At 44.2% G+C, this 61,114-nt stretch overlaps 2 long non-coding RNA genes across 2 annotated transcripts; one reads left to right on the forward strand and one right to left on the reverse strand.

Moving 5' to 3' along the window:
- The first annotated feature begins 37,395 nt into the window (after positions 1–37,395).
- Positions 37,396–39,987, forward strand: LOC310703546. The gene is made up of 2 exons (XR_014524237.1): positions 37,396–37,961; positions 39,329–39,987. It is a non-coding gene; the product is annotated as an uncharacterized lncRNA (long non-coding RNA).
- LOC310703549 lies at positions 39,944–41,056 on the reverse strand. The gene is made up of 2 exons (XR_014524244.1): positions 40,648–41,056; positions 39,944–40,066 (listed from the first exon to the last, which is right to left on the reverse strand). It is a non-coding gene; the product is annotated as an uncharacterized lncRNA (long non-coding RNA).
- Between the last annotated feature and the right edge of the window lie 20,058 nt (positions 41,057–61,114).

Raw genomic sequence — 61,114 nt, forward strand, 5'->3', positions numbered from 1 at the left:
GCACAAAGCCTTGGGGGAATTGCAGGGAGTGCTGCATCTATGATGTAGAATGGAAGGCAAGAGGCAAGGGGGGGGGGGGTAAGGGGAGCTGAGTTTTCAAGCTGCACAGGGTACTGCTGAGATTTGAGGTCCCAAGATCTGTCATGGTAGCAATCTGCATGCCCTCTGCAGATTATTATCTGCAGCCATGTTAGCCAGGGCTCATGGGAATTGCAGTCCAAAATATCTGGTGGGTACCACATTGGGAGGATGTGGGTAGCGCTGTGGGTTAAACCTCAGAGCCTAGGACTTGCCGATCAGAAGGTCGGCGGTTTGAATCCCCGTGATGGGGTGAGCTCCCGTTGCTCGGTCCCTGCTCCTGCCAACCTAGCAGTTCAAAAGCACGCCAAAAAGTGCAAGTAGATAAATAGGTATCACTCCGGTGGGAAGGTAAAACGGCGTTTCCGTGCGCTGCTCTGGTTCGCCAGAAGCAGCTTAGTCATGCTGGCCACATGACCCGGAAGCTGCACGCCGGCTTCCTCGGCCAATAAAGCAAGATGCGCGCCGCAACCCCAGAGTCGGCCACGACTGGACCTAATGGTCAGGGGTCCCTTTACCTTTACTACCACATTTGGAAGGCTGTCTTGACATTCCTATACACATGCTGATTGTATAAACTCACCCAGTTTCTAAACGGTGCCTCAAAACATCCGCCTCTGAAGGAGACGTTAACAGGAGCGTTATAAATTACATGTAATATGTCCTTCAAGCAGAATTTAGAACTGACTCTGGTTGTGAATATGGTATGTAATTTCTTCCTGACACCTTTGACTGAAGACCTCCACCCAATGTTATTTATTTCCAGTGTCTCCATTCACAACAAGTTGCTTGACCTCACATTTAGAAGGTCTGTCATCACCCAAAACAGTTCCTTTTCCTAAAGAGTTCGCAATTGTACATTGCTGAGCTTTTAGCAGCATTTCAAACAAACCTGTGACCTGCTGACCTACAGGTGGAAAGACTATCTATAAATTTGCCCAGGGACAGGCATTTTGTTTTACTTGGCAATGCTTCCCACTGAATATTAAAGAGCCAGAATTAAGTGAGGTCAGCATTGTGCCACCATGTGCCCCCCCCCCCGCTGCCATTCAAACCTTGTTAATCTTGCTCGACTAAAAAGCTGGAAACTGATGCTATAAAAACAGGAATGCTGTTGCTAACAAAAAGTAGCATGCGCCAAGGGTTTCGATCCATGTCCGGAGGACGTGGAGGAATTATACGAACCTTGAAGCAATTAGTTAAATTGTCTCCCTTCTGGTAAATTCCAAAAGACATTATTAATTGAACTGCTGGTCCCTATTAAAGAGTCCAGCTATTTAAGGACCCTAAAGTGTGCCTGAAGACATTCCTGAAATATATCTTCAGCTTTAGGAAAGACCATTTAGTGAAAATCAATGTCTGCCAAGTTCATATTTACCAAATGTAGCTGAATGCAAAAGGAAGTACTAACTTCTACATGTTTGGCAAATAGTTCTCAATATTGACTATTCCTGAACAAAGCTGAGGAACTGAATGACTGGAGGAAGTTGGAGGCTAATATAAGCATTGTGGCAGAGAGCCAGAGCTTTAGATTTACGGATTTACTGGATTAATTAAACAAATAAATTAAACACATCCAAAAGTACACAACCAAACTGAACTATTCCCACCTAAATTCATAATAAGGTCTAAAAATGAAGATACAAAAATGGAATATCAAGAACAGAAACAAAAGCCTGCAATACTCCCACCCTAAACAATATAGCAGTCCAAGAGTTCAGCTTTTGTAGCTGTAATCAGTTGGAAGGAATGAGTTTCCTTGGCGGGGGGGGGGGGAGGGTCAAGTTCAAGAAAAAGAAATGAGAGAAGAAACTGATTTGTCTTACTGTGGAGACTACTGATTATGCAATTGTGTTAATGTCTATATTGCAGATTGATCCCTTTGCTAGCTGTTCTGCTTGGTTAGTTAACAAGGATGAATACTATTATTTCACTGGAATACTGGCCCTGAAGATTCATGGCAACAAGTTTTTCTTTAAAAAAAATATTCTTTGTACAACCATCAAAGCCATGCTACCAAGAAGACGATCTGTTGTGTTCCATATAAGCAAGCAGAGCAATTAGCTATGCATGTGCCCACTGGGTTTTTTGAGATGCTTTTCCATGAACACAAACCTCTGCTTCGCGGCGGAGTGCTGTGTACATTAGGCAACGGATGCAGCAGCAGGCAACAGAGTGCCCTGGCAAAGGAGAAAACTCATTTTGCTCGGTGTGGTCCCTCTTCTCGAGAAGAGCAATGTTTGTGCAACACGACTCTGGTTGCTGGGAAGGGAAAGGAAACCGCTGTGCACATCTGCTCAGATTTGGAAGCGCAGCTCTTCCAGATGTCCAGCACAAATATTACAGAAGCCAACTTTGCATCCCAAAGGCACAATAAGCAAGTCCTGTGACTGGCCACTTCAGCAGTAAGCTTCTTCACATTAGAGCCACAGTATTAAATTGCTTAATTAACAAGGTTAATCATTGAATTGCCTTCTGATCCGCTGAAAAGTGTTTCAGATTGATATGGCAATGCACTATTTTAATAGAGCACCTTTGCAAACTCTGCGGACGTCAGGTGCCATTTTGGAAGAAGCATCCTTCCATCACTCTCACAAGAAGGGAAAGCTGTTCTCAATATGCTGCCTGTTATACATATGTATGCATTATGTGGTTGTTTTTTTTTTACTGCAACACTTTGGATTCAAAAACCACATGATAACCCATGGTGGTTATATACAGTGTAAGTATGGATGGAATTTGCTGCAATAGGTGACAGAGCAGTGGGATCTTCTACTCTTTGGTGTCAGGGGTGGGATCCACTACATTTGGCTCCTGACATTTGGCTTTAAGATTGAACGTGGATCAGATTCTTCCACTGTTCCAAACTATAGTGGTTTAAGAAACCCAACTGGTTGTTTTCTGCTGCTCCAGAGAAGCGGACACGGAGCAATGGATCCAAACTACAAGAAAGAAGATTCCACCTAAACATTAGGAAGAACTTCCTGACAGTAAGAGCTGTTTAACAGTGGAATTTGCTGCCAAGGAGTGTGGTGGAGTCTCCTTCTTTGGAGGTCTTTAAGCAGAGGCTTGACAACCATATGTCAGGAGTGCTCTGATGGTGTTTCCTGCTTGGCAGGGGGTTGGACTCGATGGCCCTTGTGGTCTATTCCAACTCTATGATTCTATGATTCTATGAAATAGTCATGTAGAAAGTTATGGAAACTACTGGAGTCCTGATAAATGGCAGGGATCTTCAGGTCCACAGACATCTTGTTCTTGGGTATCATCCTTGAAGCTAACAGCCTCCCCAAATCATCCTCCGCATCCTTTATTCTACATCACATAAGCATGGGAATGTAATTACTCACCCCAGCTTCAATAAATATTTCCTGAATACATGTACTAGATATATTACCATTGCTAATACAGTTTCAAAAATTGAATTTCATTGGTGAGATGGAGCTTAGCTGGTCTGGCTCCAGTCAGTGTCTACATGGGAGCTTGCATAGACACCCTATGTACATTGCCCTAGACTCTACAGCAGGATACAACTTACATGAAATAATTGACTAACAAGAAATAAATATTAAGAGCGCTGATGCCACTGAACTGAAAACTTATCCTATTGGCCACACTGCTACAACAACCGAATGCAGTCCAGCAGCTAAGCGGACCCATGAAATGATTCATTTCCCAGATCCTTGTTATCCATTCTCTTCATTGTCTATGGGCTTTATGCTATTGTGAGAATTCAGTCCTCAACCTGAAATAGCAAGTCTTAGAAACACCTGAAGGGGGCTTTGCATAAAGACAAATCCTGTTCAGTAATGCCAAGTAGACAGACATATGATATTCTTTTGGAATAGTCCTAAGCTGGAGGGTGGGAAAGGCAAGCCAATGATATTATTTATTGGAGTCCTGGAGTGTGTCTTCTAGGAAAACATATCGTGGGGCAACTTGGTGAAAAGGGAGATGAAATGTTTGGGTCAAGGCCCTTTGCTTTATTCTGTAAAATATCCCACTGCTTGGGATATTGCCCCATTTCCTCTTAAGATGTTGTGCTTCCAGGAAAAATTCCCCATGGGCTGATATGTCCCACCCCCGCCATTCTTTCATAACGAATAGGTCTAGAACAGGCACCCCCAAACTCAGCCCTCTAGATGTTTTGGAACTACAATTCCCACCATCCCTGAACACTGGTCCAGTTAGCTAGGGATGATGGGAGTTGTAGTCCCAAAACATATGGAGGGCCAAATTTGGGGGTGCCTGGTCTAGAAGGTGGAGGAAAAATATAACTGTATCCCTGCTCAATTTTTGTTCAACGTTTTTACCTGAGCCAGAAGACCAGTGGTTTATCTAGCGCAGGAGTACAAAACCTCAGACTCATGGACCTAACTAGACCCATCAGGTTTCCCCATGTGACCCACAAGGCCACTTTAGCCAAGCCAAGTCCGCCTGCCCCACCCCTGAAATCACAGGCCATGTATAGATATGCTGGGGCCAAAAGGGGGTTTGCAGGCACTGATGAACAGATGGTCAGTGGGGCCTGCAAAGCTTTCCAGAATCTGAAGGTGGTGGTTCCCAGATGTGTGGATAGTGTCATTATATGGTTTAGACACTAGATGGCATTGTGTTGTATGTGAGAGGGATCAGCAGCTTCCTGTGTCTATCTTATTCTTGTTGGAGACATTCTTGTCTTTCCTCCTGACCAGTATGCCCTCTAAACCGTCCATGGTCAGCCCTGCTACCTGAGATGTTTCAAACTAGAGATACCAGGGACTGAACCTAGGACTCAAGTTTGGAAGTGGGGCCTTATATGTCCTGAGCTATGTCATCTCCCCCTTTAATTTTTTTTTGCCTAATGTGTTTGCTGTTGCTGCTTGTGTTTCAGTGTTTGGCTCAAAGTACTGCAGCCACATCTTTCAACATAGTCCAAAAATCTACTAATAAATTATAGAGAGTTTATGGGCTCAATACAACCACATTTAATCACGTTCGAGTCCCATTGATTTCAATGTGAAAGTTAAACACATGCTTAAATCTCTCTGATTAATTGGATTTGGAAAGTGTTTAAATTTGGCTGGATTATTCCCTACATTTGCAAGATTAAAAGTGTTTAAAAGCCTGAATGTCTGAAGATTTGCCAAAGACCAAGACTAGGCATATTCTGAAATCAGCATTGAGTGGCACTGCTTATTTAATTAAGCCACCAGAAAGTCATTTATTTCTAATTATTTTAAGTAAAAACAAATTGTGAAACCTGTATGTTGCTTCCAAATGCAGAATTCATGTGCACACAACTATTCTGCCACATCTAGTCATTTGTATTTTCCTCACTCAAAAATTCAGCACCCTTCTCAGTCACAAGCATATCTGGGGGGGAAAATACCAATTTTATTTTATGAAAAGCCAAACATTTCCAACTTTCAAGGTGGTGCCAAATCTTACATCTGAAATGGTAGCAAAGAAAACTTGGTGCCATATCCAAGTAATGGGAAAGACACATAACACTAGTCTGTACAAAGAGCCTAATATTGTAGTTACCCCAGTCATATGTCTCACTTAAGACAATAGCAGTTGGTGAGAAGCGGCAGGACCCTCACACCTGACCTCCTGGCCGTGGAGTCCCTGTCATTGTGGAGAGCGTATTAACTTATGGTCTGTGTGTGTGGTTTGGGAGCTGCACGGCCAGGGAAAAAACTGTGTTCAGTAGCACTTATTCCCCATTGTTTAGGATGGCAGCATTAAACGCATTACTCTAGAGTAGGGATGTAGAACACTCCCTCCCCTGCCATGCTCTCCCCCATGTGCCATCTTCCAGAGACCACAGGAAGCAACTGATGTGGTTCTTGCTTTTCTGTTGTAAGCATCATTCCAGCCACAAAATAACCAGAGTTTTCTAATACACAGACAGCAGAGGAGCCAACCCCCATGGCAGGTTGCCAGGAATGGATAAGACAAAGAAAAGTCCTAACCATCTTTACAGAGAGAGGTTTGAGAATGCAGCCTCTTGGAAGAATGGTGTTCTCCTGAGTAAATCTCCACCCACTTTTTCTCCCACTTCCCCATTCGTCAACAGCACACTCCCCCCCATATGGTTGCTGCTTAGGGCCATCTGTCTCCAAGCTCTTTGCTCTCCTACTTTTAAGGCTCGCCAGGTTCTGGGAGATGGTGGGTCTGGAATACTTTCTCGTGATAATGTGTCAGCCAGCTGCTCCAGCTCTGCTTCTTCCTCCTCTCCCATTATTTCCCACCTTTCCCCCTCATCTTCCTCTGAACTGTGACCTCCCTCAAACCCCTATTATAATTCTGAACTGTCTTCTTCTCCTCTGGGTCAGGCTGGGGAGGTGGTCTCCACCATTCCTCCTCGGCCCAGTCCCTGACACATATATTCATCTCTCTGTTCTCCATCTAGGCAGACAAGAGGTATTACAGTGGTACCTCGCAAGACAAATGCCTCGCAAGACAAAAAACTCGCTAGACGAAAGGGTTTTTTGTTTTTTGAGCTGCTTCGCAAGACGATTTTCCCTATGGGTTTGCTTCGCAAGACGGAAACGTCTTGCAAGTTTCCTTTTTCTTAACACCGTTAATACAGTTGCGACTTGACTTCGAGGAGCAACTCATAGAACGCAGTGTGGTAGCCTTTTTTGAGGTTTTTAAAGACTTTGGTGATTTTTGAAGCTTTTCCAAAACTTTCCCGACACTGTGCTTCGCAAGACGAAAAAAATCGCAAGACGACCAAACTTGCGGAACGAATTAATTTCGTCTTGCGAGGCACCACTGTATTGCAATTCAAGCACTCATTCTAGGCTAGAAAAAGCACCCAAGAAGAGCGCATAGCAGGAACATGCTAGGAACATAGCTTGGGGAGAGGGTGTATGGCCCTGGTGGGAAGCATACTGAGATCCAGATAGAGAGACATGGAGCATCGCTGCATTTGATCGCTAGGCCAGTTTGCTCTCCTAAGCTTATACAAAGCAAAAGAATCAATCTTCACATTTCTTGAACCCACCACAACCTTCTGCAGAGCTCATGGCATGAATAAACACGCACAGAACTTCACTGTGATTTCATGGAGTGTGGGGTTGTAGCTTCTTCCAAAAAGTTGCATTTTAAAAAGAAGACAAGAGAACGGCCAGGTTCACTGGTGGGATATGATGTTCAACATCTTTCTAGTCCTTCAGGAGGTCGCAACATCAAACGTTAGAAGAAGCAGAAAGGGAATGGAAGCATCTCCTTATCTGCTATTTAAACTATGAATGAGATAATTTGAGATCTAGCATGTCGCAGCAAGTCATGACAGTGATTAAATTTGTGTATAGTTGTTATCAAACTCCACTGCATAATTCTCCCAACTTATCGCAAGGCTCAGATGTAATAACGTGGGTGCCAGAAAGATGTCTTGAACTGTGGATTAAGAGATGCTGTGATATGATTGATGCTGTTTGAACAAGGAAACGAACCTATATATTCACTTTGATCCATTATAAAAACATTAACTATAAACTGCCTAGAAACATCCCAGGCTTTTCAGTTGTAAGCAATTGACCAATAAGAATGGCAAGAAATATGACTTATGTAGTTAATTATAATCTGGTGCTTTTTATTATTAATATTATTGAGAGGCCCAAACCTTTGGCATCATCTTCAGTGCTGAGATTCTGAAGCCAGCAGCGACATTCCGAAGCAAGCCAAAAAGCAGCTCTAATGTTCCAGATCCATCCCCATATTCATGTGACGTGGTAAATCAAGCTTCAGGAATGCTTATTAAAAAACCAAAAAGTCCACAAGGATGTGCACTTCTTTTATATCAGCTCAAAAAAAGCTCAATAATTTTAAATATTTGCCTAATGAAATGCAAGATTTTACACTGAACTATCTAGAAGAGGATTTAAAAACAGCCACAGTTTCTACCACGTAACTACAGAAGCCCAATGTAAGATTAAAATAAATAGTTGAAGGGTCTGGCTAAATGTGATCTCAGCAACCATGCTTTTGCCCCATTCAAGTAAAAAGGTAAAGGACCCCTGGAAAGTTAAGTCCACTCAAAGGTGACTATGGGGTTGTGGTGCTCATCTTGAAGTCCAGTCAAAGGCGACTATGGGGTTGCGGTGCTCATCTCGCTTTCAGGCCGAGGGAGCTGGTGTTTGTCCACAGACAGCTTTCCAGGTCATGTTCCAGCATGACTAAACCGCTTCTGGCGCAATGGAACACCGTGATGGAAACCAGAGTGCATGGAAACGCCGTTTATCTTCCCACCACAGCGGTACCTATTTCTCTGCTTGCACTGGCGTGCTTTCGAACTGCTAGGTTGGCAGGAGCTGGGACAGAGCAACGGGAGCTCACTCTGTCATGGGAATTCGAACCACCAACCTTCCGATAGGCAAGCCCAAGAGGCCCAGTGGTTTAGACCACAGCGCCACCTGCATCCCTTTCCATTCAAGTATAAAATAAGGGGTAGGCCAGCGGATATACTGATATCAAAAGAAGGCTCCTTGAGCTCTGCTCTGCTCCCCCATTCTTCCTGTCCAGGGTGGTTCTGTCCTCTGCCTGCCCCTCAGAAGCAGATTTTCCACCTTGCCCCCTCTCCAGCAGCTGCTACAAGCTGCCCAAAGGAGGAGACCAGCAGCAGTGGCCATGGAGAGGCCATGGAGAAGCAACTGGACTGGCTCAAGGGAATCCATTTTGCTACACTACCAAGTCCAGATTTGAACCCTGCTCTCCCAGGCCCTGGTCCAACCATTACACCACACTGGTTTCAATCCCTTACCATTAGAAAGTACTATAAAAATGCCTTTAGGAAGGCATTTAAATGGGCCAACTGGAGCCCACTTTGCTGAATAGGTAAAGGGGCCCCTGACCATTAGGTCCAGTTGTGACCGACTCTGGGGTTGCGGCGCTCATCTCGCTTTATTGGCTGAGGGAGCCGGCGTACAGCTTCCGGGTCATGTGGCCAGCATGACTAAGCCGCTTCTGGCGAACCAGAGCAGTGCACGGAAATGCCGTTTACCTTCCCGCTGGAGCTGTACCTCTTTATCTACTTGCACTTTGACATGCTTTCAAACTGCTAGGTTGGGAGGAGCAGGGACTAAGCAAGAGGAACTCACCCCGTCGTGGGGATTCGAACTGCCGACCTTCTGACTGGCAAGTCCTAGGCTCTGTGGTTTAACCCACAGTGCCACCCGCATCCCTACTTTGCTTAATAGGAGGGATCAAAAATGATTCCCCACCTCCCTCCCCAGTTGTGTTATTCTGATGCTGATGCGCACAATATTTTGACTAGTTTTTACGACGCCATTTTATATGTATATTGCATTTCGCTAGCTGCCTTCAGCATCGGTAGGGAGGGGGCGACTTTGATAAATAATAATCCATGTTAGCTGCCCTGATAACCAGCCCACAATAAAGACTGTCCAGAAAATCCTCCCCCAAACGGAATGGCATAACTCGCAGCTTGCAAATGGGTTTAATTTAATACTACAAAAGCCAAGAATTCTAAATATTTCCCTGTCTTCATGCACAGACAGGCCCCATAGTTTGGCCTGGACCACATTTTATGGCATAATTGGCATGGCTGTAACAGACAAGGGTAGTATCAATTGCCTAAGAGTCTCCAGGAGCACAGTGTGCTCATAGAAAGAGCTTTCTTCGTAAGTCACATGATATCGAACTGGGTTGGTTCCAGAGCTTATTTTGATATGGCACAACAGTGTGCCGTAAAACTGCTTTACAGGCCAGCCCCTGCCCTGCTTTGCCTTCCATCTTTTCCTCATTAGGCAGTCAAATACTTTCAGGAAGTTCACACAATGCCATATTGGACATGTGCAATCCTCCTACGTGTTTTGAAATTATTTTAAAAATGTTTTAGGGGTGGTGGGGAAGGAGAAGAGGGGGAACTGAAGGGTCAGGCAGCTTCAAAAGGAGAGCGAGTTATCCTGCAATCTCCAAATTACCATGACTCTCTCCGTCGAGGAAATCAATTAATTTGTTTCCCAATGGCTTATTTATGTAACCCCCTTAACTACAGCACTGCCCTAGCACTTGTGCAATGTCGTGGGAAAATCTAAAGCTATTAAGCAAGTCAAATTCAACTCTGCTGTGTACAGGCAGACAGTATATACAGTAAGCAAATGGATGGCATGTTAAGACACAGACACATTTCCTCCCCTCCCCTTTCAAATCATGGCTTATTGAATCTAGTAAAAAGAGTGCAGGAATCTGTCCATAAGACCTTTTTGTGGAATTTCTAGCCATTTCTATCAGCGCTGGTATCTGCATTTCAAATCAGCATTCCATTTTGCCATTGTTTCCTGGGTTGGCTCTGTCTTCTGGTTTAACTAAAATTCATTTCAGAATCCATATATTTTGATCCTGATGCAAAAAAACAAAGCACATATTTGCATGATGATTCCACCACTGAATTTGATTTCCTTTTGATACTCTTTAATCATGCACAATTGCACATTGAGTATATAACTCCAAAAAAGAAAAAGAAAAAGGAATATGCCATGCGATGGTGCAGTTACGTCAATATTTTTGCACTTTTATATTGAAAACAATCCAATGTGCTTGTACGCTCCTGCAGATTGGTAAACAGAAGAAGCAAAAGATACATGAACTGAAAACGATGAAAGGCAAGCTTCATGCATGCTCAGAAGTTAGAACAAATTCTGGAAGTGGAAAGTGCCATTCTCCAAGCACAATCAAGACAGTTGAAAACCCTAAATCAGGGCAACATCTGAGAAGCACAATTTTGTTGTCATCCCTGATTTCTATCGACAACTAATAAATGTATGCTACTGCTTCTGGTTTCAGCCCAAAACAGTAGCAGATATATGAGACCTGAAATAACATAGAGGTCTCCAGTCAGTCAGGCCATCCTTCACAACACTCCATTCCATTCCGTTCCCCCTGTTATGATTTTCTCCTGTATGCAGAAGAGCAGGTCTGTAAAACTTCTTCAAGCTGAACATGGCTCACCACGTATAAATGGAGGCCTGAATTAACATGGCACTCAGAACCGCTGCAATTAATGGTTGGCAGGGGAGTGTAGAAGGAAACCCAGCTAGCAGTTTAGAAAATAACAATATTCTTTATCCCCACTGCATTTCAAGTTGAGCTCTCCGTCATAAGGAATTTTCTTTTCAAATGAGTCCAAATTGGGCATAAAGATAAACGTACCCCTGACCATTAGGTCCAGTCGTGGACGACTCTGGGGTTGCGGCGCTCATCTCGCTTTATTGGCTGAGGGAGCCGACGTACAGCTTCCAGGTCATGTGGCCAGCATGACTAAGCCGCTTCTGGAGAACCAGAGCAACACACGGAAACGCCGTTTACCTTCCCTTACCTATTTATCTACTTGCACTTTGTGCTTTTGAACTGCTAGGTTGGCAGGAGCAGGGACTGAGCAACGGGAGCTCACCCCATTGCAGAGATTTAAACTGCTGACCTTCTGATCGGCAAGCCCTAGGCTCTGTGATTTAACCCACAGAGCGACCCCTATTCCTCTTATGATGTCACAATTCCCAGAGTTTCCCTGGAAAGATGGATTGATTGTTAGACAACTCTGGAACTGTAGGTCTATGAGGGAAGTAGGGAGTCTCCTGGCAACTCTTAGCATCCTTAGAAAACTGCCTTTCCCAGGATTCTTTGAGAGGAGCCATGACTACTTAAAGTGATATGATACTGCTTTCAATGTATAGTGCAGACTGGAGCCTCAATTCTTTGCAAAAGTCCTGCCTAGCAAGCTTCCATCATCTGCACTTGAGAATGAGGTAGTAACTGTTAGAACCGTTTGGGCTTTATAACTGGGACCCATATGGAACCGGACTTAGCCCTGGAAAATGTAAATTCATGTCAGCACAATCCTTTGTGTCTAATATCTTATGTAACCTCTCAAATAATGGCATTGAGCCAGCAGGCAGCAGAACAGGATAGACTTGTCCTATGGGGGATGCTGCCATAGGATTGTGGATGCAATCTAGTTTGCATCCTCTCCCAACTGTGCCTGTCAGGGTGGCTTATGAGCGAAACATGAAGCAACAGTGTTGATCGCGATAACATCTATTTTAGCCATAGGGCTTTTGCCAATAACAGATTAGAGATGAAAGCTGTATTTTTGGCTCTCAGTTATTGGAAAATGTGTATTGTGCTTCACACACTAGGCTATGTAACAAGATAAAGATCTGAACAGCGAAGACAGTAGCACGATTCCTTTTCCAAATCTAGATAAGAAAGTAGCACAATTCCTGCTGTACATAGAACCCAAATGTTATTATGAGTTTGGGGTCATAGGCTGTATGCAGAGAATGGGGAAGAGGCGGGAGCTGACCCACTCCGTCCAAGGACTCAGAGAATGGGAGGGTTGCAAGACAGGAAGAAAAACAAAAGAAGTAAGAAACGAAAGTTCAGTTGCTTCCAGTCATGCCGGAAGCAATCTTCAGAAGGGTCATATTGAAGAATGGTACCGGAGGCTTTGTTAGAGCCGTCCGGAGCTATCTGTTTGTTTTTGCAAGAAATCGTCCTTTTTAATTAGCTGCGCTTACTGTGTGGCGCTGTGGGTTAAACCACAGAGCCTAGGACTTGCCGATCAGAAGGTCGGCAGTTCAAATCCCCGCAACGGGGTGAGTTCCCGTTGCTCAGTCCCTGCTCCTGCCAACCTAGCAGTTCAAAAGCACAAAGTGCAAGTAGATAAATAGGTACCGCTCTGGCGGGAAGGTAAACGGCGTTTCCGTGTGCTGCTCTGGTTCTCCAGAAGCGGCTTAGTCACACTGGCCACATGACCTGGAAGCTGTACATCGGCTCCCTCGGCCAATAAAGCAAGATGAGCGCCGCAACCCCAGAGTAGTTCAGGACTTGACCTAATGGTCAGTGGTCCCTTTACCTTTACTGTGTTATCAAGCTGAGAACCTGGACTCCTGACACATAAGCTAGTTTCTGGGGGGAACTCAAAGATACACAGTACGAGCACCATGTTTTCCATAAGAAAAGCACCGAGTAAATTCTCACCTGTATTTTCATAGAATTGTAGACTTGGAAGGGATCTCAAAGGTCATCTGGTCCTTGCAATGCAGGAATCTTACCCCACTCCACACCAGAATAACCTCAGGCCAACTGACACAATAATACCTGTATGTTTTGGCCCATAGGGCAAATAAGAGGACTTCTGCATGAGCAGAAGAGCAACATAGAGGGAAAGAATTCATGGAATTATAGATCTGTAGAGTTGGAAGCTACCAAGATGGGTTCTCAAGTCCAACCTCCCGCAATTCTTTTGGGAATTATAGGGACAGAACTACCTAAAGTGTATTGAAACTTATTCACATATGCTTCTATGGTGGCTACTCGCCTCAAAAAGGAAAGAAGCAGGAGTCCCAGCAAAGGAAGAATGGATACAAAAACATATGGAATACGGAGAAATGGCAGGACTTACCAGAAGAATAAGAAATCAAGATAACAACCTTTCATTAAAGAATGGAAATGGTTTATTGAATATTTACAGATAAATTGCAAACAGATAAAAACATTGGCAGGATTATTGTAATTAACTGCAGCTTTGTAAGAGTATATATTTAAAGAAGATGAATAAATGAGAAAGTCAAGTTAATTTGGATATGCAGAAGATATTTAAAAATAAGTTTAAGGAACCGCAGAAAGAGGGGGAAGGAAGTCCAGCCTTGCAATGTTAAAATGATTGTAAAATTAATGAAATGTATAAATTTGAGAAGTATAAATAAAAATAAAAATAAAACTAACTATGAACCCAAGTCAATCTCCCACAATACTGGAATCTTTTGCCAAACGTGGGGCTCGAACCCTGGGATTAAGAGTCTCATGCTCAACCGACTGAGCTGACTCTCTCAGCTGTGCGACCTGAATCCCCACCCTGCCCCACAACTGCTATTGACATTTTCTAAAAATGCAGCAGATCCGGTTCCCCAGATCTGCCCAACCTTGTCTAGTTTGGCCCTACGGGTTAGTGCTGGGGAAGACAGTGTCAAATAAAGAGGCAAAATCAATTGCTGGCGTTGACCATTTTGTGACTGTGAAACAACACAAACGTGTCACAGCTACACACGTCCTTCCCTTTGGTCTTTTCCAGCTCATTACCCTTCCAGCAAAGATTGGACTTAAACCTTCGGCCTGCTTCTAAACACACACACACACACACACACACACACACACACACACACACTCTCTCTCACTGAACTTGCAATGAAGATTATTGCAATGAATAGTAACACTAGAGGAGGCCCTATCTTCCTCTTAAATAAGCCATTCAATTTGTTATGAATGGCCGAGTGTGGGTCCTTTTTTCGCTTGCGGGGACTCGGGTTTCAGGGCTCCAAAGACGGTGAATAGCTGGGATGACGAAGCCAAGGCATGAGAAGAAAGGGGACCTGGGAAGAGAGAAGAAAGCCGACAGAGACAAGCAATTACAAGGTGTATTACGTACACCAGGCGGGCCTACAAAGAGGCAAGAAGTAATTGTCTCTCCGTGGCCCCCAATTAAAGGTAAAAGAGGAAGGGAAATGAATCTTTGCCCTTCATGGATTTGGAAAGCTGTTGCTGGAGAGAATGAAAGGGGCTTTTAGAACGCGGCAGATGCTGTAGGCCCCCAAAGCCCTGGTACTTGATACTACAATCTGGCCTCTTAGTGGTTTTTGGCCATCTTTTGAGAATTGCAGGAGAGGTATTCAAGGTGAAGACAATAACAAACGTCAAAGAGAGGGGGAAAATTGAGTTTAAAAGACTGCTGAGTGACGTGCAGGCCAGATCAAAGGGAGAAATTTACCTGGTATTTATAATTACAATGCTAATAGGGGGTTAATAATAGAAGTCCAAGCTGAAGGAGTGATGTCTCCACATCGTTTTTTATTTTATTTTATTAATGTAGTGCAAAAAGCCAACCATTCATTCGGTTAAGCATCCATTCAGGTTTCCCTCTCTGCTGTTCATCAATGAAAGGGAAGTTTCTTTGTAGGTTGGAGGCGAATTCCCTTGCTTTCAAAACATAGATAGTGTGTACTTTGGAGGGATAACACAAGATGGGGCTCAAGTGCAATCATTTGAGACTTGGGTGATTTAAAACGAAAACAAAAACCTCTTGCTGCGTGCATAGATTTGTCCCATCAAAACACACAATTATTTTAATTCTGCAACAGCCACAACACTTGCGGTTCATTTTGTTGACAGTATTTCAGATCAGATTTGTTTGCTTTAAAATGCCAGCTTGTTCTCGATTTGGATAAATTGACCTGCAACTTTTTAAACATGTTTAAAACCCAGGCAAAACGTTGATTGCAGGCTACATGCAATTTTCAGTAGACTCTGACAGCTGAGCCATGAATTTCCCTGTTTTGGATGGCTCAACACTTGCCTTTCCAACCCCAGGGATGCCAGAAGGATTTTCTGGGCCTAACACATTGCCTGTGGATCGGGCCCCCTGTCTTCTCCCTCTTCCATTTACGGACAAAAGCTGCTGTCTATGTACATATATTAATTTAACTTCAGCGTTTCATGGTCTTAGGGTATTTTCTGTGTTATGTTATTTATCAGGTTTGGCGAACTTCTGGTGAGTTTGGGAGTTTTGCCACAAACATCAGAACTACAAAATGCTGTAGTTAATGCAAGGACACTGTTTTTCTGGCTTTCTTTGCATGGTCTGAGAAGCCCGCTCACCCTTTTACGTGTGGCGGCATTGTGGGACGGAGGAGGCTTCACTGGGGCCCGAGAGAAGAATTCAACCTGGCTGGGCCCTTCCTGATGGGTTCCTTATCAGGAACCGAATCCTAGCCTGCACCCTGATTTGGCAAATGGGGTCGCAGGCCGGGACCTGGACTGTGTGGGGGGTGGAGCCAATGGAGCCAGCAGTGGGCTTCCCTTGGATCCATCCCTCGCTCTTTTAAGCAGCCAGCACCCTGAGTTTGGCCGGTTTCTTCCTGTGCCCAGTTTTCCCCACCCATCCACCCTCGGTATAAGCTGATAGTCAATGACTTTGCTGTGGCTACGGTTGCTGCCGTCCTTTATGGGGCCGGGTAGGAATTTGCCCACCAGGCTAATTGGCTCTGACCTGGTGGTTTTGCCTACCTCATAGCAATTGTCACAGCTGGTTGGGCATTGGGGCAATCCTTTGTTTTGGATGGAGGGGAGGTTGCAGTCTCTGCCTGCCTCTCCAAACACTGGGGTATCCCGATAAAGGGATCTGGGGGGAGTGGCCATGTCCACGTGCCCAAGGGGGCCAGGGCTGAAGGCACTCCCCCAAATGGCAGTCCCTGTGGGGGTCACCCTATTGGATGTGAGTCTTAGGAACCCCCATCTGGATTGACCACGCATCACTTCTGGTGGGCAGGCTGGAAGTATTTGCCGTATTTTTCACTCTATAAGATGCACCCGACCATAAGACGCACCTAGTTTTTAGAGGAGGAAAACAAGAAACAAGAAAGCAATGCAAAGCCTCTTGAGTGAAGAGGCAGGAGTGCTCCCGCTGCGCTCAAGAGGCTTTGCGTGGGTATCCCCGAAGCCAGAAGAGCAGGAGGGATCTGTGCGCACTGATTCCTCTTGCTCTTCTGGCTTTGGGGATAGCCACGCGCAGCCTCTTCAGGGCAGCGGGATGAAGGTTCCCCACTGCCCTGAAGAGGCTGCGCGTGGCTAAGCCAGAAGCTAGAACAGCGAGAGGGAGCGCTGTGCAGCGATCCCTTTCACTGTTCTGGCTTCTGGGATAGCTGCGCAGCCTGCAATCACTCCATAAGACGCACACACATTTCCCCTTACTTTTCAGGAGGGAAAAAGTGTGTCTTATAGAGCGAAAAATACGGTAGATTGCCGCATGCCCAAGCCAAACCCCATTCATCTGTATTCAATAATGTCGTGGCCTGTTTTGACCCAAAACCAATCTCTTTGGTCTCTCATTATACGGGTTGGGGTATGGGAAGTCCAATGCCTGGTCCTGCAATGACTTCACATAGGAACATGCTGGATCAAGCCAAAAGCCCATCTGGTATGGCATCGTGTTCTCAAAGTGGCCAGCCAGATATCTCTGTGCCATCTGCAAGCAGGACCTCAGTGCAACAACACTTCTCCTCACTTGCGCTTCCAGTACTGGAGGTAGTGCTATTGGCCCTTATGGCCAATAGCCATTGATAGCCATTCCCTCCATTATTCTGTCTAATCCCCTTTGAAAGCCATCCAAGTTGGGGACCATCACTACAATTTATGGGAAATAATTCTGTAGTTTAACTATGTTGAGTAAGCCACTCCCAACATTGGGGGGGGGGTTGCGGGCTCACGCCCCCCTTACATCCTCGCGGGGCTGGCTGTAGCCCCGCGGGACTTGGGGAATCCCAGGAGTCATTTAGTATTCATTATTCAAAGAGCCAGCCAATCGGTGGCAGCGGGGGCGGGCTTAGCATGGTTCATTTAAGGTCAGGGCAGCCTGTGCTCGCCCCTTTTCTCTCTTACAGCCAGCTGCGGTTTGGTCTTTGTCTTCCCTCTAGGTTGGCTTTGGACTTTGCTATGGGCTTCGGCTGGTTGCCTCAAGGGGCCTGGTAGGAGTTTTTCCACTTCGCTAATTGGCAGTATTTTGGAAGCCATTTGGTTTTTTCGCCTACCTCATAGCAAAACGTCACAACACCTTTGGTTTTGGTGGTTAGGCATTGGCAGGGGTATTATTATGCAAATCCCCCAAATGTTGAAGGGTAGTTTGTTAAAGGACTCCAGGGGGCGTCGCCTCGTCCGAAACCTATGGAGGCTAGGGCCTAAAGCACACTCCCGAGTGGTAACCCCTTGGGGAGCACCTAGGGATGTGCATCTCGGGGGCTCCCCCTGTTGGTGCTTAACCCTTCCCAGTCCTATGCCGGTTAGTCTGATAGGGCCAATGCCTAAAGCCAATACCGCTCTTACCTGTAATCAATAAAGTTGTGGCCATTTTTCGCCCATTAACCTAAATTCTGGTGTCCAGTGTCTTTATTTATTCCATCTGTGGGAGGGGGCAGGAATCGCCACACAGTGAGCAACCTTGCACACACCCTAGCCTGTAGGGGGCAGGGTTGAGACTAACAGATATTCAGGGGGGAATTCACATTGTGGTTTTCCATTATACCCCAAGCTCCACTCCTTCCTCTTGTGAAACTAGCCATGAGAAACTAGCTCCACCCTGTAGGCTTAGACTCTGAAGCCATCCTTGTAAATACGAAGAAACTGTAAATAAGCAACTTTTTTAAACCAATGGTTCCTCTCTGTGTTTTATTTACTTTTTTAAAAGCATTGTTAGTAATGTGTAAATTGGTGTGACTAGGTTGCTCCAGCTTCTCGACTTTTTAACTCTGCTATATAAACCACTTTTCTTTTTTAAAACCCAAGAAACTATGCACTGTGCAAAGAAGTACTTTCTTTTGTCTTTCCTGAATCCCTCACCAAACAAACCCATCAACCAAAAAAGCTCACACCCTGAAGGGTTGCAAGCCCACGGCCGTTTACTTGGAAGTAAGCCCTATTGATCATGGTAGAACTTGCCTCCGAGTATACATGCATAGGATTGCCTGCAAATCTACTTTTTTTTTGAAAAATGGCTGGTGTGTGGCTGATGCGCATTGTTTACTTTTGACAGCTGATGCTCAGTCCTTGCCTTCCCCAGAGGCTAGGAAACTAAACAAACTTGATTCCCAAGAGCACCTCCTCCAGAAAAGGTTGTCCGTGTACAATTGCCTTGACACAAATATGATTGTTCCTTGACTCTCACATGCTTTTCTTGGCATTCATGAACAAAGAGTAAAATTGCCCAAGAAAAAATATCACTCAAACTTTTGTTCAGCTGCTTAGATGTTCCATTTCCTTTCATCTCATTATACATTATACACAACGCAAGTTTTATCTGACGTTCTTAAACTGGTGATTCCATTAAACCTTCCTTCCATTGCTGCATTTGGTGGTCAGAAGTTTATCACCACCCAAGTAAAGTGATTATTGCTTGCTAACAGTCAAATTGTACAGGCATAACACATACATTTGCATTTTGTCTCCTGGACCAGCATATTGAATCTGCATGCTAGCCCATTTTCTGGTGTCTGTGTGGCTCCCCTCCTCTCCTCTGCAGAACTTCCATGATCCTCCAACAATCTACTTTTATATTTGGGGGGGGGGGAGTTTGTCTCTCTGTCCTCTCTATAGGATCAGATACCTCTTGAGACATCATCTCCAAACTCAGCCCAGAAGTCATTGAAAGTTGGAGCAGCAGTCTTTGTTGACACTGGGACACCGGCTGCCATTGTGAAACAAGATGGTGGACCGAAATATGGCTTTGGTGTGACTTTACCCAGTTTGGCATGATGGTTACAAACAAGGTTTTCCAAGGTGGAGGAGGTGGTTTTACCGAGATTTTGATGCTGCTGTAAATTATCCCAGAACAGGATAGGAGCATTCTCCCCATTAGGAAATTACCAATAAATACAACCTGTTGGAGACTCTACTTTCATTATGTCTCTAACTTCACAATGTTTTACATTCACTACTTTATTGATACTTATGGCAGCCCTGCACAGTAGGCTTAGTTTATCCTTATATTACCAAGAAGGTAAGACCAGTACAAAGAGGTAAGGCTGATGTTGCAATGCATTTACAGTACTTGTACAATAACCATGGGAGCTTTATGAGGCAGAGAGAGAGAGAAAGAGAGAGAGAGAAGGATTCACAGGGTCATCCAGTAATCTCATAGCTCAGGTGTGGCTTGAATCAGCAATTTCACTTCTTGGAACCACTACTTTTCACTGTTTCTTTGTTTTTGCTTTTTGCTTTGCTCTGCTTGAAGCAGAAAAGCAGGCACATACTCGCCTACACAGGAATCTGATCCTACCCAGTTTGATCCATTGGGAGAATTGTTCGGCAGGGAAAGTATAATAATAATAATAATAATAATAATAATAATAATAATAATAATAATAATAATAATAATAATTTATTATTTATACCCCGCCCATCTGGCTGGGTTTCCCCAGCCACTCTGGGCGGCTTCCAACTGAATATTAAAAACAGTACATCATCAAACATTAAAAACTTCCCTAAAGAGGGCTGCCTTCAGATGACTTTTAAAAGTAAAATAGTTGTTTATTGCTTTGACATCTGCTGGGAGGGCGTTCCACAGGGCAGGCGCCACTACCGAGAAGGCCCTACCGAACCATAGCTTCTCTCTTGCATTTTCAGTGTCTCCTTCGCACAAGCTACATGGTTAATAAAACTGGAAGCTGAGTGAGAATAAAAGTGCAAGAATTATGTTTTGGGGTTGGTTTGTTTGTTTTGGTTTTTTGCAAATCTTCCTACCTGTCTCAGTAACAAACCATTCTGCCTCCCCTTTGATTTCAGTGGATCCACTGAAATGCTAGGAAGATTAAGACCACAGTCCTTTGCATGCTTTCCTGAATGCAAGCTCTACAGAACACAGGTGGGCCTTACTTCTGAGAAGGATAGACAAGTCTGTCAATTTTTGGCTCCTCTCAGTTTCGCTCTCCCCTTCCCCAATCTTAAGCTTAGCTTATCCCATTTCCAAACCCATTTGTCACTCCCCTCACCAAAAAAAGGTCAACACAAAAATATGTGCACGTTTTCACGCACAGGTATCCTACAATGTATTTTTTAACTTCGGTTTACTGAATGTAGTCATTTTGCAAGCAATTTGCCTCAAATGTATTCATTTTTTGTATGCTATTTTCACTCAGGTGAGTTTTTTGTGTACACTTTCCCTTAATATTTTTGCAGCACTAATTTTTTGCTGGCGGGTGTGTGGTGTGTGGGGGGGGGGACTGCAATGCAAAATTCAAGGGCGCTCTGATTTCGAAGGACAGCTGTGTCTCAGTTTTCACGTTGGTTTGGGAAGTGTGAATTACGGAGCAGGCAAAATAAACCTACTTCTGAGTGTAAGTATGTAGCAGGGGTGAGAAACTTTAGAGCTCTTATTTATTTTATTTATTTGTTTTTTATACCACCCTACAGTGGTACCTCGGGTTACAGACGCTTCAGGTTACAGACTCTGCTAACCCAGAAATAGTACCTCGGGTTAAGAACTTTGCTTCAGGGTGAGAACAGAAATTGCGTGGCAGCAGCACAGCAGCAGTGGGAGGCCCCATTAGCCAAAGTGGTACCTCAGGTTAAGAACAGTTTCAGGTTAAGAATGGATCTCCAGAACGAATTAAGTTCTTAACCCGAGGTACCACGGTATATCCGTAGATCTCTGGGTGCTTCACAAAATAAAGCTCTTCCCAAGCCACACCCCCTCACCTCATCTGCTTCTCAGCCTTCTTGGGTGTTTTTTGCCTGACTGGGATGTGTCCTTGAGCTCTGATAATACCTCTCACTTGCCTGAATGGAGGATACAGAGGGTGAGTAAACTAACTTACTCTACAAGGCTAGAACTAAACGAGTTGCTGTTCCTGCTTTTATTTTGCCTTTGGCTCCCACCCACTGCTGGTCTGTGGCTTGCAAAAGATTGGCTGGATGGGAATGTGGTCCCTGAATCTGGAAAATGCTCCCCACCTCAGATGTGCTGGAAAACTGCGTGGCTGGAAAGACTTGAAGCATCTGAAATAGAAAGCAGGCCCACCGACTGAACTCCCAGATGAGCCGGGCTCTCCTGTTGCCCTTTCACGTCTCCCCTATGGAGGTTTGAGAGACAAGCCCCATTTCGAAGCAAAACAATTATTTCCTTGAAGGTGATTTGCAAAGCCAGCAATCCAGTCAAGATGCGGGTCAAAAATAACAATTGTAATTAATAAAAAGAGCTGGCAAGTAGTAACCTTTGCACTACATCAGCCCCAGCTGCCGTAAAGATGACACATTAGTCTTGTGGGATATGGCAACGCAGGCTATCTTGAAAAATCACTGCTCTGGGATCAAACAAGAGGGAGGACAAAATTTCCCTTACGTGAGCCAGGCTAGGTAGGATAAATGGGATGGGTGCAGCTTTCTGCAAGTGAAGTAATCACTGGAACAAGTGGAACTGAAAGCAGCAGCCAACTTTAGGTTGTATTTCAGCTATGACATACAGTAGACCAATTTCATGTTTTAGCCTTCTGGGCCAGATGGTTGCTGTTGAGCCTAGGGAGCTGCTGAAGGTATCCATGTCTTCCTCCTCTCTTCCCCCATCCTTGCACATGCAAACTTGTTAAGAGTGTTTATGAGTATCTGGCATACATGACAGGATGACTAGGTTGGGTGTGGTATATACTCAGCGCCTGGCAATCCCCAGGACAAAAGTCGCCATTACAGATCAAATTGGCACAATTCAGGGCAAACAGTGGAGTTTACAAAATCTGAGTACATCGCACACCCAACATTAAAATTTAGAGTCAAAGCCTGCCAGGCTGGGATTTTATTTGGCCAGGGGAAAGTTTAGGTGGGGTTCACAAATCTGGCAGAGAAGGGGAAAAGTCGAGAGATGTTCAGTCTTCCACTGCCTGCCAGTCACTTGTAATTTAGTTAACTTTATTTAAAGCATTTTTACCCCTGTCTTCAGCTGAATCAGCAGTTGGGGGAGGGCCTGGAAAGATCAATAACAGAGATCAATAGCAAAGAAAACAGGTCCTGCCCCACCAGTTTACATTCTGAAAGACAGAGCACAAAAGAAAACAAGGAAGAGGAGTAAAGAAGAAAACTCACCTTGCAGTTTTAGACATGCTTATTCACTTAATCCAGCCCCCCCCCCCACAAAGAAAGTGAGCCAAACTATATGTTCAATGTGTCTTTCCAGTTAACGTGCAGGTTTTTGAAAATGTGGGGAGGTTATGCAGCAGGAAAGGCTGATAATGATGCTTTCAACAGATTTTTTTTTTTGGGGGGGGAGGTGTTGGATATATAAAACATGCTTACCACTTTCAGGTATTCCCAGGTGATGTCTGCAGTGTGAAACTTCAAAAGCTACATGTTGTCAGTTCAAACATCATTTTCCCTGCATGGTCTCCCATTCTTTCCCCAGCCAATGTTACCCCACTTCCATTTTCTAACCAGAAACTCCCGTCTGTCTAATCTGGGCACTCCCAGACTCTTGGTTTTTTTGCAGGTGGAATTCAGGGTGCACCAGCAAAATCAGGTTGCACAATTAAAACAGACCTGCTATTCTTGTGCAACAAACCCACTTCCAAAACAAAAACACTCCAGTGTGTGTGTGTGTGTGTGTGTGTGTGTGTTTTGCATCAAGGAAAGTGACCGCAAAACTGCACTGGAAAGGGTGGGATAACAATTCCTTGATCAACATCATCTAACCTTCCCATAAACACACCAGAATGTTTGTGAAGCAGCCAACCTTCCTGCAAACCTTGTGGAAAAACGATTCAGATGAATATTCAATAAACCGGTCATCTGAAAGTGAGCTGGGGCTCCTGCTCAGGTTGCCTGTGTCCAAAGACTTCCCTGAATCCAAACTAGTTATCTTATTCACATAAGAGTCTGCTGGATTAACCCAATGGTCAATGAATGGAGAAAGGCACACACAACAGCCATTGTTGTGCTTGCTCACAGAGAGTGGGCCTATAGCCACCAGACTGCCGACCCTGGTCTATGAATACTTTATTGCTGATCATTGAAAAGCATTAGAAAAAACAATTTTCTAGATGCCTTATACAAGACCCAGAAGCATATTGTTGCACGCCACCCTAATCTCTGAGTAGTGTGAGATTCTAGGGGTTTGAGCTGCTTACACAAGTTTTGGGTTCCTTGAAATGAGGGTCAGTGGAGACTGCAGTGTCATTATTATATATGGTTTATTTACACATACCGTATATACAATTCTGTCATGGTGTTCCATTGTGCCAGAAGTGGGTATGTCCTGCTGGCCACATGACCCAGAAAGTTGCCAGTGGACAAACGCCGGCTCCCTTGGCCTGAAGTGAGATGAACGCCGTAACCCCATTACATTATATTATTTATTACGGCCATAGGCCCATACAGATAAAAACAAGACATAAATAACAGCTTGTGCACGTGGGAAAAAACAGTCGCTAAAACACCACTGTAACAATAAAATACTATAAGATGGAATGACATACTGCACCTTAATTAGCTTGTAGTGCTCCTTGGCAACGCTTTTGGGTAAGGACAGCGACCAGAAACCTAGCCACTTTCAGGGTCGTGTGGGTATCCTTATCCTGCAAGATTTGGGCAAGGTGGAATTTTGGTGGGGTACCCTCTAGTTTCTGTATGATTGAACCCAACAAATTTGCCCGTGGCACATTGAACAGGGGGCAAGTGAACATAATGTGCTGAAGCGACTCCGGCGTCTCCTTATCACATTCGCACATGGCGGAGGCATGGCCCTTTGAGAATCTATGTCTCAGGACATTGGAGGGAAAAACGTTAAACCTCGCTTTGGTGAAGGCCAGCCTATGGGCAACAGTCGAAAGGGAGGAGAGGTATGATGGAACGCAGTAAGTTAAAGTAATAACAATGTTCTGGGGCGAACAAACACCTCCCCCAGCGTATAATTTCGCTGTAAATCGATGTCATCCAGTCTTTGGCGGATCAGTCTTTGAGCAGTGATTTGATCTAGTTTTAGGGAATCTAAGGGAGAGATTCCATAACTCAGGAGTTTGGCATGAATTCTACTAGTCCAAAGGCTGGAGAATTCATCTCGCCATAAGCATTGGACAAGGTAATGGTCTGGTAATCTATGCCACAATGATAACCAATAATTGAAGACTTGCTTCCACAGGCAAGTTTCTAAGGATGCGATCTTCAATTCTAGTCGCATGGCTGCGTTGCTTACGCACAGGGGGAGCATTAGGATCCGACGTAGGAATTGGTTTTGCAGAGTCTCGAGAGGAGCAAGATCTGTCATCACGGCCCAGAGCGGGGCAGCATAAGCAAGCGCGGTAACCACTTTTGCCTTGAACACCTTTAGGGCCGAGGGAACATGCAAAGCTCCATCCGAAAAGAAAAATCGGAGGAGCACATATGACAGAGTTTTGGCCTTATTAAGTAGGTGTTGAATTTGTGCTTTCCACCCCAAATTGTATTGAAAAATAACTCCTAGGTATTGAAATTTTAGGACTTGCTAAACCCCATAATCACCTTTAATTGGCCTTAACTGTCCAAGGATCCTTTACCTTTTTCTTTTTTCTTTTTTACAACCTGAACATTGCTTCTCCCATAGACATAGTCTTGGATCCCAACAGAAATGAGGCATGGCTCTGTCTTTCAGCTGCCCAGCCTGCTTCTAGTTTCCAGCTCACACACAACTCAACTCAGGCTTTTGTCTTTCTACCAGCCAGTTGTTGGGGGGGGGGGGGGAACACACACAAAGCTCTTTGTCCTCTGGCAAAGAGCCGTGTCCTTTGTTACCTCAACAACACATACCCAGGCCATTTCCTAAACATTCTCAGCCCAGTATACCTGAAGGAGCGTCTCCACCTCCATCGTTCAGCCCAGACACTGAGGTCCAGCTCTGAGGGCCTTCTGGTGGTTCCCTCACTGTGAGAAGTGAAGCTATAGGGAACTAGGCAGAGGGCCTTCTCGATAGTGGCACCCGCCCTGTGGAACACCCTCCCATCAAGGAAATAAACAGCTATCTAACTTTTAGAAGACATCTGATGGCAACCCTGTTTAGGGAAGTTTTTAATTTTTGATGTTTTATTGTGTTTTTAATATTCTGTTTGGTGCCGCCCAGAGTGGTTGGGGAAACCCAACCAGATGGGTGCAGTATAAATAAAATTCTTATTCTTATTCTTATCCTTATTACCATTACCATGAAGCTGGCCTAGCTACCCCAGCAACTGAATCCTTGTTGGATACAGGAATTGAAAGGGACTCAGGCATAAAGTAATGGAATATGCAGCGAGTCTGGAATTTACCTTTGTTTGCCTTACTTTAAAAAGAACCTGGTTAATGTGAGTGTTGAAATAACTGTTGCACAAGAGCCCCACGTCAGTCAATTGTTTGATGTGGTTTGGGTTTTAATTGTCCACCATTCTATTCCTGCAAACAGAAATGCACTATTGTATGGATTGCACATAATGGGAGAATGGAGCACGACCAGGAGCACATCTCTGCCACTTACATAAAGGATGCACAATCCCTCCTTATTTGTATCTTGAGTGTTGGCTGGAGTTCTTTAATTTTGACATAATAGTAGCGCAAGCAACAGACAAAACATGGGCCTCATTTCAAACAGGTAGGTATGTCTTGGCAAACGCTGTGACATTGGTGCTTGCAACTACTGCCAGCTGGCCCCAGTTGTAAAGCGGTGTTTGAGCAGGATTGCTTCCTCAGCCTCACAGCGCTTGGCGCCACGGCCCTTGGCTGACTGATGAATGAATGAACAAGGGCTTTGGTGAGTGGGAGCCTTCAGTCTCGAGCTGCGCTGCCAATGGCTGGATACAATAAACACTGTGAAGGGGGCATCGGTCACATTTAGCTTCATGCCAACAGAAAGACGCATTTGCAGCCTCCTGTATGCATGCCTACCTATCCATGCTTTTTGAAAAATGCATGCTAATCTTCTGCCTGGCAGCAAACATGAAGGAGGCCTTCGTAATGGCGCAGCCATGCTCACTCTGGGCATTCAGCTTAGAGATGGGCTGAGCAGCCAGAAGCATCATAGCCAGACACTGGAGAGACCTGGTAGGAATAAGCATGGATCAATGGTATCAAATAGTATGGGAGAAAACTTAGTAGAGAAACTAACCAATAAACTGAAACTGACACGGGGTCAAATAGAAGAAGACGCCTTCACCCCGGTATGGTTCCCCTTTATCACATACACAGCCCAACAAGACAACAACAAGAATCCGCTGACAACATACAAATCAATCTGACTAACCTGATCCAAACACACACACACCCCACTCTCACACAAAAACAAATCTCACTACAGCCAATCAAAGAACCAACCACACCCTAGGCCACCCCCAACCTCTCTTACCACCAAGGAAATGCAACAAGTCAATAGTAAGAGAACCCACACAAGTGACGCTGACACAAAACCCCACACATACACTAAGTAGAAGCATTACCACCCCACCGCACCCCGCTCACCATTCCCTCTCCCCCTCTTTCCCCCTTTTCTTCCTAACCTAACACTGTACGTAACACTAATGTCTCACAACAAATGAAACTGATCTGTAATAACACAACTTGGAAAAAGAGACAATGCACGTATTTTTGTAAACTAAGAAATCTTTAATTTATTTTTTTTTAAGATGGGTTGAGCAGCTAATTCAGGGGTCAGCAAACTTTTTCAGCAGGGGGCCGGTCCACTGTCCCTCAGACCTTGTGGGGGGCCGGACTATATTTTGAAAAAGAAAAAAAAATGAACGAATTCCTATGCCCCACAAGTAACCCAGAGATGCATTTTAAATAAAAGCACACATTCTACTCATGTAAAAACACCAGGCAGGCCCCACAAATAAGCTAGAGATGCATTTTAAATAAAAGGACACATTCTACTCATGTAGAAACACGCTGATTCCCAGACCATCCACTGGCCAGATTTAGAAGGTGATTGGGCTGGATCTGGTCCCCAGGCCTAAGTTTTCCTACCCATGCAGCTAATTCGATCTATTTTCATCTTGCTGGCTTTCAAGCATAGATCTTTCCCATCCCACCCCATTGCATCCCATTCCATGTTCTTATATAAAAACCTACCCCATTGGAGGTGTTTTGTGCATATTTTCTTAAGTAAAGCTAGGGGTACTCTGTCCCCCACCTGCTCACCAAACTTCACTCCCCTTAGAGCTTCCCCACCCCACCCCAAATCCCCCTATCACCTTCCCAACCCTATTTTTGAAGCCACTTCTATCTTCTGATCTGTAGTCCCACACATTTCCACCTTTACCCTCATGCCCATGCTTTCCCCTCCTGTTGTGCAATCCCCACCTTGCACACAGACAACCCCAGGGTGAACTTTGATGACTTCCTCTTCCTACACATTGCAACTACTAAGCACCCCTGTGTTAACTTGCTAATAATATATCTCTTCCATACTATGACGTTGAATCTAGAACTTCATGTTGAAGACAGCATGGTGTTAGGATGCTGTCAGAGGATCCCGGCTGGTTGCCCAGGAAAATATAAAGACAAGGGAAAGTTTTTTACAGTCCTTTTTTATTCCAGTCTTTACAGAGAGAGGCTACAGAAACCAGCCTCTTGGATAATGGCATTGTCCCGAGTGAATCTCCATCCCCCGTCTCTCCCACTTCCTCATTCATCATTCTAATCATCTCCTCCACGGATGCTGCTAGGTGCCCTCTGTCTTTGAGCTTGTTATTCTCCTACTTTTAAGGCTCGCTGGGTTCTGGGAGATGGAGGGTCTGGAATGCTTTCTAATGACAATGTGTCAGCCAGCTGCTGCTCTGGCTCTCCCATTATTTCTCAACTTTCCTCTTCATCTGCCTCTGAGCTGTGACCTCCCGCAAACCCCTGTTGTAAATCTATACTGTCTTCTTCTTCCTCCTCCTCCTCCTCCTCCTCCTCCTCCTCCTCCTCCTCCCTGGAAGGGTCAGGCTGGGGAGGCGGTCTCCCCCATTCCTCCTCTGCCTAGTCCCTGACACAGAGTGTACAGTACATCCTGCATATGTTGCGGTGTATATGTGTAGGTCCTTGTGCAGACATCTTGAACACATGGTGGTTGAGCACAGAGAGGGTCAGTTATGTGTATGCTTGTATGTGTACATTTGTCCATTTCCCCCCTAGACATGCCCAGGAAGTGGGGTGAGTTGGGGGGGCAATTTCTTCCCCCCAAAAAAGCTCAACAACTTTTTGCGTCCAGATTTTCACTTCTTGAAATAGGGCTACCCAAGTATAGAATGTATAGAGTTGACTTTTGCTTTGGTGGAGTAGGGAGTAAGGAAGGCTATGTTCCTACTGCACCACACTTTTCCCTTCACATTTTCTGCAATGTTGCTGTTTGTATATCATGTTAGAGAAAGGATGGCTAAAACTAAGAACAGGCGGGCAGACGGGGGGTGATGGGAGCGAGCTTGAAAATGTGCCTTGGAAGGAGGAGGCTGAAGCCTGGAATGAGAAGATAAAACACTGGTAGTAGTGAACTTGTTACAAATTAGAAAAGAAACTGGATGTCACGAGGAGGATTGAATACACATGGCAGAGCTCAAGATGAGGAATGACGCCCATTAAATATGTCCATTTTTGTTCTGGAAAATAGGAATCAATCCTGCAAGTTGCCAGTCCGTTCAACAAATCAATCAATAAATTGAGAGACAAGATGGATGTTTTACCTGACAGCACCTTGATTAGGACACAGCTGCTGACTAGTTACCATCTGGGACATGCCCTCTGGTTTTGAATCAGCTCTTGGGGAGTATCATTTAAATGGCATGGCAACTGCAATAAATTCCTCCAGAATGAGCAGGATATCGTAAGGATGGTGTTCTCTGGCAGCCCTGTATTGGAAAGTTTTTAATGTTTGACGTTTTAGTATGTTCTGATATATACTGGGGAACCCAGCCAGAAGGGCAGGGTATAAAACAAAACAACAACAACAATTTAGCCCCCAAATGATCACAAGGCAAACGGAAAACTCTGTGGTTTAATCTACAGCAGGGTTTCTGAAACTTGGGCTGTTTTTGGACTCCAACTCCCATCATCCCTAGCTAGCAGGACCAGTGGTCAGGAATGATGGGAATTGTAGTCCAAAAACAGCTGAGATCCAAGTTTCGGAAGCCACGTAGCACTTAGATTAATAAGAGGCGCTATTTGCTGGACATCATGCCGCAGCACTGCTGTGCTGTAGAGAGTGGAGCCTGCGATGGTGGTAGAACCTGAGAGAGAACTGGGTGGAGCAGTGGATGCAACCCTTAGCTTTGTACAACAGAGTGCATTCCAGCCTTGCCGAAGTCCAAGGTTTCTACACCCATCCACCCATGTGTCTCCATCTTCCATCCATCCATCTGAGCAAAAGGTAGTATCACCGTACAAAAGCCACATTCCAGTCAACCAGAAGCCCTCAAGAATGGTGTGAGAAGGCCAGTGAAGGGTTGGAATAGGGTTGGCCAGATGGTGGGTTGGCATAGGGAGAATCAGGAAGGCTAGAGAGAGACCTGAAGAGCTGCATTCAGTCCCTAGGCCTGGCATCCATCACCCCAATTTCATGCTTGATACTGAAACAGATGAACTTGGCCTTTGCTGTGTCAGATGATGGTTCCATCTTGCCTAGTACTGAATGGTAGCAGTTGCAAATGTCCTGTTCCCAGCCCAGCAACTGATGGCCTCCTTAACTAGAGATGACACGTGTTCTACCACTGATCTTCAACTTCTCCTACGAAAACAACATGCAATATCATTCTCGGGCTCTGGTGCTGATTTTCTGAAGTACCCACAATCCCCTTCTCACACTTGTTTTATTTAGACGTTTAGATGCTTTCTTTAGATATCTTGCATTTGTCAGTGAAAACTGTGTTATCTCACACACAGGTAACCTACTGTCAGTCCTATCCTTCCTGCCACCATAATGAATGGGGCAAGCATGGGACTGGGGGTGGGGTGGGAGAAAGGTGAACACAGGTGGGCTTATTTGCAAAGTCTCCTGAACAGCTGGTGCAAAAGAATAGCCAGGAAGACAGGAGTATCATTTGGGCTGAATAGAAAATGTCTGCCACAAATCCTACAGCAGCTGTAATATGGAAGAGCTTGGGTTTTTGAACGAGTTGGTCACCATTTCTAAGACCTCCCTGTTAACAGATGGCTCAGTTTCTCAGCGTGACAAGTATTGGTCTCCGTGTCAATCAGGATGCTGTAACTTTAGCCTGTATTCAGCAAATGTCTACCTTAAGTCAAAGCAATTTGATTGGAAACCAAAGGAAATACAGCAGATCTATGGGAATGGTCTTCCTCTGAACAATCAGAAGTTGGCCAGAGAACTGGTGAAGAACAGTGGTGAGGAGTAAGAAGAAGCTCTTGCCAAATGTCACTCGGAATGAACTCATGAGGGACATATGTGAAGTCACATCCACAAACTGTAGCATGCCGACCCTCCCAACTGCTGGAGCTCGCAGTGACTTTCTTTGCTCCCATCATCTGGGAAAAGAAGGGAGTCCCATGAAATGGACAACTAGTCTCATTAGGAAGAAGCAGAGTGAACTGCATCCCCAGAATTTGGGGTCACTGAATATCATATTCAGTAACCAAGCTGGTTACATTCATGTATTCGAACAGTCAAAAGACATCACACTTTGGTTAGCGAATGCAGGAGGATGAAAACACTGCTTTACTCTAAAGGGTTTCCAACTTTTCACACTTTAGGAATCAAGGCACACGGAATTCTTGCATTTTAGAGGGGATCCTGTTAATATTCTGTTTACTACTTTCCTCATTGCCACTCTAACATTTCTATTTGATGTATGTTAGAAGAGTTGGAGACCTACATTCTTTTTCACTTCAATAAAATTTTGCACAAAAATGGATGATGGAATTTGTTTGTAGCATTATGGGGTTCTTCAAAGTCACAAAGTAACATTTATCTGGAATACTCCCCGCCCCCCATTTTAAAACCGCACAATTCACAATACTGAAATGCAGTGGCAGAGATCTTTATTTCTATTATTTTGCAGGGTGGTTCTATCAATAGCAGGGGGCATGTTGGGATGGCAATATTGCCTTGATCTCCAGTTAGTTGCATTGCTGCTGCTTAAAGGTAAAGGTAAAGGGACCCCTGACCATTAGGTCCAGTCGTGTCCGACTCTGGGGTTGCGGTGCTCATCTTGCTTTATTGGCCGAGGGAGCCGGCGTACAGCTTCCGGGTCATGTGGCCAGCATGACTAAGCTGCTTCTGGCGAACCAGAGCAGCGCACGGAAACACCGTTTACCTTCCCGCCGGAGCAGTACCTATTTATCTAGTTGCACTTTGATGTGCTTTTGAACTGCTAGGTTGGCAGGAGCAGGGACCGAGCAACGGGAGCTCACCCCATTGCAGGGATTCGAACTGCCGACCTTCTGACTGGCAAGTCCTAGGCTCTGTGGTTTAACCCACAGCTCTAGCTGCGTCCTGGGTGGTAAATATAGAAGGGAAAGTGGGAAGATTGGCACAGTGTTGATGCAATGTGTTGGCTCAGCTGCTGTGTTTGTACTACACAAAACCTCCTCTGGCCTTGGTCCTCTACCTCCGGATAAGGACGAATAATGTGATCAGACTCGATATCAGGTAAGCGCTTGAAAACCACAAATGGACCACACTCACATCATCACCCAAACTGCGCTGTGCTTCTGAGATTCTTGAATCTACATTTGGTTTTTTTTGTGTGTGCTTCAAATCTGCAGCAGCTGTAATTTAATGTTGCTTCTCTGTGCATTACAGCATCAAGACTGTAGTCTGTGCTAATGTTGGGAAATGTTTATGGAATAAATTGCAAAAGCCGATGTCCCCAAAGAATTGAGGCCTATGCAGTTATACTTCCAAAACAACACTAGGTGCAACTGTTATAAAATGTGCTCATGTTTGTGGTGGTAGGGAGGAGGGTGGGAGAAGAAAAGTTTGTATCTGTAACCACAAAAAGAGACATTTTTTAATTTTAATTTTTGGTCTTGAGCCAACAGTGCCATGGAATGTAAAGCTTTCTCATCAAAATGAGTGTGTCCCTATTAGTTCCACTGATGCCAGTAAGAATGAATGAGGTCAATGAATCACCTCAAAGGAATTCTTGGCCCTTTATATGATGGCTCACAACTTTCTTCTTACACCTCCTTAAATGCTAAGATTTCTTTGTCATTTGTTTTGGACAATACTACCTCATCAAAAAAACAGAAAACAGAAAAATTTCAGCTTGAAAGCCTGCACGTATAAAGCAACCCATTCATCACCTCAATAACCTGGTTCATTTTGTTGTTGTTTAGTCGTTTAGTCGTGTCCAACTCTTCGTGACCCCATGGACCAGAGCACGCCAGGCACTCCTGTCTTCCACTGCCTTCCATAGTTTGGTCAGACTCATGTTTGTAGCTTTGAGAACACTGTCCAACCATTTCGTCCTCTGTCGTCCCCTTCTCCTTGTGCCCTCCATCTTTCCCAACATCAGGGTCTTTGCCAGGGAGTCTTCTCTTCTCATGAGGTGGCCAAAGTATTGGAGCCTCAGCTTCAGGATCTGTCCTTCCAGTGAGCACTCAGGGCTGATTTCCTTAAGAATGGATATGTTTGATCTTCTTGCAGTCCATGGGACTCTCAAGAGTCTCTTCCAGCACCATAATTCAAAAGCATCAATTATTCAGCGATCAGCCTTCTTTATGGTCCAGCTCTCACTTCCACACATCACTACTTGGAAAACCATAGCTTTTACTATATGGACCATTGTTGGCAAGGTGATGTCTCTACTTTTTAAGATGCTGTCTAGGTTTGTCATTGCTTTTCTCCCAAGAAGCAGGCGTCTTTTAATTTTGTGGCTGCTGTCACCATCTGCAGTGATCATGGAGCCCAAGAAAGTGAAATCTCTCACTGCTTCCATTTCTTCCCCTTCTATTTGCCAGGAGGTGATGGGCCAAGTGGCCATGGTCTTCGTTTTTTTGATGTTGAGCGTCAGACCATATTTTGCGCTCTCCTCTTTCACCCTCAATAAAAGGTTCTTTAATTCCTCCTCACTTTCTGCCATCAAGGTTGTGTCATTTGCATATCTGAGGTTGTTGATATTTCTTTCGGCAATCTTAATAAGTAATTCTTTGCAAAAACGACCCGAGACTTAAGAGAACAGGCACCCAAGAGTTAAATAATAAACCTTCAAGCTAATGGGCAGATTTTGCCAGGATTAAAATGAAGGAACCACATATTCATTCTTTCCCCCGGAGATGAAACAATAAATCATAATATTGCTACAGGGATGGCAGAGTGGGAAATTAAGAAACAAGAAAGCTAGGTTTGCAGGTCCCAATCTGCCTTCTTGTGCTTGTGGGAACCAAATTTTGCTTCCTGGCCAATAGCTGGCTGAGATAGCAGTACATCCAGTGTGATTTTTGCGCTTTCAAGAAGGAACAAGAGGGGGAACAAAGGCGATCATTCTCATTGTTTTCATTTGCTCCAAAAGCACACCGCAAGATGAATACGTGTCTGATAACCTGCAAGTTATGGCAAAGAGGAGACAGCAGTTGTAAACAAAGAATGAAGCAGCCAATCCTATGACAAGATCCAGTGAGATGAGCAGTGGATCGCTGGCTCAATTGGCCGATTCTGGGATCAGCCAGGTTCAGCCAGATCCCAACCCCAGCTCAACTGAACATTTGCTGGTGTAACCTCTCATCCCACAGCAAATCCCCCAAATGGGGCATTCTGAGGGTGTGGTGGACATAAAACAATAGAAGCAGGAACTGAATCCTAAGTCCATTTAGCCTGGTCATTTGACCTGGCAACCTGAGACAGGACACTATTTTAGAGGCTTGTTTTTCTCTCTGTCGGGCTTAGGCAGAGCAGCAACAGTAGCCCTGCTGCCAAATGGGGTTTAGAGCTGGTTAACTTTATGCCAGCTTAACTCACGGTGGCTTGCTTCATGTCAGTTTCTTGTGCATAGGCTTACACAGTTTTATTCTTAAGATCAGCCATGGCACATTAGGGATGGATAAGGAATTCAGTTCACATTTAATGGGGAACCAACCTATCAAATTCTCTTTTTATTCACTTATTCAGATTTTGGGGTGCAGTTCTCCAACCAAACAATGTTTACGGAAAGGTATACACACAGGTTTTGCTATCTACCTGCTCACTATGCAAAAATTCACTTTTCTGAATGCAAAGAATTACAGTCGTACCTTGGTTTTCAAACAGAATGCGTTCCGGGAGTCCGTTCGACTCCCCAACCATTTGAAAACCAAGGTGCGGCTTCCAGTTGGCTGTCCTGCAGTCAATTGGAAGCCTCGGAAGTGGCACTGGATGTTCGGCTTCTGAAAAATTGTTTGAAAACTGGAGCACTCACTTCTGGGTTTCGATTGTTTGGGAGCCAATTTGTTCAAGAGCCAAGGCGTTTGAGATCCAAGTTATGACTGTATGCCCAAATTATTGGGGGGGGGGAGGGCAGAGGAGACAGTACTCAGTTAACTGAGGTTCTGTCCCCCTCCAGCAATCTCCTAAAACAACTTTTCTACCCCCCTAACAAAAATCCTGGCTATGCCCATGGCCCAAACCTCACTATAAATGCCTCAGACCCAGGTATCCAAACATCGAGAGTTTGCCAATTTCTTTACTTCCTTGCTTTTTTGTGCTTTGCTGGCTGGCAGCAGGTATGGAGGGAGCAAGCAGGATAGGACAAACCAGTTTTCCCTTTGTCTCTCTTTTGCTGGTTGTCTGCAGCAATTTCAGGAAGAAACCATGGGGAGCGGCAGGGAGAGATCAGACAAATCCCTAATTAGAAATGTTCCCATAGTAGCAATCAGTGGACATCGCAGACTCATTATGCGAATGCTCACCTAGCGAACGATTTCCAAGGAGCGCTTTGTGTTCAGTAAGTGGGACCTGCGTGTATATTTGGGGAAAGTGTGCAGAAAAAAAAATTATCAACCTGTGAGTTGATATACAAAAATGCATTACTTTAGAGAAATTGCTTGCAAAACTGTGCACATTGGTCAAAACTGCATGCAAAAATGTGCTTATTAGGAGAAATTCATACCGAAGTGCTGTTAAATTTGTGTGAGGATGAAAAAAGAGAGAGAGAAAGTGCATATTGCTGCAGAAATGTGGAGAACTGAATTTAATATTGCTAAAACAAGAAACTGAGAAAAGTGTAACTGACAGATGCTTCCAGAATCTTGGAATGTATGCTATCAGTCACCATAGACAATACTGAGCTATAGGGCCTGAATCCATTATAAGGTGGGGCAACAGTGGTTTTTTTAAAAAGCCCTTTCCTAGATCTGCTCAAAAACCCATCTCTTAGATGTTTTCCAGCACACAGGTGTTGGTGTTCCTGAATTGGGAATGAAAGCAGGTTGGCAAAGTGACTTTGAAGGGAACAAAAGAAAGGAAAGGTTTAAGCAGCTTCTCCACCCTCCTAAAGAACCAGTCCGCTCCTCAAACTGAAACCGCCTCCAACGGCTTGTTATAAAGAAAAGCAATAATGGGAGTGCGTGTAATGTGTAGTTTGGTCCTTGGGATCAAAAGGCTTACAGCTGGTCTGTACTTATGGATGCTCTGGTTGTGACATGAGTTTTTCACCCTTCCCCGCTCTGCCCTTGGCACATCAATGTTATGATGTTACATCACATGGTGATTAATATGTGCGTGTTCTAGTGCCAAAGTAGAAACTCGCCACGAAGAAAGTGAGAAGAGGCAGAGATGGCATCACCACGCGAAAACCAGCCCACAAAAGTTATTAATTTGGTCTAAACCAGGCTTCCTCAAACTCGGCCCTCCAGAAGTTTTGAGACTTCAATTCCCATAATCCCTGACCACTGGTCCTGCTAGCTAGGGATCATAGGAATTGTAGGCCAAAAACATCTGGAGGGCCAAATCTGAGGAAGCCTGGTCTAAATCTTACACCGACACTCAGAGGTGAAAAAGGAAGAAAGAAATGTGTTTGGACTGGTTGCCTGCCACAGCCTTCCAGTTGATTGCAAGCAAGTTGTTTTGATATACAGTGGTACCTCAGGTTACAAACTTAATCCGTTCCGGAAATCTGTTCTTAAGCCAAAGCTGTTCTTAAACCGAGATGTGCTTTCCCTAATGAAGCCTCCCACCGCAGGTGCCCTTCCACCGTTCAACATAGACTGAGGTAAAGTTCTCTAACTGGAACACTACTTCCGGTTTTGTGTTCCTAAACCGAGGTACTACTGTACAACTTTAGTGATCTCAGTGTTTCCACTGGCATAATTATTCTAAGTGACCAGTGCCGATAGACTGTAAGTAAATATGCAGAATAAAAGAAGAAAAACTTCTTTGCAAGTTTTGCCTGGTGGGAATGCAATCTCCTCCAGATTCACCTAATCTCCTGAATAATTAAGAAACAATTTCATTAAGTGATCCTATTATTGTAGTTAATAAAAAAGCATTTATGTGGAGCCAAGAATTTAGGCGGCGCTCGCACTGCATCCACAGAGGAAGGGCACTTCCCACTTCGGTTATGCCTTCAGGGAGGAATGTTTAATCAAATATGTACACTTATTCAAAGTGAACTTTCTTAAAAAAAAAAAAATCTTGGAAAAGTCTTTCTTTTTTCTTTTTTAATCACTAAGTAGGTAAAGTACACATTAAGCAATGCTGCCTAAAAGGTAAAGGTACCCCTGACAGTTAAGTCCAGTTGCAGGTGACTCTGGGGTTGTGGCGCTCATCTCGCTTTACAGGCCGAGGGAGCCGGCATACAGCTTCCAGGTCATGTGGCCAGCATGACTAAGCGGCTTCTGGCACAACAGAACCCCGAAACCAGAGCAGTGCACAGAAATGCTGTTTACCTTCCCGCCGCAGCAGTACCTATTTACCTACTTGCACTGGTATGCTTTCGAACTGCTAGGTTGGCAGGAGCTGGGACCGAGCAACAGGAGCTCACCCCATCGCAGGGATTCGAACCACCAACCTTCTGATCGGCAAGCCCAAGAGGCTCGGTGGTTCAGACCACAGCGCCACTCGCATCCCTTTGAAATGCTGCCCAGTGGGAAATAAAAGCATCCTCATCCAGCGGATTTGCACATTTTTGCAATTTGAGTCATGTACAGCAACCCACCCCACCCTTCTGCCACAGCCTCATAGGCTGCTTATTCCACCCTTGGGCACCCAAGTCCCAGTCTCCTCCTCATGGTGGCAGTGTGGGATGTAAGCATCCAAAATGCAAAGGTAAAGGGGTTAATTGCAAGGGCTGTAGAACACAATGGTGTCATGCACTCTGTGGCAGTTCTGGCAGTTGGTACAGTTATGGCAGGTGATTTTTTTTAACAGGTAGAGCAGCAGGAATGTTATGTTGTGCTGCTGTCCTCCTCAGAGTTAGTTAGCCTGTAGCAGTTTAATCAAAGTAAGTAGTTTTAGCAACCTAAGTATCTGTATTGTATATTTTAATCTGCAAGTGCAAGTACAGTGATACCTTGGTTTTTGAAAATAATCCATTCTGGAAGACCGTTCAAGTTCTGAAACCTTAGAAAACCAAGGCCCGAAGGGCAGCCTGTAAATTTGATAGAGAGAATTGAGAAAACCTCAGCGGAAGCCATTCTATTTCCAAGGCGCGTTTGAAAACAGAACCATTTACTTCGGGTTTTTGGCATTCAGGTTCCAAAACGTTCGTCAACGGAAACGTTCAAAACCACTTTACACTAAGTTAAAGTTGTGTGTTATTTAAACCAGGGCTTCCACACTTCCGGAAATTCCCAGACATAGTTGGGATTCAGCTGTCAGAAACAGTGCCCAGGCGGAAATTGGTTAAATGTCCAGGAAAATCTGGACGTATGGCAACCCATGTCGGCAGTGTAGATTTTGGCGAATTTCCTTAAAAATAGCTCAAAAACTTCTCTTTTTTTGAGATTTTGCAACAACTTAGCCCCCAAAACTTTTGTGTCTGGATTTTCACTTTTTGAAATATGGCAACCCCAATTTAATCTTTAAAAGCGAGTGTGTAGTTTTTATAGGAGGAAAAAACAACCAATGAAAGGGTCAAATGACCTAGGGCCGTCTTTGGCATGCTCTGCAAATGGGATATGGAGTCTAATTCCCACAGAAAGAGCACTAGAGATTCACTTCTTCAACTGTGGATTTCCAGATCTCCCGTCCCAGCTGTCCTTGTCTAACACAGGTTCACCTTAGACCAGGCATGGCCATACTTGGCTCTCCAGCTGTTTTGGGACTCCAACTCCCATCACCCCTTGCTAACAGGACCAGTGGTCAGGGGTGATGGGACTTGTAGTCCCAAAACAGCTGGAGGGCCAAGTTTGGCCATGCCTGCCTTAGACAGACAGGGGCTATAATTCTCCCTTGCCGCCTCCATCCTTTGAAAACTTTTTGCAAGGCACTTTGTGTGTGTGCACATGTGTCTCAACTGGCCAAGCCCACCAGTAACTAGTCTCCAGTACAGGAAGTCAGAAAGACTAGGTCTTGGGGTGCACTTCCAGCTGCAAGAGAATCAGCTGACTTTCCAAGCCAGTCAGGACCCACCAAGCTCCATAAGACCCTTTGCAGCCCAGGAACTGGTTGCCCTGGAAAACAGATGTGTGATTCAATTTGTGTGTCAAGAAGCACAAACATTGTTTTGAAATGTCAGGTGTTTCATGGGTAAAGTAAGCACTTGGGTTCCAGCCTTTGACTACCTGCAGAGAGTTGCTACTAGTAAAGACACTGAGAAGCGAAAGTAGGTTTTGCCTTTAAGGAGGAAACATCTTGTCTTCGTTCCAGAGACTCCATCAAAGATAGAAGAATGGGAAAAGCCCCAGAGGAGAGATTTTATCACGGCCCCAAATCTTTGCAGTGTCAGCAACACTTCATTGCGAATCTCAGGGAACTTGTTGATCATCTCAGAGACCCAGCGTGTGAAAAGAGCTTCGTATTTCATCCCAAGAAAAATCCAGCATTATTTAATAGTCCTCCTAATCACCAAGAAAGAGGGCATATTTTGTCAATGTTCTCCTCTGGACTTGATGAAGGTCAAAGCCTTCCCTGTCCACAGAAATCACTGGGGAAAATCTTGGGCAAGTTGTGGGGGTTTAGGGCCTTGGTTTCTCCTCTAGGAAATAAAGTTGATGCAAAAAAGTGCATTATTGCAAAGAACATTTTGTTCATTCTATGTTATGACCAAGCACAGAATTGAAGAGTTGTAGAGGTTTCCAAAGGCCACCTGTTCCTGCCAGGAAATCCAGGACCAGAGAACATGTCTCTGTTTAAAACAGAAGTAAACCTTGAAAATTTATATGCAGGCTTTCCAAAATGTTGCTGGAGATACCGTGTGTGTGTGTGTGTGTGTGTGTGTGTGTGTGAGAGAGAGAGAGAGAGAGAGAGAGAGAGAGAGAGATATTATAGTTGAATTTTGGCTTTTGAAAAAATCATAGATTATAATTCTCCACTGAAATTTCCCTGAGTCCCATTTGTGTTCTTTGTCACTAGATGTCACTGCATGCACAAGTGTGTTGGTGAAACCTGCAGAAAAAGGAAAATAAAAGTTGGGTGATCATTTGACAGTATTCCAGAAGAGTGGTCCTGTTAGTCGGATGTTATAAAAAATGACAAAGAGTGCACTGGTACTTTAAAGACTAGCTATTTTAAAGAGCTTGATTGGCAGCAAAATGCTCATCTAAACAAATACCCTGGATGTCATTTTAGAACAGGGATTACTAATATACGGCCTTCTAGATGTTGTTGGACCATAGCTCTCATCATCTCTGATCGTTCTCCATTCAGACTGGGATCAAAGGATATTACTGGGTCACATTCAGACCTACATACGAAGCACTATTATACCACTCTAACAGTCATCCCAAAGAATTCTGGGAACTGTCCTTTTTTAGGGTGCTTCAAGGAACCCGGGTTTCTTTGGGGGAAGCCATGACTGTTAAAGCGGAAGGGTGCTTTAGGAGGATGGTGTGGATCATTTCCCAGTACGGGGAAATGATATACAATGAAATGAAAAGGATGATTAAAATAACGTTTGTAAAAAAAAAGTCTGGGTGACTGTCACAGGGACAAGTACAGGTGAGCATTGCTACTCCTGTCCAAATTACCTTCTCTCTTCCTCTTCAAATGCTGGGTGCTTCCTTCTATCCTTCCTCTCTTCTTCTGGAGTCTCCTCTCAGCTGTTCTACTGCTGCTTTGCCCATCAGTTGCTGCCTAGTCCATCTCTTCTCTGTACTCTGCCCTCAGCCTGCAATGGTTACTGCACTTTGAAGTCTCACCATTGAATTTGGGGTGCCAGGCCACACTTGCACCTACCATCTGCACACACAGCTTGCTGTGGTCTGGTTTTTTCCTCTCCTCTCCTAGCCACTGTGACCTCATGAGGATGCTGCCTTCCTGAAGGAGAGAGAGAGATTGACCATTGTGACCTCATGTTAACAGTGGCCAATGAAGGAGAGAGACTGGTCATTGTGTCCTCTTGCTGATGTTGTCCATTTGAAGTAGAGAGATTGGCCATTATGATCTCATTCTGGTGCTGATAACAATGTGAATGATGAATAATAATACAGGGTATTATAGGGGCATTATTTGGAAATTTTAGGGACAGAACTATCCAAACTTTACAGAAACTTATTCATATAAGTGACTACAGTAGCCAGAATGTTTCTTGCCCCCCAAAAGAAAGAAGCAGAAGTCCCAGCAAAGGAAGAATGGATGCAAAACCTATGGAATATGCAGAAATGGTGAAACTTAGCAGAAGAATAAGAAATCAAGATAACAATTTTTTTATAAAAGAATGGAAATGGTAATAACCTGCAGTTTCATAAGAGTACATATTTAAAGAAGATGAATAAATTGAGTAAGTTAAGTTAATTTGGATATGCAGAAGTTATTAAAAATCAAGGAACCACAGAAAGAGGGAAGGAAGTCAAGTTTTAAAATGTAAAAATAATTGTAAAATCAGTGAAATGTAAATATCTGAAAAGTGTGTGTGTGTGTTAAAAAGGAGAGGATGGTGTAGATGCGAGAATCTGAGAACATCTGGATGGCCACATGTTGCCCCCCCATGCTGTAGAGATTTCATCTGTGTACCAGAACTTTCACTCAAGCCATATATTTAGCTTCTCCAACATTTTCATTGCGTTACTACCCCTCCCCCATTTAAAATCTTCTGAGTACCATTATGTTTTTTCTTACGTTTTTCATTTTTCAGTAAATTCTTCATCTAGCACTATGTCTGGGTATAGCAGCTGTCAAACATCTGTACTATAATTGTAAACAAACAAAGATATATATGGAAGGATCACCTTCATTCCTTAAAGTATTATGGAGGAGCTCCATTTTGAAATAAGAGGTTGGTGCAAAGCTTTGTGGGATGAAACACTAGTCACTGATCACTGAAGTGATCAGTGAACTCTTTTTAGTTCTATTTGGAAATAATCATAGTAGCATTCAAAGCAAGCCTTTGGAATGAAGCACATTTTATTTTCTAGAAGCCTGTGCCAGCTCATAATGTTGGTACATGCATGCTTGAAATTGCCCTTGAAATTGTAGGCCCCAGCCATGGTGGAGAGCAGCCACTTGAAAATTCAACCCCACTACACACAAACACATACCAGAACAAACATAGCTGGGAATAGGAGAGGGTTTCATTTAGATGGGATGAGCAAATACACACAATATTTGTAAGAAGCAATCAAGGAAATTGACCGAAATAGAGGGGGAGGGAGGTAAAGGTGAAGGGACCCCTGACCGTTAGGTCCAGTTGCAGACGACTCTGGGGTTGCAGCGCTCATCTCGCTTTATTGGCCGAGGGAGCTGGCATACAGCTTCTGGGTCAAGTGGCCAGCATGAATAAGCCGCTTCTGGCAAACCAGAGCAGCGCATGGAAACGCCATTTACCTTCCTGCCGGAGTGGTACCTATTTATCTACTTGCACTGTGACATGCTTTTGAACTGCTAGGTTGGCAGGAGCTGGGACTGAACAACGGGAGCTCACCCCATCGTGGGGATTCGAACCGCCAACCTTTTGATCGGCAAGCCCTAGGCTCTGTGGTTTAGACCACAGTGCCACCCGGTCCCAATAGGGGGAAAGTTGCCCACAAATACTTTTTGGCTGGATGGCCTGATCAGGCAATGGGAGTTTCATTAAGTGTAAGAGGCTACCATTAAAAAAAGAAAAAACTTCTGCATCTGTACCTGGTACAAAGCTTTTTGATTCACCTGAACCAGGTGCCAGCACAGCCATGCAGTCATGCCCCCAGGGATGCTTTACCTGCCCTGCCAACTCCACCATCAGTGGAAAAGCAGCATCAGCATCAGCATCAGCACCCAATTCAGGTGAGATCTTGCCAAAATTGTGCATATTCCACAAGTTTTTGCATTCTTCCTTTGCTGGAACTTCTGCTTCTTTCTTTTTGGGGGCAAGTAACATTCTTGCCACTGTAGTCGAATATATGAATAAGTTTCTGAACAGTTTGGGTAGTTCTGTCCCTAAAATTCCCAAATAATGCCCCTATAATAATACCCTGTATTATTATTCATCATTCACATTGTTATTAGCACCAGAATGAGATCATAATGGCCAATCTCTCTCCTTCAAGTGGATAACATCAGCAAGAGGACACAATGGCCAGTCTCTTTCCTTCATTGGCCACCATCAACATGAGGTCACAATGGCCAGTCTCTCTCCTTCAAGGAGGCAGCATCCTCATGAGGTCACAATGGTCAGGATCTGGGGTTTTTTGCCCATATAAAGAATCTCATTTTACATTCTGAGCTGAAGAAGACCTTCTGGGGGGACAAGACACGTGAATCATAATACAGAAGAGTACATGAGCTGGAGAAATTCAGAGCCAGATAATTATTAACTTCACTGACATCTGTATTAAGAATATTGATGTGACCATCTTATGATTGTATCTCGATTCCTTTTTGTGGATGGTATTTTATTGCACTCCTGTGCATTGGAACATGCCACACAGAAACATTCTTGATGAAACTGTATATGCATTAAGATTTCAGCAATGTGCACTGATAAAACACTACGCAAAGAATAATATTGATGCAGTTATACATATGGCCACACCAATAATCCTTTGGGGGGGGCTATGCTCAGATGTTCAAAGATAAGGCAGAGAATGGGGCAAGTATGACAAACTGAAGAACTGGAAAAAGCTGTGTATGCATGCTACCCTCAGCAAAATCCAGAGAAATCTTTATTATTGGAGGGCAAGCTTCACAACAAGAATCCAAGACAAAGGTGGTGCTGATGGGGCTGTTTAGTGCAACTCTAGTTCCAGGCTGGTTCTAGACACATCAAAAAAAGTTTCAGGAAAATGCGTTATAAATCTCATAATGGAAAATCACGTTGCCAAAAGATGGAGCTCCACAGTGCCATCTGGTGTCACAGTGTTATAACGCATTTAAAACGCTTTTTCTTTACTAATGTAGCTGACTCCCCAGTCCATGAATGGTTTTTAAGACCCAAACCAGCATTCTGAATTGAGCTCAGAGGCAACCTGAGAGCCAGTGCAGTAGGTAAAGCATAGGAATAATGTGATTGTAATGCCCAGCAAAATATAAAATGGTCTCTTCACCAAATTGTGAAACCAAAGTCAGAGGTGAAATTCCCACTGTTTGAGGTTTGTCCCAATTATTTGTTCAACCATAGAACATACTTAGTGCAGTCAAACATTTCTTCACTTGTCTCCGTTTATTAATTCTGCATTTTCTATACAACATCTTTTAACAGTTTCCTTTCTGAATGCCCCTAGCCAACAGCAGGTTGTAGAATGTCAGCCTTCAGGAAAAGAATAAATGTGATTCTGTCACTCCAGAATCAACAATGAGATAAGCTTTCAAAGGGCTGCTGAGGCAGGTGATGGCATTACTGGAGATGACTTGAACCATGGTGGAAGTTAACCGGTGAATATGTCTCTCGGTGTGGTCAGTAACAGAGTGATCCAATAAAGTCTACTCAGAAGTAAGCTCCATGGAGTTCAATGGGATGCGATTAGACTTGCAGCCAAAGGCATGTATAGGATTGCACCGCAAGGCTTTTACTCCAAAGACTCTATTAAATGTAAAATTTATGGATATGTGTTTTTATGTCTGGAAATTTGAAAGGGGATTTCCTGATGAAGTCATTTCTCTGTCGCAGCAGCATAAATCCTTATGCAGTGGAGTTACAAACATGTTGACTTTAAAACACACTCACACCTATTTTCAGAATTTTAGTATAACTCATTTTCCCCTACCGGATGAAGCACAGAGCAAGCTCAGCCTGGAAGTGGCATGACTTCATGCGAGTCAAACAAAAATAGTTCTTTTCTTTTCCTGCGCATCTTCTTATTTTTTAAATAATTCTGATTATTAAACCTAGTCAGTAACTTCTGTCCTGACTCAGGGGTGGGGAAGTCCCGGTTCCTCCTGTTGTTGTTGAACTCCTACTCTAATAATAATAATAATAATAATAATAATAATAATAATAATAATAATAATTTATTTATACCCCACCCATCTGGCTGGGCTTCCCCAGCCACTCTGGGCGGCTTCCAAAAACATATTAAAATACTGTAATACATCAAACATTAAAAGCTTCCCTAAACAGGGCTGCCTTCAGATGCCTTCTAAAAGTCTGGTAGTTGTTGTTCTCTTTGACATCTGGTGGGAGGGCGTTCCACAGGGAGGGCGCCACTACCGAGAAGGCCCTCTGCCTGGTTCCCTGTAACTTGGCCTCTCGCAGTGAGGGAACCACCAGAAGGCCCTCGGTGCTGGACCTCAGTGTCTGGGTAGAACGATGGGGGTGGAGACGCTCCTTCAGATATACTGGACCGAGGCCGTTTAGGGCTTTAAAGGTCAGCACCAACACTTTGAATTGTGCTTGGAAACGTACTGGGAGCCATCAACCCCAGCTAGCATGGCCGATTGTAAGGGACAATGGGAGTTGTAGATAGGCAATATTTAGAGGCTTGCAGGTTCATCTCACTCTAATTGGCTGCATATATGCATTCTGCAGTGGCCAAATCCTGTGAGTCCAATAAATGGTTGGAATAGAAGGCGAATAGGATGGCAGACCTGTACGTTACTCTTGTGTGCATTTGGTGAGGACATCACCAGCTGTATTGGTGCAAACCTATATATTGGACACAGGACAGCAGATGCCATTGATGTAATTAAGAGCACATAAACAACATTTGTTTGAGGCACATTTATTTCCTTGGGGGGAAATGGTGATGGAAGACCAAAGTTGGTGCTTGGGATGGATTAATCTGACAATTTATCACACCCAAACCTGCCAGTCTGCTGTGCTCCTAATCAAATTGTAATTTTATTTGTAAAAGTCAGCATGAAAAACTGCCTGCATTTTCAAGCGCATTTCTCCTAATGCACATTTGTGCCTCCACTTTTGTCTCAAATAAGCACTTTTTGGAAGCAATTTATCCTAATAGAATGCATTTAGTATACCATTATAACTAATGTGTGCATTGTGTACACATTTTCTCATTATCCTAATACAGTGGTACCTCTACTTACATGCACCTCTTGTTACGTATCCTTCAGGATACGCACGCAGCAAACCCAGAAGTATTTTTCCGGGTTTCGCCTCACGCACATGCGCAGAAGTGCTCTACTGTGCCGTGTGCATGCACAGAAGCCCTCTATTGCGTGTGTGCACAGAACAGGCACCTCCAGTTGTGGAAACCTTGGGCTCCAACTGGAGCTCCAGAACGGATCCTGTCCACCTGGAGGTACCATTGTATATTCTAATATACAAATTATTATTGTAGCTAATATTAAAAATTCATTAGTTGCCTTTCACCCTAATACCCAAGGGCAGGTTACAGCAATTTAAAATACAACATTAAAAACCAATTTAAAACCTACAATTATATAAAATGCTTTGTGTGAGCAGGGAGGTACTGGATAACTTCATTACAAAATTCAACGAGGTACAAATTCAAAGAATAACTGTTTTGGTTCACATATTTGTAATGAGGTAGATTCCTGAATAAATTTCTCCCCCATCACTAGCCAGCAGAATAGATGAGTCAGGTTAAAGATCATGAGGTCCCATCCCAAATCATGCTCCAGCAAACACATATCTCTGTGGAATATGGGACGCGACTGGCACTGTGGTCTAAACCACTGAGCCTTTTGGGCTTGCCGATCAGAAGGTCAGTGGTTCAAATCTACACAATGGGGTGAGCTCCTGTTGCTCTGTCCCAGCTGCTGCTAGCCTAGCGTTTGAAAGCACGCCAGTGCAAGTAGATAAATAGGTACCACTGCGGCGGGAAGGTAAACGGTGTTTCCATGCACTCTGCTTTTGTCATGGTGTCCCGTTGCACCAGAAGTGATCTAGTCATGCTGGCCACATGACCCAGAAATCTGTTTGTGGACAAACGCCAGCTCCCTCAGCCTGAAAGCAAGATGAGCGCGACAACCCCATAGTTGCCTTTGATGGGACCTAACCATCCAGGGGTCCTTTACCTTTTTTTTTTACCTTTTTATCTCTGTGGATCATGTCACCTACATTCTCATTTGTGCTGCTATATAGAGAACCTCTCCCCTGACTCTTGTGGGAAGTTTTAGACATTGTTGAACCACTTCCATAACAGATTTAGGCAGTGCAAAGAGGGAATGAGAGAGGGGGATTATTCCATTGTGCAAGAAGAAATCCATGCGCTAATGGAACCTTAGCACTATGTTGAATACAACTTCGGATCTGGAAAAGAGACGCCCAGAAGATGTTCATATGGACAACAGGCTTCACAGCGTTATTGAACTTTGCAAGGCACATGGAAGCACCACACAGATGTGCTGATTTTTTTCTCCATATACAGAGCAGACGTAGGTTGTTCTGGGCTGGTTGTGGGCAGCAAAGCACATTCACTAGATTGGTCCACGGGTGGTTAAGTCCACAGCCCCCTTCTCTGCAATGGGGGTGTTGACAATTTCCCAAAGTTCTGCATCCTTAACACTCCATCATGGATAAAGCAACCCTGCTGATTTTGCTTAGACGCTTCCTCAATATGCAATGGCACAGGCTGTGTTTTAGTACATGAGAATAACTGCCGAAGCGCCAGTGATACAACTTAACAGAAGGAGAAAAATGGAGCAAAAAAAAGAAAAGAAAGGTGAACGCTCCAACAGTTTGATTTCTTCTGGTGTTAAACGGGAACTCTACCGCAGTTACGTAAGGGAGGGGGTGACCCACAGTTGCTGAGAGCATTTCCCGGGCCTGTAAATACACTGAAGAGCCCTGTTGGAGCCTTCACACAATAAGCCACAAGGACTTCAAAGGGCTGCCGTATTCTTTCCTGAGAACAATAAGCACACAAAGCAACCTTGTTTATCCAAAGAGCTCAGGTAACACCCAAAAACCTTCTGATAAATAGAGTCCAGGATGAAGGAGCAAACTGACCACCTGGCTTTGAAAAGGCTGCCCTTGGAGGATTGCTAAGTCTTTTCACTTGTTGAAATCCCAAAGGGCATCACTTTTAAAGTCCTCTTACCAGCTCTCTCTCTCTCTCTCTCTCTCTCTCTCTCTCTCTCTCTCTCTCTCTTGAATAGATGCATTCTCAACCCCTTCTGTACTTCAAGGAATCTGCCATTACAGCTTGCAGGGCTGTCATGTCCTCCAGCCACTACAGCCTATTCTCAAAGATGTTTCCACCAGCGAAACGATGTTACGCAGGGTGGCTATTTTTTAGTCACAATCTACAGTACTTAATATAACAGTTGCATATCCTCACTTGTAATAAAATCACAGTTTGCTTCTGGTAATGTCCCTTTCATTTACACCATATCGATTTAGGTCAACAAAAACAAAACACCACCTGAATACATCTTATCTGAGCTGAAAACTTCTCCTTTGATTATTTGTTGGCTGGGTATGAAATGAAAGCCTCCTGAAAAAATCCTGGAAGAAAAGGAATTTCTTTGAGTTTTTCAAGAAGGGATTAATACTTGCATTACACGGTGTTGTAATGAGTTTCCCATATTTTCTTGATTTTTCAAAAAACCTTTTTGCTCTTGCACATAGCATTGCAAGGCTCTCTTTGCAGAGTCTTGATGGGTGCACAGTTGGATCTGTGGGGCTCTCATCTTGACGGACTGGGTGCTAGAAAGGAAGGACCATGGCTTACTGATAGAGCACACACTTTGTAGACAGATGGTCCTATGTTCAGCCCCTGATGTCTCCAGGTAGGGCTGGGGAAAATCACATCTGAAATCCTGGAGAATATGTAAGTCAGTGCAGACAATACCAAGCTAGATGAGCGAATGGTCTTATTTGTTATACAGAAGCATCCTATATTCCTAATAAACTGCTACTGTGTTTTGATGATGGTCTCTTGAGCATGAGTTCAGGATGAATTAATCCTGCCCTGTTCCTCTTAAGGCAGTACTTATAAACACCATCTCCAACTATGTGGCATTTGCCCTCCTAGTGACATCATGCTGGGTCATAAGGAAAGGGTTAAATGAGTGTGTAGTGATTGGCCAATGGGAACCCAAGGGGAGGAGTTAGAGTTGGAGTTAGAGTTAGAATTAGTGTTGTTAAGGTGTCAGTCAGGTGTTAGAGAAGAGAGAGGGAGGATAAGTCTGTGGGTTGGGATAGTTTGATGTGAGAGAGTGAGAGAATCTGTTAAGAGGAGTCAGATAGAAGTTATTAGGAAGGTATAGGCCGGTAAAGAAACTAAGATTAAGAAACTGACAAGAAAAATTATCTGAAATCGTAAACTTGTTAATGCTTATAAAATAAACTTGTTTATTTGAATTAATGTTAACAACTGTCTGGACTCCGTGTGTACCCGAGAGAAACGGGTTGGTGGCAGCAGGGAAGCAATCACAGTGGTGGCACAGGGATCAATAGACCGTCAAACGTCCGGGGACCCTGTGTGATCACCACAAACTCCTCAAAAGATTCCATCAACAGTGTCTCTGAAAAATTTTATGCATCACTTGGGAAGACAGGCGAACTGATGCCAGTGTACTGGAAGAAGCAAATATCATCAGTGTCAAAGCAATGATTCTTCAACATCAACTTCGTTGGCCTGGTCATATTCGGATGCCTGATTATCGTCTTCCAAAGAAACTACTCTATTCCGAACTTAAAAATGGAAAGTGTAATGCTGGTGGTCAACAAAAGAGTTTTAAAGACTCTCTCAAGGCAAATCTAAAAGAATGTGGCATTAACACCAACAACTCGGAAACACTGGCCTGTGAGCGCTCCAATTGGAAAACAGCCTTTACCAAAGGTGTCATGGGCTTTGAAGACGCTCGAACTCAGGATGAAAGGGAGAAACGTTCTAAGAGAAAGGCACGCTTTGCAAACCCTCACTCAACTCCTGCCCGGAAACCAATGTCCCCACTGTGGAAGGACGTGTGGATCCAGAATTGGCCTCCACAGTGACTTGTGGACCCACTGTTAAAACCGTGTTCATGGAAGGCAATTGTACTCCACTACGAGTGATTGCCAAAGAGAAGAGAGACTGATATTAGTTTCTCCATAGCACAGATATTTGTATGCCAAGGACTTTCTGCTCATGACTCCATGCAAGCCCCGTTGGGGAGGAACTTCATATGTAATGGTCCCATGTTTAATCCCTGGCATCTCCAGTTAAAAAAGGAACAGGGTGAAGGTGATATGAAACATATCTGATTGGAGATCCCAGAAAATCACTGCCTCTCAGTGATGACAATCTTGGGCAAGATGGGCCAATAATTTGATCCAATATAAAGCAGCTCTTATGCTCCTGTTTCTGCATACTCACCTGTGGAACACATGATTTTGTCCAGGAAGGAAAGCATAAAAATAGTGTAGATTTACTCAGGCAGGCTGAAGTCAAAAAGTTTCAGCAATGCTGCATTAAGAAGGATGGGCTGGGGGCAATAACATCAGCCTCTGCGATATTTCTTTACTACTCCCTGCTCAGTTTCTGTTTGGGGTTGGCGAAACTGTGGGCTTTAAACATGATGCAGCCTCTTCACTTCACACATCAAGATATTGCGTGTGCGGCATGGTGCCCTGAACTTGTCCAACCCAGCAAGAATCTGCAGGAAAAATTAGCTCATCCTTGACTGCATACCATCACATCGACTTAACAAGGCATGGCAGCAGGAGGAGAAAACTGCAAACGTCCAACAGTTTCCTCATGCATCTTTCCTCATGTATATTCCCACGGCAACAATCTAAACAGTGAATAAACCCCCTTTTTTGTAAAAAAGCAAAGATAGGAAGCAACCTGTGCGTTAGTGAAACAGAGGCCGTGCAACAGAGGGGGCAACACATTGTTGTACAACCAAAGAGAGCTGAGCTCTTCTGGACTCTTTTCTTCTTTGGCGATCACTCGTAGCCGAGTAAGATTATCTTCCATAAACATGGTTTTAACAGTGAATCTGTAAGTGATTGCGGTGGCCAATTCTGGATCCACGTGTCCTTCCACAGTGGAGACATAAGTTTCTGGGTGGGAGTTGATCATGGTGAGGGTTTGCCAAGCATGCCTTCCTCTTAGCACATTTCTCCCTTTCATCCTGAGTTCGAGGGTCTTCAAAACCCATGAAATCTTTGCAAAGGCTGTTCTCCAATTGGAGCACTCACAGGCCAGTTTTCCCCAGTTGTCAGTGTTTATGCTACATTTTTTTATATTTGCCATGAGAGAGTCTTTAAACCTCTTTTGTTGACCGCCAGCGTTATGCTTACCATTCTTAAGTACAGAATAGAGTATTTGATTTGGCAGATGATAATCAGGCATCTGCACAACATGACCAGTCCAACGAAATTGATGTTGAAGAATCATTGCTTTCACACTGGTGATCTTTTCTTCTTCCAGTACACTGGCATTCGCTCACAAGGGTCATAGGAACGTGCAAGCCCACTCACAACGACAAGGTGAAGATCCATTGAGTGAGCTGGCCTCTTTTACCAGATCATCAGCAAAGGAACTCTGTACCACAGAGTTGGTATATATCAGGGTTGCCTAATCTGTGACTGTCTAGATGTTATTGGACTACACCTCCCATCCAGGACAGCCAGTGGGGAGGGATGCTTCTTTGCCTCTGGCCTCCCGTCAGCCACGTCACCGTGCTTACCAAGAGGAGCAAGGCAGTGAGCAGACCGCTGCGGTGCAAGCACAGTGGCAGGATTGCTGCATTTGCTCTGTTGCAGCACTTGCACTGTGCTGACCTCTCAGCCGCCTTGCTCTCTCTTTCCCAGAAAGCACAGCAACCCAACTGATGGGAGATCAGGTGTGTGGTAGCCTCTCTCCCTTGCCAGTCAGCCATGCTCCCACTATCCTTCCTAATTGGCCATGCTGGCTGAGATTGATGGGAGCTGTAGTCCAGCAATGTCTAGAGGGCACCAGATTCCATCCTGTTGCTTTAAATCCACATGACCCCCAAATATATGTGGGGTGGGGGTGGGGAAGGAGAAGGAGAAGGAGAAGGAGAAGGAGAAGGAGAAGGAGAAGGAGGAGAAGAAGGAGAAGGAGAAGGAGAAGGAGAAGGAGAAGGAGAAGGAGAAGGAGAAGGAGAAGGAGAAGGAGAAGGAGAAGGAGAAGGAGAAGGTAGGGGGAGATAATATTTAACTGAGCATCAAGCATAAGCAACAGCAAAGACCTATGCCTATATTTATTTTAGGATTCCATGGGAATAGGCAAGATATTAGAATCTGAGCAGATTACAGCCACTCTCGTGTCATGACACCAGGACATGACATCATTAAACATTTTAGTTAGTTTTGACTGAAAGGGACTAGAAAGCAAGCATATTATCCCATGGTGCTTTTTTAAAGTATACTGTATCTCTTGTCTTTATCTCAGCCTGGTGCACTATGGGAATCTCCTAATACAGGATGATATCACAGTTTACATAAGAAAGCACCGGAAAGTGAAATTCCAAGAATCAGGGAGTCCCACTCTTAACTGTGGAAGTTGCTCCTCCTGTGGCTTCGAGTCAGCCTCTTAGTGTTAATGTAACCTATTTTTTGTGGTTTAATAAATCACATACTTCTGCTTATGTAATGACTCAGAGTGAGTGATTGTGTTCTCTGTTGGCCCAGAGGTGGTGTGATCACATCCCGGCACAGCGCAGCAATGGAAAGCAATGGTTGCAACTGGAACCCTTTCAGACAGGCCGGGGCGTGCAGAGGTGGCAAGGGCCTGGTTTGGCTCGGAAAAGTTTAGTAGTTCCAGATGGATTTGTTTACAAAATATAAAACTTTCTTTTCTTTTTAAAATCAGCTTATGGCAACGTTTCCCTTTCCTCCCCCGCACCCCACAGCAGAGGTACGAGGACCCATCTGTGGATTTCTGACGACCGAACCTGAGTAATAAAGCCATGTTTACTCCTTCTTAATAAACTTTTCCAAGGACAATTACCTGCCGGAATTCTAATATCCATTAAAACTCAGCGCTGAATCGTGAAGTCACTCGCTGCCGGGTGCCAAAGTTTATTCCCTTACACTAGTAGTGAAATCTGAAGCGGCTGGCTATAGTGTACACCCCCTTCAATTAAACAGCTTACCCATTGCAGTAAAAGTCCCTCCAGTCCATTTCTGTTGGCGGCACCCAGCCTGACAGAATAATTTTTAAGACTTCGCTGTGTTGTAAGCTGCGTAATTATCTGTGGTGCTACCCACCCACCCCCCTCCAGCATATTCATGCTGTTCTCTCCCATGCTGCTCTCAGAAGTAGGAGCTGAGGAAAGCCTAAATTCCCACTGCTAGGATCAAGTGAAATCTGGAGACAGTCCTGGATTACCTCAACTTGTAATGTGGACAAGGCCTATGAAATTCAGATGTGGGCCAGAACACAAGGAGCATATCGTGGGCAAGTTTCCAGAAGGCGAACTATAGGAAACAAGAGATGTTTAAAAGCTGGACACATGCTACGTATTATTCTGTGCCAACCAGTGGCATTTTAGCCTAGCTCTTCATCACACATGTGAACAGAAGGGCGGTTTTCTCTGTAACAGGGGCAGCTAAACCTTGTTGGCCTGGAGGCCACATCCATACTTGGCTGTCATACCCACCACACACATGAAATGATCACAAGGGGGCTATTTGTGTTGTTAAAAAATAACAATACAAAAACCTGTTGCCGACAACCTGCTTGCAATATCTCAGCGACCCTTTGGCAAATTGAATCCCCGCCCAGAAGCAAACCGTATTTCTAGTACAGTGGTGCCTCGCAAGACGAAAAGAATCCGTTCTGTGATTTTCTTCGTCTAGCGTTTTTTTCGTCTTGCGAAGCAAGCCCATTGACGGATTAGTGGATTAGCGCTATTAGCGCTATTAGCGGCTTTTAGCGGCTTATCAGCTTATCGGATCAGCTGATAAGCGACTTAGCGGCTTAGAAAAAGGGGGGGAGGGAAAAAACCCCGCAGGAACTCGCAAGACATTTTCGTCTTGCGAAGCAAGCCCATAGGAGATTCGTTTTGCAAAGCACCTCCAAAACGGAAAACTCTTTCGTCTAGCGAGTTTTCCGTCTTGCGAGGCATTCGTCTTGCGGGGCACCACTGTACTAGGACTCAAAATTAGTGTAAGGCAACAACTTTTCCTTTAGCAAATGCCCAGAGTTCATTGATTGCTCGTAAACCTGATTAATGAAAAAAGGTGACCACAGTTCCTGCATCAGTCGGACCATAAAACAGCCTGCAGTGACAATAGAGTTTTGACCCATTTACACAACGAGTAACGGAAATGGATAAGATCTATACATCACATGCCTGGACATTCTGTTTGTATTTTGAGGGCATTTTTACTAGCAGGAGGCAAAGGGGGGGAGAGAGAGAAAGATTTGTTTCCATACAGTCTTCCCACTGTGACCCACAGAAAAGAAAATTATATCCTTGGGATGGAGGTGGGGCAAGGAAGTCTATCGTGTAGGGAATAGAATGTCTCCCCTGCTCATGCAATGAAATTATCCTTCATCAAAAATCACTTTGATGGTGTTGCATTCAGAATGTTTACCAAACATTTTTCAAAAGGGCTCCTGAGGGGTTTTTCCCAGTTATGGAAAAGTTGGTTTTCTTCTTCAGCAAGCTACCGACCAGTGCAGGCTAGTTTATTAGGACAACTGGGGAATGGCCTTCTCCTTAACAGCTAATCAACTTCTCAGCAGTACAGTGGTACCTTGGGTTAAGAACTTAATTCATTCTGCAGGTTCGTTCTTAACCTGAAACTGTTCTTAACCTGAAGTACCACTTTGGGGCTTTCCGCTGCCGCTGCGCTGCCACCATGCGATTTCTGTTTTTTAATCCTGAAGCAAAGTTCTTAACCCGAGGTACTATTTCTGGATTAGGGGAGTCTGTAACCTGAAGCGTCTATAACCCGAAGTGTCTGTAACCCGAGGTACCACTGTAATCTCATACCCTCCAACATTTCTCTAAAAAAAATAGGGAAATCCTATTCCATAATGATAGTTTTACTATTTATACCCCACACATCTTACTGGGTTGCCTCAGCAGCTTCCAACATATATAAAAACATAATAAAACATTAAACATTAAAAAAACCCCGTTCCTATACAGGATTGCCTTCAGATAGCTTGGGAACTGAATAACCCCATACCCTCCAACCTTCAATGAAAATAGGGATGTCCTAAGGAATAGCGGGATATTCTGGGATCAAATCAGAAACTGGGACAGCTTCTCTAAATCAGGGACGTCCCTGGAAAATAGGGACACTTGGAGGGTCTGCAGTCCCAAGCAGCACTCACTTTCTGCACCCCTTTCCTTGCTCATGAGTAGCCACAGCTTCTCAGGAAACTGTCAAGACAACCCCATCTCTTTTGTAATAAGGCCATATGAACCTACCCTGAGATCATCTTCTGAGGCCCTTCTTCGTGTGTCTCCTCCTCAAGAGGTCCTGAGGGTGGCAACACGAGAACGGGGCCTTCTCTGCAGTGGCTCCCCGTCTGTGGAATGCTCTCCCTAGGGAAGTTCGCCTGGCACCTTCATTATACACCTTTAGGCACCAAGCAAAAATGTTCCTTTTTAACCAGGCCTGTGGTTGATCTGATTGACATCCTATGCCCTTTTAAAATATGGCTCCTTGAGGGGGGTGTTATTGGGTTGTTGTTTTTATTTTGATTATATATATTGTGGTTTTTATGTTGATCTTTTCTGTGAACTGCCCTGAGACCTCCAGGTATATAAATGCAATAAATAATAATAATAATAATAATAATAATAATAATAATAATAAGGCCGCCTCCTGCCATTTAACTCTGCTTGCTTGCGTGAGTAGTATAGGCGTCTGCCTTCTGTCAGATTATTAGCTCCTGTCCTTTTCCCAGCCTGATTGTCTTCAGAACATCAGTGCTACCACAGAGAAGTCCCTGCAGTTTGAAACATAGAGCACCCTTTTTGGTTGCCATGTGGAGGTGTGCTCATTTACAAAATGGCTGCTGTGATGGGAGTGGCCAAGCATGAAGCGCCCTTTTCACAGAAGGATGAGGGCTAAATAATATTTCCTAAGAACCTGAGTGCACATCCAAGATGGCCAAGTCTCTCAAAAACAGCGCCAAAGACCTGCAAATTGCCCCCTGCAATGTTTGGTGGTGGAAACGCTGCGTTTCCAGGTAGGGAAAAAAGCCCTCCCACTGAAGTTAGTGGGACATGTTTCTGTGTAGACCTAAACAGGATTGTTCTGTCTGTCTCATTTTTGCTCACTCGCATCTCCACATCCTCTCACTATTCTTCAGGGACAGCAAAACCAGCTCACTAAAGGATACACTTTTAAGGGATTCCCAGGTTGAATAATGCATGTGCTGCAAATCTTAAATTCTTGGAAAGTATCAATCTTTCGGAAGATTGGTAGATTAACAAAGACTTTGAGATGAATATTTCAAATGAATATTTCAAAGTGAGCGCAATACTCTTTCCCCTTATTTGAAAAGTGAAATGTAATTGAAAGATTCCATTAAAAGGAAGTTATTTTTTAAATTTTTATTATGCCAGGGGGCGTGTGTGAGAAATTGTATAGAAATGTGTGTGTGAGAGAGAGAATGGAAGAGATACAAGCAGTGTTACTAAATTGCCTCTTCTCCTATGTCCTGATTCTAATGAACATTTTGATACTGTCTTATTAATTCTTTTGCGATCAAATTGCAGTAAGGAGATGATCCAAGAAGACCCACAATAACAAAATGCAGGAAGATTTATAAATTATGAGTCCTGGCACTTCAGATGGAGGCCTGTCGAAAATGCAATTAGGCTTGAATTGAGAATCAAAAGTATTCTCACATGTTAACACAGCTGTGAAGACTGTTTGCAGTGAAACAGCTGGTTTCAGGTTTCATCCTGATCTTGAAACAACCCTCTTTTCTTCATATTGAGAGCAGGAGTTTCAGTATCTTGGACTGATGGATTTGTATTTGTTAAACTAGACTAATTTCTTTTGACAATGATACTCATCACCCAAGTTGTGTGTGGGTGTTTTTTAAACACACTTACTTCAGTCTTACCCAAGTTGTATGTGGGTGTTTTTTAAACACACTTACCACTTTACCACCTTCTCTCTTATGTGATGCATCCCACTGATTCGTGTTGATAACTAGGCTTATGATAATAGCTTTTATTGTACTTTACAGTTAATCCAGTTTCCTGATCCAATTCACTAACCCTTCCCCAACCTGGTGCCCTACAGATGATGTTGGATAACAATTCCCTTTATTCCTGACCATTGGCCATACTGGCTGGGGCTGATGGGAACCTCTAACAGGACCCAGAGTGTACAGAGTTGGAGGAAACTGAGTAATCAGAATAGCAGAAGCCTGCGGAAGTGGCACTCCAGGTTTACTCTAAAATCCCAAACTTCAGAAAGAACCACCTGTCAACTACAGATAATACAAATCAAATAAATAAATAAATAAATAAATAAATAAATAAATAAATAAGGAATGCCTATTGAATTCTTCCCACCCTAATTCCTTCCAGGATTTTGAAGTATGGAAGCCTTGTTTCCAGAACCACAGGGCTGCAATACTGAGTCATTAGGCGCTCAGCTTAATTTCCTAGATTTCATTCAAACTACCATGCTCATTCAGCATGAAACAGATCGCTTTGCACCCTTTTGTTTCTTATAGGATGCCAAATGTATGCCGGCACAGGATATCAGGGACTGGCTGGACACTGAAGAGAAGGCGGGTTGGAGACTGAAATACATGCCTCTTCGTAACTTGTAAATGTACTACTTTTGACAATAAAGTATGTTTCCAAGCACAATTCAAAGTGTTGGTACTGACCTTAAAGCCCTAAATGGCCTCGGCCCAGTATACCTGAAGGAGCCTATCCACCCCCATTGTTCAGCCTGGACACTGAGGTCCAGCTCCGAGGGCTTTCTGGCGGTTCTCTCAATGCGAGAAGTGAGGTTACAGGGAACAAGGCCTTCTTGGCAGTGGCATCAGATGTCAAGGAAATAAACAACAATCTGACTTTTAGAAGACATCTGAAGGCAGCCCTGTTTAGGGAAGTTTTTAATGACTGATGTTTTAATGTATTTTTAATCTCCTGTTGGAAGCCACCCAGAGTAGCTGAGGAAACTCTGTCAGATGGGCGGGGTATAATAAATTGTTGTTGTTGTTGTTGTTGTTATAAAGTAGGGCTGCCATTTGTCCAGACATAGCCAGGATTCGTTTGTTGAGAAAAGCTCTACAACTTTGGCCCAAAGGAAAGGAAAGGAATCTTAATGTGGTTGCATGATGGCACAAATATTCCTTTGGTGCAGAACTAATAATAAAATAATTTTATTTTTTATACCCTGCCCATCTGGTTGGGTTTCCCCAGCCACTCTACATAGAACTACTCCAGACATAAGCCCTCAGACCTTACTCTCAGATAAGTGGATAGAGGGCTGAAGCCTTAATCAAAATGCACATGTGCTGGACATGCACTGGCAGCCCATTCAAAGATCAAGAAGCAAACTGAAAACCAGGGATGGAGCATCCTGTTTTGCTGCTTGAGCAAAATGGGAGCATGCCACCCTGCTTCTTGGCAAGACCCCAGTCCTCTTGCATTGCGTGGCAGTGCCCATGAAACATGGGCAGTTGTGTCATCTTCCAGTGAGAGTCCACAAAATCTTGGTGAAAACTGGTGCTGTTGCCACCACTGCTTCTCCAGATGCAGCTGGGTGGGCGAGATGCTTGAGGTGGTCGCCTTACCTAGCCTCATGGGCAGGCCAGACCTGCTGAAAACTGTGACACACTCACATGTGCCAATTCCAAAATTCAAGGCAGAGACATCTGGAAGTCCAAGCCCACAGAGTAATGGGAATGGAATGAAGAAAACCCCTGCACTCCTATGTTGGCATTCCTACTCCCCCATCTTTCTCCAGTCATTGTTTCATGCTAAATAACAACATATCCTCCAACATTTCCCTGATGAAAATAGGGACATCCTATTCCACAACAACAACAACAACAATTTTATTTATACTCTGCCCATCTGACTGGGTTGCTCCAGGCACTCTGGGTGGCTTACAACATATATAAAAACATAATAAAACATTAAATATTTTTTTAAAAGCTTCCCTAAAAAAGGTTGCCTTCAGGTGTCTTCTAAAGGTTGTATAGTTACAAATCTCCCTGGCTTGGGAGTTGCATAACTCCATACCCTCTCTGATGAAAATAGGGACGTCCTAAGGAAAAACGGGACATTCTGGGATAAAATCAGAAACTGGGACGGCTTCTGTAAATCTTGGACTGTCCCTGGAAAGTAGGGACACTTGGAGGGTCTGTTGTTGTTGTTGTTGTTGTTGTTGTTGTTGTTGTTCTTCTTCTTCTTCTTCTTCTTCTTCTTCTTCTTCTTCTTCTTCTTCTTCTTCTTCTTCTTCTTCTTCTATATTTGTACCCTGCCTATCTGACTGGGTTGCCCCATCTACTTTGGGTGGATTCCAACAGATATGAAAACATAATAAAATGTCACACATTAAAACTTTCCCTATACAGGGCTGCCTTCAGATGCCTTGTATAGTTGTTGTATAGTTGCTTATCTCCATGACATCTGACGGGAAGGTATTCCACAGGGTGGGCGCCACTACCAAGAAGGCCCTCTGCCTGGTTCCCTGTAACCTCACTACTTGCAATGTGGGAAACGCCTGAGGCCCTCAGAGCTGGATCTCAGTGTCCAGGCTGAACAACAGGGGTGGAGACACTCCTTCAGGTATGCAAGGCCGAGGCTGTTTAGGGCTCTAAAGGTCAGCACCAACACTTTGAATTGTGCTTGGAAACGTATATAACATGTGGGTATCCCTGATCCCCAGTCTGCCTCCAGCTATTGCTTCATGCTACAGATGCAGAAAGGAAGTGTTAATCTGATCCATCACAGTTAGCAGCCCTAAAAATGCAGCTCTCCTGAAAGCCATGCTAATCTCAGAGGAACATTAGATGTTTCTGTTACAGTCTGACACTGAAAAGGGCCTGTTTTTCTCTTTTCAAAGGGCTCAGAGCGACAGTAGGTTTGTTGTGTCCTGCAATGCACAGGAGAATAGATATGAATTACCAGGAATCTAGGAGGGCAACTTCTTGCGCACAGTGATTTATTTACTTATTTGCGCAATGGATTTCCATCAGTCCACAAAACTAAAAGATATATCCCCAGCATTTCAGGGGCCAGTGGAAACAATAGCTGCCATAAAAATCTTCGGTGACTTCCCCTCGCTCGCTCGCTCATTCAACCCTTTCTTTTGGAAGAAGTTGCCCCCCACGTAAGCAGAAGCGAGAGAAGGGAAATTCACAAGAGAAAGCGGCAAGTGACAGCTTACGCGAAAGAGCTGAAAATGAGCAGAAGGGGAGATAAAAGGGACGGCGAGAGAATGAGATTGCACAATGACATATTCTCCTATAAAACCACCTAATTCTCCTATTTGGTATTCATCACTGTCAGGAGCCATTGTGGGACCTGAATGAGGGCTTTATATTTAGCCTCATTATCAGCTCAATGATAGAGGGCAGACCATGCAAATGAAGTTCAGGACCATAGATATGTTGTTAAAATGCTGCAATTTGTCAGCATTTAGATAAACAAATGAGGGGCAAGCTGTGTCTGTGAAATGACCCATGGAGCACTTGTGGAATATTTTCTTTCCACTTGTTCACCAAAATATCTTCAGGGCTTCCGGCTTCTTAGGGATGTTTTTGTTTGGGCAAGTAAAAGAACAACAGGAACACCTTTCTCCTTAAAAGAAAAACACCAAACTCCAAAACTAGCATTTTAAATTATGTTCGTGGGTGGGATCCAGAGCACCACTGGTGGTGTATTGCCTGTGCATTTGAATTTTTCAATTATCCCTTCCGGGGGCAGCCCCCTAAAGCTTCCCAGATCCTATACATAGTTGGAGCCATTTAGAACTTCATCCCACAAGACGTGAGAGTCTATCACGGGAAATGAATATTGCCCCTCCTGCTTTCTACTTGTGTGTGGGAGAATCTGGGTGCCACCTCCCTCAAACAAGATGGCGGCAGCTCTCACTTTCTCTCTCCATTATTTTGTTGTAATTGAGCTTCATATGAGGAGAGGTTCTTCTCTCCAGGTTCTTATGGGGTTCCTCCCTCCAATACTTATCCCATA

This window comes from Podarcis liolepis, assembly GCF_965112155.1.
Source record: "Podarcis liolepis genome assembly, chromosome: 3".
Taxonomy (NCBI): Eukaryota; Metazoa; Chordata; class Lepidosauria; order Squamata; family Lacertidae; genus Podarcis; species Podarcis liolepis.